This window comes from Lagenorhynchus albirostris, unplaced genomic scaffold (genome assembly GCF_949774975.1).
Source record: "Lagenorhynchus albirostris unplaced genomic scaffold, mLagAlb1.1 scaffold_29, whole genome shotgun sequence".
Classification (NCBI taxonomy): domain Eukaryota; kingdom Metazoa; phylum Chordata; class Mammalia; order Artiodactyla; family Delphinidae; genus Lagenorhynchus; species Lagenorhynchus albirostris.
In genome coordinates, this window is record NW_026783366.1 from 1,727,062 (window position 1) to 1,799,150 (window position 72,089).

The window sequence follows — 72,089 nt, forward strand, 5'->3', positions numbered from 1 at the left end:
GGAAGTGAGACTTCATTGTAGTGCAGATTTCCTTTGCAAGCTTGCTTGGTTGGCCAAAAAGGGCGTATGAGTTTTTTCCTGAATATATTCAGGAAAAAACGCATACGCCCTTTTTGGCCAAGTGCATCATTGTGGACGTTCTGCCTCTTTTCCTATGCTTTCAATGCAATTCCAGTCTACCTCCTGAAATCGATTTCCTGCAATTCTGCCCCGCTTTCAAGTCCTCTTGGCAGCCTTACTTCAGTATATTTTTGGACGATAGCTGTCATTTATAACTCTGCAGGTTTGTGAATTACAGTGCCCCTGAGCTCCTTTCTTCAACTCGCTTTCTCGTGAGCTGGCCGCAACACCGCAGGATGGCTTCAGGCCCTAATCTGGTTCCGGCACGGCACGCTGAGCCTTTGGTTAATTCCCCTTCCTGGTGGGAAATGAGAGTTAAATTTGCCCGTCCAGACACCTCCAGCTAGTCTGTCATTGGTTCTCCCTATTCCTGTTCATCTTCCGCAGAAATTGCAAACTGGGCCAAACAGGAGGTTAAAGGCACTGACTCTCCAAGTCGGGAGAGTGTTAGTAAAGCGTCTGGAATGTTGCACCCGAGTACCAGGGGACGAAAACTGACACATATTGGAACACGTCTCCCGATCACACGGTTGATCATACTCTGGGTTCCACATGCATGTTTTAGCTGAAGGAAGAATACCTTCAACCTGTAGAGTTGAGACCCGTGGAATGGGTACCATGCAATATGACTTCAAAGGGTTTTCATTTGCTCACCGAACCTCTCCAGTCCTATCACTGCTGCGTTTATGCCCCTGTACACACACTTGATTCTCTTTCAGAGACATAGCAATCCATAGGTTTTAAGATACTTCCTAGTCAGGTACACTCTTAGGCATTTAATATGGGGTGTTGAGTCCATTTCGTTGAGCAAGGAGTAGCTCTTGTCTATTCCATATTTGGCTTAAGGAACTTTATCTGTGCTCATTTCAATCTCTGGTTTTATGCAGCACCCCAACTCACCTTTCCCCTTAAGCAAGCATAAGTTGGGTTTCTAAATTTGAGACCCTGTTCTGTTTTGTAATTCAGTTCCTGTGTAGCCAAGTTTACATTCCGTGTATTAGTGATATCTTATGATGTTTCTTTTTCTGTGTGACTTATTTCAGTTAGAATCATCGTACCTGAATCCACTCATTATGCTGCTACGGGCCTGATGACATAGATTTCCTTGCTGAGTGATATTGCATTGTACGTAAGTACCACAACTTCTTTATCCATTTTTCACTTTCTGTGATATTGAACTTGTACCGTAAACCAGGTTCTTGTAAACAGAGCCGTCCCAACCTTTGGGGTGGCTGTGTCTTTTTGATTTTAATTTCCCTAAGCTATAGGACCATAAGTGGAAGTGCCCTAGGCTCTGTTGCTTTGTTTTTTAGATGTTTCAGGAAACACCATACACTTCTCCCGAGTGGCTGTTGGCAATTTACATCCCGCCCATCAGCATAACAAGGCTCCCAGTTCTCCATGGCCTGTCCTGCCTTTCTGGATTTTACACTTTTTTCAGATGGCCCTTTTGACCGGGGGGAAGTGAGACTTCATTGTAGTGCATATTTCCTTTGCAAGCTTGCTTGGTTGGCCAAAAAGGGCGTATGCGTTTTTTCCTGAATATATTCAGGAAAAAACGCATACGCCCTTTTTGGCCAAGTGCATCATTGTGGACGTTCTGCCTCTTTTCCTATGCTTTAAATGCAATTCCAGTCTACCTCCTGAAATCGGTTTCCTGCAATTCTGCCCCGCTTTCAAGTCCTCTTGGCAGCCTTACTTCAGTATATTTTTGGACGATAGCTGTCATTTATAACTCTGCAGGTTTGTGAATTACAGTGCCCCTGAGCTCCTTTCTTCAACTCGCTTTCTCGTGAGCTGGCCGCAACACCGCAGGATGGCTTCAGGCCCTAATCTGGTTCCGGCACGGCACGCTGAGCCTTTGGTTAATTCCCCTTCCTGGTGGGAAATGAGAGTTAAATTTGCCCGTCCAGACACCTCCAGCTAGTCTGTCATTGGTTCTCCCTATTCCTGTTCATCTTCCGCAGAAATTGCAAACTGGGCCAAACAGGAGGTTAAAGGCACTGACTCTCCAAGTCGGGAGAGTGTTAGTAAAGCGTCTGGAATGTTGCACCCGAGTACCAGGGGACGAAAACTGAGACATATTGGAACACGTCTACCGATCACACGGTTGATCATACTCTGGGTTCCACATGCATGTTTTAGCTGAAGAAAGAATACCTAAAACCTGGAGAGTTGAGACCCGTGGAATGGGTACCATGCAATATGACTTCAAAGGGTCTTCATTTGCTCACCGAACCTCTCCAATCCTATCACTGCTGCGTTTATGCCCCTGTACACACACTTGATTCTCTTTCAGAGACATAGCAATCCATAGGTTTTAAGATACTTCCTAGTCAGGTACACTCTTAGGCATTTAATATGGGGTGTTGAGACCATTTCGTTGAGCAAGGAGTAGCTCTTGTCTATTCCATATTTGGCTTAAGGAACTTTATCTGTGCTCATTTCAATCTCTGGTTTTATGCAGCACCCCAACTCACCTTTCCCCTTAAGCAAGCATAAGTTGGGTTTCTAAATTTGAGACCCTGTTCTGTTTTGTAATTCAGTTCCTATGTAGCCAAGTTTACATTCCGTGTATTAGTGATATCTTATGATGTTTCTTTTTCTGTGTGACTTATTTCAGTTAGAATCATCGTACCTGAATCCACTCATTATGCTGCTACGGGCCTGATGACATAGATTTCCTTGCTGAGTGATATTGCATTGTACGTAAGTACCACAACTTCTTTATCCATTTTTCACTTTCTGCGATATTGAACTTGTACCGTAAACCAGGTTCTTGTAAACAGAGCCGTCCCAACCTTTGGGGTGGCTGTGTCTTTTGATTTTAATTTCCCTAATCTATAGGACCATAAGTGGAAGTGCCCTAGGCTCTGTTGCTTTGTTTTTTAGATGTTTCAGGAAACACCATACACTTCTCCCGAGTGGCTGTTGGCAATTTACATCCCGCCCATCAGCATAACAAGGCTCCCAGTTCTCCATGGCCTGTCCTGCCTTTCTGGATTTTACACTTTTTTCAGATGGCCCTTTTGACCGGGGGGAAGTGAGACTTCATTGTAGTCCAGATTTCCTTTGCAAGCTTGCTTGGTTGGCCAAAAAGGGCGTATGCGTTTTTTCCTGAATATATTCAGGAAAAAACGCATACGCCCTTTTTGGCCAAGTGCATCATTGTGGACGTTCTGCCTCTTTTCCTATGCTTTAAATGCAATTCCAGTCTACCTCCTGAAATCGGTTTCCTGCAATTCTGCCCCGCTTTCAAGTCCTCTTGGCAGCCTTACTTCAGTATATTTTTGGACGATAGCTGTCATTTATAACTCTGCAGGTTTGTGAATTACAGTGCCCCTGAGCTCCTTTCTTCAACTCGCTTTCTCGTGAGCTGGCCGCAACACCGCAGGATGGCTTCAGGCCCTAATCTGGTTCCGGCACGGCACGCTGAGCCTTTGGTTAATTCCTCTTCCTGGTGGGAAATGAGAGTTAAATTTGCCCGTCCAGACACCTCCAGCTAGTCTCTCATTGGTTCTCCCTATTCCTGTTCATCTTCCGCAGAAATTGCAAACTGGGCCAAACAGGAGGTTAAAGGCACTGACTCTCCAAGTCGGGAGAGTGTTAGTAAAGCGTCTGGAATATTGCACCCGAGTACCAGGGGACGAAAACTGAGACATATTGGAACACGTCTCCCGATCACACGGTTGATCATACTCTGGGTTCCACATGCATGTTTTAGCTGAAGGAAGAATACCTTCAACCTGGAGAGTTGAGACCCGTGGAATGGGTACCATGCAATATGACTTCAAAGGGTCTTCATTTGCTCACCGAACCTCTCCAATCCTATCACTGCTGCGTTTATGCCCCTGTACACACACTTGATTCTCTTTCAGAGACATAGCAATCCATAGGTTTTAAGATACTTCCTAGTCAGGTACACTCTTAGGCATTTAATATGGGGTGTTGAGTCCATTTCGTTGAGCAAGGAGTAGCTCTTGTCTATTCCATATTTGGCTTAAGGAACTTTATCTGTGCTCATTTCAATCTCTGGTTTTATGCAGCACCCCAACTCACCTTTCCCCTTAAGCAAGCATAAGTTGGGTTTCTAAATTTGAGACCCTGTTCTGTTTTGGAATTCAGTTCCTGTGTAGCCAAGGTTACATTCCGTGTATTAGTGATATCTTATGATGTTTCTTTTTCTGTGTGACTTACTTCAGTTAGAATCATCATACCTGAATCCACTCATTATGCTGCTACGGGCCTGATGACATAGATTTCATTGCTGAGTGATACTGCATTGTACGTAAGTACCACAACTTCTTTATCCATTTTTCACTTTCTGCGATATTGAACTTGTACCGTAAACCAGGTTCTTGTAAACAGAGCCGTCCCAACCTTTGGGGTGGCTGTGTCTTTTGATTTTAATTTCCCTAATCTATAGGACCATATGTGGAAGTGCCCTAGGCTCTGTTGCTTTGTTTTTTAGATGTTTCAGGAAACACCATACACTTCTCCCGAGTGGCTGTTGGCAATTTACATCCCGCCCATCAGCATAACAAGGCTCCCAGTTCTCCATGGCCTGTCCTGCCTTTCTGGATTTTACACTTTTTTCAGATGGCCCTTTTGACCGGGGGGAAGTGAGACTTCATTGTAGTCCAGATTTCCTTTGCAAGCTTGCTTGGTTGGCCAAAAAGGGCGTATGCGTTTTTTCCTGAATATATTCAGGAAAAAACGCATACGCCCTTTTTGGCCAAGTGCATCATTGTGGACGTTCTGCCTCTTTTCCTATGCTTTAAATGCAATTCCAGTCTACCTCCTGAAATCGGTTTCCTGCAATTCTGCCCCGCTTTCAAGTCCTCTTGGCAGCCTTACTTCAGTATATTTTTGGACGATAGCTGTCATTTATAACTCTGCAGGTTTGTGAATTACAGTGCCCCTGAGCTCCTTTCTTCAACTCGCTTTCTCGTGAGCTGGCCGCAACACCGCAGGATGGCTTCAGGCCCTAATCTGGTTCCGGCACGGCACGCTGAGCCTTTGGTTAATTCCTCTTCCTGGTTGGAAATGAGAGTTAAATTTGCCCGTCCAGACACCTCCAGCTAGTCTCTCATTGGTTCTCCCTATTCCTGTTCATCTTCCGCAGAAATTGCAAACTGGGCCAAACAGGAGGTTAAAGGCACTGACTCTCCAAGTCGGGAGAGTGTTAGTAAAGCGTCTGGAATATTGCACCCGAGTACCAGGGGACGAAAACTGAGACATATTGGAACACGTCTCCCGATCACACGGTTGATCATACTCTGGGTTCCACATGCATGTTTTAGCTGAAGGAAGAATACCTTCAACCTGGAGAGTTGAGACCCGTGGAATGGGTACCATGCAATATGACTTCAAAGGGTCTTCATTTGCTCACCGAACCTCTCCAATCCTATCACTGCTGCGTTTATGCCCCTGTACACACACTTGATTCTCTTTCAGAGACATAGCAATCCATAGGTTTTAAGATACTTCCTAGTCAGGTACACTCTTAGGCATTTAATATGGGGTGTTGAGTCCATTTCGTTGAGCAAGGAGTAGCTCTTGTCTATTCCATATTTGGCTTAAGGAACTTTATCTGTGCTCATTTCAATCTCTGGTTTTATGCAGCACCCCAACTCACCTTTCCCCTTAAGCAAGCATAAGTTGGGTTTCTAAATTTGAGACCCTGTTCTGTTTTGGAATTCAGTTCCTGTGTAGCCAAGGTTACATTCCGTGTATTAGTGATATCTTATGATGTTTCTTTTTCTGTGTGACTTACTTCAGTTAGAATCATCATACCTGAATCCACTCATTATGCTGCTACGGGCCTGATGACATAGATTTCATTGCTGAGTGATACTGCATTGTACGTAAGTACCACAACTTCTTTATCCATTTTTCACTTTCTGCGATATTGAACTTGTACCGTAAACCAGGTTCTTGTAAACAGAGCCGTCCCAACCTTTGGGGTGGCTGTGTCTTTTTGATTTTAATTTCCCTAAGCTATAGGACCATAAGTGGAAGTGCCCTAGGCTCTGTTGCTTTGTTTTTTAGATGTTTCAGGAAACACCATACACTTCTCCCGAGTGGCTGTTGGCAATTGACATCCCGCCCATCAGCATAACAAGGCTCCCAGTTCTCCATGGCCTGTCCTGCCTTTCTGGATTTTACACTTTTTTCAGATGGCCCTTTTGACCAGGGGGAATTGAGACTTCATTGTAGTGCATATTTCCTTTGCAAGCTTGCTTGGTTGGCCAAAAAGGGCGTATGCGTTTTTTCCTGAATATATTCAGGAAAAAACGCATACGCCCTTTTGGGCCAAGTGCATCATTGTGGACGTTCTGCCTCTTTTCCTATGCTTTAAATGCAATTCCAGTCTACCTCCTGAAATCGGTTTCCTGCAATTCTGCCCCGCTTTCAAGTCCTCTTGGCAGCCTTACTTCAGTATATTTTTGGACGATAGCTGTCATTTATAACTCTGCAGGTTTGTGAATTACAGTGCCCCTGAGCTCCTTTCTTCAACTCGCTTTCTCGTGAGCTGGCCGCAACACCGCAGGATGGCTTCAGGCCCTAATCTGGTTCCGGCACGGCACGCTGAGCCTTTGGTTAATTCCCCTTCCTGGTGGGAAATGAGAGTTAAATTTGCCCGTCCAGACACCTCCAGCTAGTCTGTCATTGGTTCTCCCTATTCCTGTTCATCTTCCGCAGAAATTGCAAACTGGGCCAAACAGGAGGTTAAAGGCACTGACTCTCCAAGTCGGGAGAGTGTTAGTAAAGCGTCTGGAATGTTGCACCCGAGTACCAGGGGACGAAAACTGAGACATATTGGAACACGTCTCCCGATCACACGGTTGATCATACTCTGGGTTCCACATGCATGTTTTAGCTGAAGGAAGAATACCTTCAACCTGTAGAGTTGAGACCCGTGGAATGGGTACCATGCAATATGACTTCAAAGGGTTTTCATTTGCTCACCGAACCTCTCCAGTCCTATCACTGCTGCGTTTATGCCCCTGTACACACACTTGATTCTCTTTCAGAGACATAGCAATCCATAGGTTTTAAGATACTTCCTAGTCAGGTACACTCTTAGGCATTTAATATGGGGTGTTGAGTCCATTTCGTTGAGCAAGGAGTAGCTCTTGTCTATTCCATATTTGGCTTAAGGAACTTTATCTGTGCTCATTTCAATCTCTGATTTTATGCAGCACCCCAACTCACCTTTCCCCTTAAGCAAGCATAAGTTGGGTTTCTAAATTTGAGACCCTGTTCTGTTTTGGAATTCAGTTCCTGTGTAGCCAAGTTTACATTCCGTGTATTAGTGATATCTTATGATGTTTCTTTTTCTGTGTGACATATTTCAGTTAGAATCATCGTACCTGAATCCACTCATTATGCTGCTACAGGCCTGATGACATAGATTTCCTTGCTGAGTGATATTGCATTGTACGTAAGTACCACAACTTCTTTATCCATTTTTCACTTTCTGCGATATTGAACTTGTACCGTAAACCAGGTTCTTGTAAACAGAGCCGTCCCAACCTTTGGGGTGGCTGTGTCTTTTGATTTTAATTTCCCTAAGCTATAGGACCATAAGTGGAAGTGCCCTAGGCTCTGTTGCTTTGTTTTTTAGATGTTTCAGGAAACACCATACACTTCTCCCGAGTGGCTGTTGGCAATTTACATCCCGCCCATCAGCATAACAAGGCTCCCAGTTCTCCATGGCCTGTCCTGCCTTTCTGGATTTTACACTTTTTTCAGATGGCCCTTTTGACCGGGGGGAAGTGAGACTTCATTGTAGTGCAGATTTCCTTTGCAAGCTTGCTTGGTTAGCCAAAAAGGGCGTATGCGTTTTTTCCTGAATATATTCAGGAAAAAACACATACGCCGTTTTTGGCCAAGTGCATCATTGTGGACGTTCTGCCTCTTTTCCTATGCTTTCAATGCAATTCCAGTCTACCTCCTGAAATCGGTTTCCTGCAATTCTGCCCCGCTTTCAAGTCCTCTTGGCAGCCTTACTTCAGTATATTTTTGGACGATAGCTGTCATTTATAACTCTGCAGGTTTGTGAATTACAGTGCCCCTGAGCTCCTTTCTTCAACTCGCTTTCTCGTGAGCTGGCCGCAACACCGCAAGATGGCTTCAGGCCCTAATCTGGTTCCGGCACGGCACGCTGAGCCTTTGGTTAATTCCCCTTCCTGGTGGGAAATGAGAGTTAAATTTGCCCGTCCAGACACCTCCAGCTAGTCTGTCATTGGTTCTCCCTATTCCTGTTCATCTTCCGCAGAAATTGCAAACTGGGCCAAACAGGAGGTTAAAGGCACTGACTCTCCAAGTCGGGAGAGTGTTAGTAAAGCGTCTGGAATGTTGCACCCGAGTACCAGGGGACGAAAACTGACACATATTGGAACACGTCTCCCGATCACACGGTTGATCATACTCTGGGTTCCACATGCATGTTTTAGCTGAAGGAAGAATACCTTCAACCTGGAGAGTTGAGACCCGTGGAATGGGTACCATGCAATATGACTTCAAAGGGTCTTCATTTGCTCACCGAACCTCTCCAATCCTATCACTGCTGCGTTTATGCCCCTGTACACACACTTGACTCTCTTTCAGAGACATAGCAATCCATAGGTTTTAAGATACTTCCTAGTCAGGTACACTCTTAGGCATTTAATATGGGGTGTTGAGTCCATTTCGTTGAGCAAGGAGTAGCTCTTGTCTATTCCATATTTGGCTTAAGGAACTTTATCTGTGCTCATTTCAATCTCTGGTTTTATGCAGCACCCCAGCTCACCTTTCCCCTTAAGCAAGCATAAGTTGGTTTTCTAAATTTGAGACCCTGTTCTGTTTTGTAATTCAGTTCCTATGTAGCCAAGTTTACATTCCGTGTATTAGTGATATCTTATGATGTTTCTTTTTCTGTGTGACTTATTTCAGTTAGAATCATCGTACCTGAATCCACTCATTATGCTGCTACGGGCCTGATGACATAGATTTCATTGCTGAGTGATATTGCATTGTACGTAAGTACCACAACTTCTTTATCCATTTTTCACTTTCTGCGATATTGAACTTGTACCGTAAACCAGGTTCTTGTAAACAGAGCCGTCCCAACCTTTGGGGTGGCTGTGTCTTTTGATTTTAATTTCCCTAAGCTATAGGACCATAAGTGGAAGTGCCCTAGGCTCTGTTGCTTTGTTTTTTAGATGTTTCAGGAAACACCATACACTTCTCCCGAGTGGCTGTTGGCAATTGACATCCCGCCCATCAGCATAACAAGGCTCCCAGTTCTCCATGGCCTGTCCTGCCTTTCTGGATTTTACACTTTTTTCAGATGGCCCTTTTGACCGGGGGGAAGTGAGACTTCATTGTAGTGCAGATTTCCTTTGCAAGCTTGCTTGGTTGGCCAAAAAGGGCGTATGCGTTTTTTCCTGAATATATTCAGGAAAAAACGCATACGCCCTTTTTGGCCAAGTGCATCATTGTGGACGTTCTGCCTCTTTTCCTATGCTTTAAATGCAATTCCAGTCTACCTCCTGAAATCGGTTTCCTGCAATTCTGCCCCGCTTTCAAGTCCTCTTGGCAGCCTTACTTCAGTATATTTTTGGACGATAGCTGTCATTTATAACTCTGCAGGTTTGTGAATTACAGTGCCCCTGAGCTCCTTTCTTCAACTCGCTTTCTCGTGAGCTGGCCGCAACACCGCAGGATGGCTTCAGGCCCTAATCTGGTTCCGGCACGGCACGCTGAGCCTTTGGTTAATTCCTCTTCCTGGTGGGAAATGAGAGTTAAATTTGCCCGTCCAGACACCTCCAGCTAGTCTGTCATTGGTTCTCCCTATTCCTGTTCATCTTCCGCAGAAATTGCAAACTGGGCCAAACAGGAGGTTAAAGGCACTGACTCTCCAAGTCGGGAGAGTGTTAGTAAAGCGTCTGGAATGTTACACCCGAGTACCAGGGGACGAAAACTGACACATATTGGAACACGTCTCCCGATCACACGGTTGATCATACTCTGGGTTCCACATGCATGTTTTAGCTGAAGGAAGAATACCTTAAACCTGGAGAGTTGAGACCTGTGGAATGGGTACCATGCAATATGACTTCAAAGGGTCTTCATTTGCTCACCGAACCTCTCCAGTCCTATCACTGCTGCGTTTATGCCCCTGTACACACACTTGATTCTCTTTCAGAGACATAGCAATCCATAGGTTTTAAGATACTTCCTAGTCAGGTACACTCTTAGGCATTTAATATGGGGTGTTGAGTCCATTTCGTTGAGAAAGGAGTAGCTCTTGTCTATTCCATATTTGGCTTAAGGAACTTTATCTGTGCTCATTTCAATCTCTGGTTTTATGCAGCACCCCAACTCACCTTTCCCCTTAAGCAAGCATAAGTTGGTTTTCTAAATTTGAGACCCTGTTCTGTTTTGTAATTCAGTTCCTGTGTAGCCAAGTTTACATTCCGTGTATTAGTGATATCTTATGATGTTTCTTTTTCTGTGTGACTTATTTCAGATAGAATCATCGTACCTGAATCCACTCATTATGCTGCTACGGGCCTGATGACATAGATTTCATTGCTGAGTGATACTGCATTGTACGTAAGTACCACAACTTCTTTATCCATTTTTCACTTTCTGCGATATTGAACTTGTACCGTAAACCAGGTTCTTGTAAACAGAGCCGTCCCAACTTTTGGGGTGGCTGTGTCTTTTGATTTTAATTTCCCTAAGCTATAGGACCATAAGTGGAAGTGCCCTAGGCTCTGTTGCTTTGTTTTTTAGATGTTTCAGGAAACACCATACACTTCTCCCGAGTGGCTGTTGGCAATTGACATCCCGCCCATCAGCATAACAAGGCTCCCAGTTCTCCATGGCCTGTCCTGCCTTTCTGGATTTTACACTTTTTTCAGATGGCCCTTTTGACCGGGGGGAAGTGAGACTTCATTGTAGTGCATATTTCCTTTGCAAGCTTGCTTGGTTGGCCAAAAAGGGCGTATGCGTTTTTTCCTGAATATACTCAGGAAAAAACGCATACGCACTTTTTGGCCAAGTGCATCATTGTGGACGTTCTGCCTCTTTTCCTATGCTTTCAATGCAATTCCAGTCTACCTCCTGAAATCGGTTTCCTGCAATTCTGCCCCGCTTTCAAGTCCTCTTGGCAGCCTTACTTCAGTATATTTTTGGACGATAGCTGTCATTTATAACTCTGCAGGTTTGTGAATTACAGTGCCCCTGAGCTCCTTTCTTCAACTCACTTTCTCGTGAGCTGGCCGCAACACCGCAGGATGGCTTCAGGCCCTAATCTGGTTCCGGCACGGCACGCTGAGCCTTTGGTTAATTCCCCTTCCTGGTGGGAAATGAGAGTTAAATTTGCCCGTCCAGACACCTCCAGCTAGTCTGTCATTGGTTCTCCCTATTCCTGTTCATCTTCCGCAGAAATTGCAAACTGGGCCAAACAGGAGGTTAAAGGCACTGACTCTCCAAGTCGGGAGAGTGTTAGTAAAGCGTCTGGAATGTTGCACCCGAGTACCAGGGGACGAAAACTGACACATATTGGAACACGTCTCCCGATCACACGGTTGATCATACTCTGGGTTCCACATGCATGTTTTAGCTGAAGGAAGAATACCTTAAACCTGGAGAGTTGAGACCCGTGGAATGGGTACCATGCAATATGACTTCAAAGGGTCTTCATTTGCTCACCGAACCTCTCCAATCCTATCACTGCTGCGTTTATGCCCCTGTACACACACTTGATTCTCTTTCAGAGACATAGCAATCCATAGGTTTTAAGATACTTCCTAGTCAGGTACACTCTTAGGCATTTAATATGGGGTGTTGATTCCATTTCGTTCAGCAAGGAGTAGCTCTTGTCGATTCCATATTTGGCTTAAGGAACTTTATCTGTGCTCATTTCAATCTCTGGTTTTATGCAGCACCCCAACTCACCTTTCCCCTTAAGCAAGCATAAGTTGGGTTTCTAAATTTGAGACCCTGTTCTGTTTTGGAATTCAGTTCCTGTGTAGCCAAGGTTACATTCCGTGTATTAGTGATATCTTATGATGTTTCTTTTCCTGTGTGACTTATTTCAGTTAGAATCATCATACCTGAATCCACTCATTATGCTGCTACGGGCCTGATGACATAGATTTCATTGCTGAGTGATACTGCATTGTACGTAAGTACCACAACTTCTTTATCCATTTTTCACTTTCTGCGATATTGAACTTGTACCGTAAACCAGGTTCTTGTAAACAGAGCCGTCCCAACCTTTGGGGTGGCTGTGTCTTTTTGATTTTAATTTCCCTAAGCTATAGGACCATAAGTGGAAGTGCCCTAGGCTCTGTTGCTTTGTTTTTTAGATGTTTCAGGAAACACCATACACTTCTCCCCAGTGGCTGTTGGCAATTGACATCCCGCCCATCAGCATAACAAGGCTCCCAGTTCTCCATGGCCTGTCCTGCCTTTCTGGATTTTACACTTTTTTCAGATGGCCCTTTTGACCGGGGGGAAGTGAGACTTCATTGTAGTGCAGATTTCCTTTGCAAGCTTGCTTGGTTGGCCAAAAAGGGCGTATGCGTTTTTTCCTGAATATATTCAGGAAAAAACGCATACGCCCTTTTTGGCCAAGTGCATCATTGTGGACGTTCTGCCTCTTTTCCTATGCTTTAAATGCAATTCCAGTCTACCTCCTGAAATCGGTTTCCTGCAATTCTGCCCCGCTTTCAAGTCCTCTTGGCAGCCTTACTTCAGTATATTTTTGGACGATAGCTGTCATTTATAACTCTGCAGGTTTGTGAATTACAGTGCCCCTGAGCTCCTTTCTTCAACTCGCTTTCTCGTGAGCTGGCCGCAACACCGCAGGATGGCTTCAGGCCCTAATCTGGTTCCGGCACGGCACGCTGAGCCTTTGGTTAATTCCTCTTCCTGGTGGGAAATGAGAGTTAAATTTGCTTGTCCAGACACCTCCAGCTAGTCTGTCATTGGTTCTCCCTATTCCTGTTCATCTTCCGCAGAAATTGCAAACTGGGCCAAACAGGAGGTTAAAGGCACTGACTCTCCAAGTCGGGAGAGTGTTAGTAAAGCGTCTGGAATGTTGCACCCGAGTACCAGGGGACGAAAACTGACACATATTGGAACACGTCTCCCGATCACACGGTTGATCATACTCTGGGTTCCACATGCATGTTTTAGCTGAAGGAAGAATACCTTAAACCTGGAGAGTTGAGACCCGTGGAATGGGTACCATGCAATATGACTTCAAAGGGTCTTCATTTGCTCACCGAACCTCTCCAATCCTATCACTGCTGCGTTTATGCCCCTGTACACACACTTGATTCTCTTTCAGAGACATAGCAATCCATAGGTTTTAAGATACTTCCTAGTCAGGTACACTCTTAGGCATTTAATATGGGGTGTTGAGTCCATTTCGTTGAGCAAGGAGTAGCTCTTGTCTATTCCATATTTGGCTTAAGGAACTTTATCTGTGCTCATTTCAATCTCTGGTTTTATGCAGCACCCCAACTCACCTTTCCCCTTAAGCAAGCATAAGTTGGGTTTCTAAATTTGAGACCCTGTTCTGTTTTGGAATTCAGTTCCTGTGTAGCCAAGTTTACATTCCGTGTATTAGTGATATCTTATGATGTTTCTTTTTCTGTGTGACATTTCAGTTAGAATCATCATACCTGAATTCACTCATTATGCTGCTACGGGCCTGATGACATAGATTTCATTGCTGAGTGATACTGCATTGTACGTAAGTACCACAACTTCTTTATCCATTTTTCACTTTCTGCAATATTGAACTTGTACCGTAAACCAGGTTCTTGTAAACAGAGCCGTCCCAACCTTTGGGGTGGCTGTGTCTTTTTCATTTTAATTTCCCTAAGCTATAGGACCATAAGTGGAAGTGCCCTAGGCTCTGTTGCTTTGTTTTTTAGATGTTTCAGGAAACACCATACACTTCTCCCGAGTGGCTGTTGGCAATTTACATCCCGCCCATCAGCATAACAAGGCTCCCAGTTCTCCATGGCCTGTCCTGCCTTTCTGGATTTTACACTTTTTTCAGATGGCCCTTTTGACCGGGGGGAAGTGAGACTTCATTGTAGTGCAGATTTCCTTTGCAAGCTTGCTTGGTTGGCCAAAAAGGGCGTATGCGTTTTTTCCTGAATATATTCAGGAAAAAACGCATACGCCCTTTTTGGCCAAGTGCATCATTGTGGACGTTCTGCCTCTTTTCCTATGCTTTCAATGCAATTCCAGTCTACCTCCTGAAATCGGTTTCCTGCAATTCTGCCCCGCTTTCAAGTCCTCTTGGCAGCCTTACTTCAGTGTATTTTTGGACGATAGCTGTCATTTATAACTCTGCAGGTTTGTGAATTACAGTGCCCCTGAGCTCCTTTCTTCAACTCGCTTTCTCGTGAGCTGACCGCAACACCGCAGGATGGCTTCAGGCCCTAATCTGGTTCCGGCACGGCACGCTGAGCCTTTGGTTAATTCCTCTTCCTGGTGGGAAATGAGAGTTAAATTTGCCCGTCCAGACACCTCCAGCTAGTCTGTCATTGGTTCTCCCTATTCCTGTTCATCTTCCGCAGAAATTGCAAACTGGGCCAAACAGGAGGTTAAAGGCACTGACTCTCCAAGTCGGGAGAGTGTTAGTAAAGCGTTTGGAATGTTGCACCCGAGTACCAGGGGACGAAAACTGACACATATTGGAACACGTCTCCCGATCACACGGTTGATCATACTCTGGGTTCCACATGCATGTTTTAGCTGAAGGAAGAATACCTTCAACCTGGAGAGTTGAGACCCGTGGAATGGGTACCATGCAATATGACTTCAAAGGGTCTTCATTTGCTCACCGAACCTCTCCAGTCCTATCACTGCTGCGTTTATGCCCCTGTACACACACTTGATTCTCTTTCAGAGACATAGCAATCCATAGGTTTTAAGATACTTCCTAGTCAGGTACACTCTTAGGCATTTAATATGGGGTGTTGAGTCCATTTCGTTGAGCAAGGAGTAGCTCTTGTCTATTCCATATTTGGCTTAAGGAACTTTATCTGTGCTCATTTCAATCTCTGGTTTTATGCAGCACCCCAACTCACCTTTCCCCTTAAGCAAGCATAAGTTGGGTTTCTAAATTTGAGACCCTGTTCTGTTTTCTAATTAAGTTCTTGTGTAGCCAAGTTTACATTCCGTGTATTAGTGATATCTTATGATGTTTCTTTTTCTGTGTGACATTTCAGTTAGAATCATCATACCTGAATCCACTCATTATGCTGCTACGGGCCTGATGACATAGATTTCATTGCTGAGTGATACTGCATTGTACGTAAGTTCCACAACTTCTTTATCCATTTTTCACTTTCTGCGATATTGAACTTGTACCGTAAACCAGGTTCTTGTAAACAGAGCCGTCCCAACCTTTGGGGTGGCTGTGTCTTTTTGATTTTAATTTCCCTAAGCTATAGGACCATAAGTGGAAGTGCCCTAGGCTCTGTTGCTTTGTTTTTTAGATGTTTCAGGAAACACCATACACTTCTCCCGAGTGGCTGTTGGCAATTTACATCCCGCCCATCAGCATAACAAGGCTCCCAGTTCTCCATGGCCTGTCCTGCCTTTCTGGATTTTACACTTTTTTCAGATGGCCCTTTTGACCGGGGGGAAGTGAGACTTCATTGTAGTGCAGATTTCCTTTGCAAGCTTGCTTGGTTGGCCAAAAAGGGCGTATGCGTTTTTTCCTGAATATATTCAGGAAAAAACGCATACGCCCTTTTGGGCCAAGTGCATCATTGTGGACGTTCTGCCTCTTTTCCTATGCTTTCAATGCAATTCCAGTCTACCTCCTGAAATCGGTTTCCTGCAATTCTGCCCCGCTTTCAAGTCCTCTTGGCAGCCTTACTTCAGTATATTTTTGGACGATAGCTGTCATTTATAACTCTGCAGGTTTGTGAATTACAGTGCCCCTGAGCTCCTTTCTTCAACTCGCTTTCTCGTGAGCTGGCCGCAACACCGCAGGATGGCTTCAGGCCCTAATCTGGTTCCGGCATGGCACGCTGAGCCTTTGGTTAATTCCTCTTCCTGGTGGGAAATGAGAGTTAAATTTGCCCGTCCAGACACCTCCAGCTAGTCTGTCATTGGTTCTCCCTATTCCTGTCATCTTCCGCAGAAATTGCAAACTGGGCCAAACAGGAGGTTAAAGGCACTGACTCTCCAAGTCGGGAGAGTGTTAGTAAAGCGTCTGGAATGTTGCACCCGAGTACCAGGGGACGAAAACTGACACATATTGGAACACGTCTCCCGATCACACGGTTGATCATACTCTGGGTTCCACATGCATGTTTTAGCTGAAGGAAGAATACCTTAAACCTGGAGAGTTGAGACCCGTGGAATGGGTACCATGCACTATGACTTCAAAGGGTCTTCATTTGCTCACCGAACCTCTCCAATCCTATCACTGCTGCGTTGATGCCCCTGTACACACACTTGATTCTCTTTCAGAGACATAGCAATCCATAGGTTTTAAGATACTTCCTAGTCAGGTACACTCTTAGGCATTTAATATGGGGTGTTGAGTCCATTTCGTTGAGCAAGGAGTAGCTCTTGTCTATTCCATATTTGGCTTAAGGAACTTTATCTGTGCTCATTTCAATCTCTGGTTTTATGCAGCACCACAACTCACCTTTCCCCTTAAGCAAGCATAAGTTGGGTTTCTAAATTTGAGACCCTGTTCTGTTTTGGAATTCAGTTCCTGTGTAGCCAAGTTTACATTCCGTGTATTAGTGATATCTTATGATGTTTCTTTTTCTGTGTGACTTATTTCAGTTAGAATCATCGTACCTGAATCCACTCATTATGCTGCTACGGACCTGATGACATAGATTTCATTGCTGAGTGATACTGCATTGTACGTAAGTACCACAACTTCTTTATCCATTTTTCACTTTCTGCGATATTGAACTTGTACCGTAAACCAGGTTCTTGTAAACAGAGCCGTCCCAACCTTTGGGGTGGCTGTGTCTTTTGATTTTAATTTCCCTAAGCTATAGGACCATAAGTGGAAGTGCCCTAGGCTCTGTTGCTTTGTTTTTTAGATGTTTCAGGAAACACCATACACTTCTCCCGAGTGGCTGTTGGCAATTGACATCCCGCCCATCAGCATAACAAGGCTCCCAGTTCTCCATGGCCTGTCCTGCCTTTCTGGATTTTACACTTTTTTCAGATGGCCCTTTTGACCGGGGGGAAGTGAGACTTCATTGTAGTGCAGATTTCCTTTGCAAGCTTGCTTGGTTGGCCAAAAAGGGCGTATGCGTTTTTTCCTGAATATATTCAGGAAAAAACGCATACGCCCTTTTTGGCCAAGTGCATCATTGTGGACGTTCTGCCTCTTTTCCTATGCTTTCAATGCAATTCCAGTCTACCTCCTGAAATCGGTTTCCTGCAATTCTGCCCCGCTTTCAAGTCCTCTTGGCAGCCTTACTTCAGTATATTTTTGGACGATAGCTGTCATTTATAACTCTGCAGGTTTGTGAATTACAGTGCCCCTGAGCTCCTTTCTTCAACTCGCTTTCTCGTGAGCTGGCCGCAACACCGCAGGATGGCTTCAGGCCCTAATCTGGTTCCGGCACGGCACGCTGAGCCTTTGGTTAATTCCTCTTCCTGGTGGGAAATGAGAGTTAAATTTGCCCGTCCAGACACCTCCAGCTAGTCTGTCATTGGTTCTCCCTATTCCTGTTCATCTTCCGCAGAAATTGCAAACTGGGCCAAACAGGAGGTTAAAGGCACTGACTCTCCAAGTCGGGAGAGTGTTAGTAAAGCGTCTGGAATGTTGCACCCGAGTACCAGGGGACGAAAACTGACACATATTGGAACACGTCTCCCGATCACACGGTTGATCATACTCTGGGTTCCACATGCATGTTTTAGCTGAAGGAAGAATACCTTAAACCTGGAGAGTTGAGACCCGTGGAATGGGTACCATGCACTATGACTTCAAAGGGTCTTCATTTGCTCACCGAACCTCTCCAATCCTATCACTGCTGCGTTGATGCCCCTGTACACACACTTGATTCTCTTTCAGAGACATAGCAATCCATAGGTTTTAAGATACTTCCTAGTCAGGTACACTCTTAGGCATTTCATATGGGGTGTTGAGTCCATTTCGTTGAGCAAGGAGTAGCTCTTGTCTATTCCATATTTGGCTTAAGGAACTTTATCTGTGCTCATTTCAATCTCTGGTTTAATGCAGCACCCCAACTCACCTTTCCCCTTAAGCAAGCATAAGTTGGGTTTCTAAATTTGAGACCCTGTTCTGTTTTGTAATTCAGTTCCTGTGTAGCCAAGTTTACATTCCGTGTATTAGTGATATCTTATGATGTTTCTTTTTCTGTGTGACTTATTTCAGTTAGAATCATCGTACCTGAATCCACTCATTATGCTGCTACGGGCCTGATGACATAGATTTCATTGCTGAGTGATACTGCATTGTACGTAAGTACCACAACTTCTTTATCCATTTTTCACTTTCTGCGATATTGAACTTGTACCGTAAACCAGGTTCTTGGAAACAGAGCCGTCCCAACCTTTGGGGTGGCTGTGTCTTTTGATTTTAATTTCCCTAAGCTATAGGACCATAAGTGGAAGTGCCCTAGGCTCTGTTGCTTTGTTTTTTAGATGTTTCAGGAAACACCATACACTTCTCCCGAGTGGCTGTTGGCAATTGACATCCCGCCCATCAGCATAACAAGGCTCCCAGTTCTCCATGGCCTGTCCTGCCTTTCTGGATTTTACACTTTTTTCAGATGGCCCTTTTGACCGGGGGGAAGTGAGACTTCATTGTAGTGCAGATTTCCTTTGCAAGCTTGCTTGGTTGGCCAAAAAGGGCGTATGCGTTTTTTCCTGAATATATTCAGGAAAAAACGCATACGCCCTTTTTGGCCAAGTGCATCATTGTGGACGTTCTGCCTCTTTTCCTATGCTTTCAATGCAATTCCAGTCTACCTCCTGAAATCGGTTTCCTGCAATTCTGCCCCGCTTTCAAGTCCTCTTGGCAGCCTTACTTCAGTATATTTTTGGACGATAGCTGTCATTTATAACTCTGCAGGTTTGTGAATTACAGTGCCCCTGAGCTCCTTTCTTCAACTCGCTTTCTCGTGAGCTGGCCGCAACACCGCAGGATGGCTTCAGGCCCTAATCTGGTTCCGGCACGGCACGCTGAGCCTTTGGTTAATTCCTCTTCCTGGTGGGAAATGAGAGTTAAATTTGCCCGTCCAGACACCTCCAGCTAGTCTGTCATTGGTTCTCCCTATTCCTGTTCATCTTCCGCAGAAATTGCAAACTGGGCCAAACAGGAGGTTAAAGGCACTGACTCTCCAAGTCGGGAGAGTGTTAGTAAAGCGTCTGGAATGTTGCACCCGAGTACCAGGGGACGAAAACTGACACATATTGGAACACGTCTCCCGATCACACGGTTGATCATACTCTGGGTTCCACATGCATGTTTTAGCTGAAGGAAGAATACCTTAAACCTGGAGAGTTGAGACCCGTGGAATGGGTACCATGCAATATGACTTCAAAGGGTCTTCATTTGCTCACCGAACCTCTCCAATCCTATCACTGCTGCATTTATGCCCCTGTACACACACTTGATTCTCTTTCAGAGACATAGCAATCCATAGGTTTTAAGATACTTCCTAGTCAGGTACACTCTTAGGCATTTCATATGGGGTGTTGAGTCCATTTCGTTGAGCAAGGAGTAGCTCTTGTCTATTCCATATTTGGCTTAAGGAACTTTATCTGTGCTCATTTCAATCTCTGGTTTTATGCAGCACCCCAACTCACCTTTCCCCTTAAGCAAGCATAAGTTGGGTTTCTAAATTTGAGACCCTGTTCTGTTTTGGAATTCAGTTCCTGTGTAGCCAAGTTTACATTCCGTGTATTAGTGATATCTTATGATGTTTCTTTTTCTGTGTGACATTTCAGTTAGAACCATCGTACCTGAATCCACTCATTATGCTGCTACGGGCCTGATGACATAGATTTCATTGCTGAGTGATACTGCATTGTACGTAAGTACCACAACTTCTTTATCCATTTTTCACTTTCTGCGATATTGAACTTGTACCGTAAACCAGGTTCTTGTAAACAGAGCCGTCCCAACCTTTGGGGTGGCTGTGTCTTTTTGATTTTAATTTCCCTAAGCTATAGGACCATAAGTGGAAGTGCCCTAGGCTCTGTTGCTTTGTTTTTTAGATGTTTCAGGAAACACCATACACTTCTCCCGAGTGGCTGTTGGCAATTTACATCCCGCCCATCAGCATAACAAGGCTCCCAGTTCTCCATGGCCTGTCCTGCCTTTCTGGATTTTACACTTTTTTCAGATGGCCCTTTTGACCGGGGGGAAGTGAGACTTCATTGTAGTGCAGATTTCCTTTGCAAGCTTGCTTGGTTGGCCAAAAAGGGCGTATGCGTTTTTTCCTGAATATATTCAGGAAAAAACGCATACGCCCTTTTTGGCCAAGTGCATCATTGTGGACGTTCTGCCTCTTTTCCTATGCTTTCAATGCAATTCCAGTCTACCTCCTGAAATCGGTTTCCTGCAATTCTGCCCCGCTTTCAAGTCCTCTTGGCAGCCTTACTTCAGTATATTTTTGGACGATAGCTGTCATTTATAACTCTGCAGGTTTGTGAATTACAGTGCCCCTGAGCTCCTTTCTTCAACTCGCTTTCTCGTGAGCTGGCCGCAACACCGCAGGATGGCTTCAGGCCCTAATCTGGTTCCGGCACGGCACGCTGAGCCTTTGGTTAATTCCTCTTCCTGGTGGGAAATGAGAGTTAAATTTGCCCGTCCAGACACCTCCAGCTAGTCTGTCATTGGTTCTCCCTATTCCTGTTCATCTTCCGCAGAAATTGCAAACTGGGCCAAACAGGAGGTTAAAGGCACTGACTCTCCAAGTCGGGAGAGTGTTAGTAAAGCGTCTGGAATGTTGCACCCGAGTACCAGGGGACGAAAACTGACACATATTGGAACACGTCTCCCGATCACACGGTTGATCATACTCTGGGTTCCACATGCATGTTTTAGCTGAAGGAAGAATACCTTCAACCTGGAGAGTTGAGACCCGTGGAATGGGTACCATGCAATATGACTTCAAAGGGTCTTCATTTGCTCACCGAACCTCTCCAGTCCTATCACTGCTGCGTTTATGCCCCTGTACACACACTTGATTCTCTTTCAGAGACATAGCAATCCATAGGTTTTAAGATACTTCCTAGTCAGGTACACTCTTAGGCATTTAATATGGGGTGTTGAGTCCATTTCGTTGAGCAAGGAGTAGCTCTTGTCTATTCCATATTTGGCTTAAGGAACTTTATCTGTGCTCATTTCAATCTCTGGTTTTATGCAGCACCCCAACTCACCTTTCCCCTTAAGCAAGCATAAGTTGGGTTTCTAAATTTGAGACCCTGTTCTGTTTTGTAATTCAGTTCTTGTGTAGCCAAGTTTACATTCCGTGTATTAGTGATATCTTATGATGTTTCTTTTTCTGTGTGACTTATTTCAGTTAGAATCATCGTACCTGAATCCACTCATTATGCTGCTACGGGCCTGATGACATAGATTTCATTGCTGAGTGATACTGCATTGTACGTAAGTACCACAACTTCTTTATCCATTTTTCACTTTCTGCGATATTGAACTTGTACCGTAAACCAGGTTCTTGTAAACAGAGCCGTCCCAACCTTTGGGGTGGCTGTGTCTTTTGATTTTAATTTCCCTAAGCTATAGGACCATAAGTGGAAGTGCCCTAGGCTCTGTTGCTTTGTTTTTTAGATGTTTCAGGAAACACCATACACTTCTCCCGAGTGGCTGTTGGCAATTGACATCCCGCCCATCAGCATAACAAGGCTCCCAGTTCTCCATGGCCTGTCCTGCCTTTCTGGATTTTACACTTTTTTCAGATGGCCCTTTTGACCGGGGGGAAGTGAGACTTCATTGTAGTGCAGATTTCCTTTGCAAGCTTGCTTGGTTGGCCAAAAAGGGCGTATGCGTTTTTTCCTGAATATATTCAGGAAAAAACGCATACGCCCTTTTTGGCCAAGTGCATCATTGTGGACGTTCTGCCTCTTTTCCTATGCTTTCAATGCAATTCCAGTCTACCTCCTGAAATCGGTTTCCTGCAATTCTGCCCCGCTTTCAAGTCCTCTTGGCAGCCTTACTTCAGTATATTTTTGGACGATAGCTGTCATTTATAACTCTGCAGGTTTGTGAATTACAGTGCCCCTGAGCTCCTTTCTTCAACTCGCTTTCTCGTGAGCTGGCCGCAACACCGCAGGATGGCTTCAGGCCCTAATCTGGTTCCGGCACGGCACGCTGAGCCTTTGGTTAATTCCTCTTCCTGGTGGGAAATGAGAGTTAAATTTGCCCGTCCAGACACCTCCAGCTAGTCTGTCATTGGTTCTCCCTATTCCTGTTCATCTTCCGCAGAAATTGCAAACTGGGCCAAACAGGAGGTTAAAGGCACTGACTCTCCAAGTCGGGAGAGTGTTAGTAAAGCGTCTGGAATGTTGCACCCGAGTACCAGGGGACGAAAACTGACACATATTGGAACACGTCTCCCGATCACACGGTTGATCATACTCTGGGTTCCACATGCATGTTTTAGCTGAAGGAAGAATACCTTAAACCTGGAGAGTTGAGACCCGTGGAATGGGTACCATGCAATATGACTTCAAAGGGTCTTCATTTGCTCACCGAACCTCTCCAATCCTATCACTGCTGCATTTATGCCCCTGTACACACACTTGATTCTCTTTCAGAGACATAGCAATCCATAGGTTTTAAGATACTTCCTAGTCAGGTACACTCTTAGGCATTTCATATGGGGTGTTGAGTCCATTTCGTTGAGCAAGGAGTAGCTCTTGTCTATTCCATATTTGGCTTAAGGAACTTTATCTGTGCTCATTTCAATCTCTGGTTTTATGCAGCACCCCAACTCACCTTTCCCCTTAAGCAAGCATAAGTTGGGTTTCTAAATTTGAGACCCTGTTCTGTTTTGGAATTCAGTTCCTGTGTAGCCAAGTTTACATTCCGTGTATTAGTGATATCTTATGATGTTTCTTTTTCTGTGTGACATTTCAGTTAGAATCATCGTACCTGAATCCACTCATTATGCTGCTACGGGCCTGATGACATAGATTTCATTGCTGAGTGATACTGCATTGTACGTAAGTACCACAACTTCTTTATCCATTTTTCACTTTCTGCAATATTGAACTTGTACCGTAAACCAGGTTCTTGTAAACAGAGCCGTCCCAACCTTTGGGGTGGCTGTGTCTTTTTGATTTTAATTTCCCTAAGCTATAGGACCATAAGTGGAAGTGCCCTAGGCTCTGTTGCTTTGTTTTTTAGATGTTTCAGGAAACACCATACACTTCTCCCGAGTGGCTGTTGGCAATTTACATCCCGCCCATCAGCATAACAAGGCTCCCAGTTCTCCATGGCCTGTCCTGCCTTTCTGGATTTTACACTTTTTTCAGATGGCCCTTTTGACCGGGGGGAAGTGAGACTTCATTGTAGTGCAGATTTCCTTTGCAAGCTTGCTTGGTTGGCCAAAAAGGGCGTATGCGTTTTTTCCTGAATATATTCAGGAAAAAACGCATACGCCCTTTTTGGCCAAGTGCATCATTGTGGACGTTCTGCCTCTTTTCCTATGCTTTCAATGCAATTCCAGTCTACCTCCTGAAATCGGTTTCCTGCAATTCTGCCCCGCTTTCAAGTCCTCTTGGCAGCCTTACTTCAGTATATTTTTGGACGATAGCTGTCATTTATAACTCTGCAGGTTTGTGAATTACAGTGCCCCTGAGCTCCTTTCTTCAACTCGCTTTCTCGTGAGCTGGCCGCAACACCGCAGGATGGCTTCAGGCCCTAATCTGGTTCCGGCACGGCACGCTGAGCCTTTGGTTAATTCCTCTTCCTGGTGGGAAATGAGAGTTAAATTTGCCCGTCCAGACACCTCCAGCTAGTCTGTCATTGGTTCTCCCTATTCCTGTTCATCTTCCGCAGAAATTGCAAACTGGGCCAAACAGGAGGTTAAAGGCACTGACTCTCCAAGTCGGGAGAGTGTTAGTAAAGCGTCTGGAATGTTGCACCCGAGTACCAGGGGACGAAAACTGACACATATTGGAACACGTCTCCCAATCACACGGTTGATCATACTCTGGGTTCCACATGCATGTTTTAGCTGAAGGAAGAATACCTTAAACCTGGAGAGTTGAGACCCGTGGAATGGGTACCATGCAATATGACTTCAAAGGGTCTTCATTTGCTCACCGAACCTCTCCAGTCCTATCACTGCTGCGTTTATGCCCCTGTACACACACTTGATTCTCTTTCAGAGACATAGCAATCCATAGGTTTTAAGATACTTCCTAGTCAGGTACACTCTTAGGCATTTAATATGGGGTGTTGAGTCCATTTCGTTGAGCAAGGAGTAGCTCTTGTCTATTCCATATTTGGCTTAAGGAACTTTATCTGTGCTCATTTCAATCTCTGGTTTTATGCAGCACCCCAACTCACCTTTCCCCTTAAGCAAGCATAAGTTGGGTTTCTAAATTTGAGACCCTGTTCTGTTTTGTAATTCAGTTCTTGTGTAGCCAAGTTTACATTCCGTGTATTAGTGATATCTTATGATGTTTCTTTTTCTGTGTGACATTTCAGTTAGAATCATCATACCTGAATCCACTCATTATGCTGCTACGGGCCTGATGACATAGATTTCATTGCTGAGTGATACTGCATTGTACATAAGTACCACAACTTCTTTATCCATTTTTCACTTTCTGCGATATTGAACTTGTACCGTAAACCAGGTTCTTGTAAACAGAGCCGTCCCAACCTTTGGGGTGGCTGTGTCTTTTTGATTTTAATTTCCCTAAGCTATAGGACCATAAGTGGAAGTGCCCTAGGCTCTGTTGCTTTGTTTTTTAGATGTTTCAGGAAACACCATACACTTCTCCCGAGTGGCTGTTGGCAATTGACATCCCGCCCATCAGCATAACAAGGCTCCCAGTTCTCCATGGCCTGTCCTGCCTTTCTGGATTTTACACTTTTTTCAGATGGCCCTTTTGACCGGGGGGAAGTGAGACTTCATTGTAGTGCAGATTTCCTTTGCAAGCTTGCTTGGTTGGCCAAAAAGGGCATATGCGTTTTTTCCTGTATATATTCAGGAAAAAACGCATACGCCCTTTTTGGCCAAGTGCATCATTGTGGACGTTCTGCCTCTTTTCCTATGCTTTAAATGCAATTCCAGTCTACCTCCTGAAATCGGTTTCCTGCAATTCTGCCCCGCTTTCAAGTCCTCTTGGCAGCCTTACTTCAGTATATTTTTGGACGATAGCTGTCATTTATAACTCTGCAGGTTTGTGAATTACAGTGCCCCTGAGCTCCTTTCTTCAACTCGCTTTCTCGTGAGCTGGCCGCAACACCGCAGGATGGCTTCAGGCCCTAATCTTGTTCCGGCATGGCACGCTGAGCCTTTGGTTAATTCCTCTTCCTGGTGGGAAATGAGAGTTAAATTTGCCCGTCCAGACACCTCCAGCTAGTCTGTCATTGGTTCTCCCTATTCCTGTCATCTTCCGCAGAAATTGCAAACTGGGCCAAACAGGAGGTTAAAGGCACTGACTCTCCAAGTCGGGAGAGTGTTAGTAAAGCGTCTGGAATGTTGCACCCGAGTACCAGGGGATGAAAACTGACACATATTGGAACACGTCTCCCGATCACACAGTTGATCATACTCTGGGTTCCACATGCATGTTTTAGCTGAAGGAAGAATACCTTCAACCTGGAGAGTTGAGACCCGTTAAATGGGTACCATGCAATATGACTTCAAAGGGTCTTCATTAGCTCACTGAACCTCTCCAGTCCTATCACTGCTGCGTTTATGCCCCTGTACACACACTTGATTCTTTTTCAGAGACATAGCAATCCATAGGTTTTAAGATACTTCCTAGTCAGGTACACTCTTAGGCATTTAATATGGGGTGTTGAGTCCATTTCGTTGAGCAAGGAGTAGCTCTTGTCTATTCCATATTTGGCTTAAGGAACTTTATCTGTGCTCATTTCAATCTCTGGTTTTATGCAGCACCCCAACTCACCTTTCCCCTTAAGCAAGCATAAGTTGGGTTTCTAAATTTGAGACCCTGTTCTGTTTTGGAATTCAGTTCCTGTGTAGCCAAGGTTACATTCCGTGTATTAGTGATATCTTATGATGTTTCTTTTCCTGTGTGACTTATTTCAGTTAGAATCATCATACCTGAATCCACTCATTATGCTGCTACGGGCCTGATGACATAGATTTCATTGCTGAGTGATACTGCATTGTACGTAAGTACCACAACTTCTTTATCCATTTTTCACTTTCTGCGATATTGAACTTGTACCGTAAACCAGGTTCTTGTAAACAGAGCCGTCCCAACCTTTGGGGTGGCTGTGTCTTTTTGATTTTAAATTCCCTAAGCTATAGGACCATAAGTGGAAGTGCCCTAGGCTCTGTTGCTTTGTTTTTTAGATGTTTCAGGAAACACCATACACTTCTCCCGAGTGGCTGTTGGCAATTTACATCCCGCCCATCAGCATAACAAGGCTCCCAGTTCTCCATGGCCTGTCCTGCCTTTCTGGATTTTACACTTTTTTCAGATGGCCCTTTTGACCGTGGGGAAGTGAGACTTCATTGTAGTGCAGATTTGCTTTGCAAGCTTGCTTGGTTGGCCAAAAAGGGCATATGCGTTTTCTCCTGAATATATTCAGGAGAAAACGCATACGCCCTTTTTGGCCAAGTGCATCATTGTGGACTTTCTGCCTCTTTTCCTATGCTTTCAATGCAATTCCAGTCTACCTCCTGAAATCGGTTTCCTGCAATTCTGCCCCGCTTTCAAGTCCTCTTGGCAGCCTTACTTCAGTATATTTTTGGACGATAGCTGTCATTTATAACTCTGCAGGTTTGTGAATTACAGTGCCCCTGAGCTCCTTTCTTCAACTCGCTTTCTCGTGAGCTGGCCGCAACACCGCAGGATGGCTTCAGGCCCTAATCTGGTTCCGGCACGGCACGCTGAGCCTTTGGTTAATTCCTCTTCCTGGTGGGAAATGAGAGTTAAATTTGCCCGTCCAGACACCTCCAGCTAGTCTGTCATTGGTTCTCCCTATTCCTGTTCATCTTCCGCAGAAATTGCAAACTGGGCCAAACAGGAGGTTAAAGGCACTGACTCTCCAAGTCGGGAGAGTGTTAGTAAAGCGTCTGGAATGTTGCACCCGAGTACCAGGGGACGAAAACTGACACATATTGGAACACGTCTCCCGATCACACGGTTGATCATACTCTGGGTTCCACATGCATGTTTTAGCTGAAGGAAGAATACCTTAAACCTGGAGAGTTGAGACCCGTGGAATGGGTACCATGCAATATGACTTCAAAGGGTCTTCATTTGCTCACCGAACCTCTCCAATCCTATCACTGCTGCATTTATGCCCCTGCACACACACTTGATTCTCTTTCAGAGACATAGCAATCCATAGGTTTTAAGATACTTCCTAGTCATGTACACTCTTAGGCATTTAATATGGGGTGTTGAGTCCATTTCGTTGAGCAAGGAGTAGCTCTTGTCTATTCCATATTTGGCTTAAGGAACTTTATCTGTGCTCATTTCAATCTCCGGTTTTATGCAGCACCCCAACTCACCTTTCCCCTTAAGCAAGCATAAGTTGGGTTTCTAAATTTGAGACCCTGTTCTGTTTTGTAATTCAGTTCCTGTGTAGCCAAGTTTACATTCCGTGTATTAGTGATATCTTATGATGTTTCTTTTTCTGTGTGACTTATTTCAGTTAGAATCATCGTACCTGAATCCACTCATTATGCTGCTACGGGCCTGATGACATAGATTTCATTGCTGAGTGATATTGCATTGTACGTAAGTACCACAACTTCTTTATCCATTTTTCACTTTCTGCGATATTGAACTTGTACCGTAAACCAGGTTCTTGTAAACAGAGCCGTCCCAACCTTTGGGGTGGCTGTGTCTTTTCATTTTAATTTCCCTAAGCTATAGGACCATAAGTGGAAGTGCCCTAGGCTCTGTTGCTTTGTTTTTTAGATGTTTCAGGAAACACCATACACTTCTCCCGAGTGGCTGTTGGCAATTGACATCCCGCCCATCAGCATAACAAGGCTCCCAGTTCTCCATGGCCTGTCCTGCCTTTCTGGATTTTACACTTTTTTCAGATGGCCCTTTTGACCGGGGGGAAGTGAGACTTCATTGTAGTGCAGATTTCCTTTGCAAGCTTGCTTGGTTGGCCAAAAAGGGCGTATGCGTTTTTTCCTGAATATATTCAGGAAAAAACGCATACGCCCTTTTTGGCCAAGTGCATCATTGTGGACGTTCTGCCTCTTTTCCTATGCTTTCAATGCAATTCCAGTCTACCTCCTGAAATCGGTTTCCTGCAATTCTGCCCCACTTTCAAGTCCTCTTGGCAGCCTTACTTCAGTATATTTTTGGACGATAGCTGTCATTTATAACTCTGCAGGTTTGTGAATTACAGTGCCCCTGAGCTCCTTTCTTCAACTCGCTTTCTCGTGAGCTGGCCGCAACACCGCAGGATGGCTTCAGGCCCTAATCTGGTTCCGGCACGGCACGCTGAGCCTTTGGTTAATTCCTCTTCCTGGTGGGAAATGAGAGTTAAATTTGCCCGTCCAGACACCTCCAGCTAGTCTGTCATTGGTTCTCCCTATTCCTGTTCATCTTCCGCAGAAATTGCAAACTGGGCCAAACAGGAGGTTAAAGGCACTGACTCTCCAAGTCGGGAGAGTGTTAGTAAAGCGTCTGGAATGTTGCACCCGAGTACCAGGGGACGAAAACTGACACATATTGGAACACGTCTCCCGATCACACGGTTGATCATACTCTGGGTTCCACATGCATGTTTTAGCTGAAGGAAGAATACCTTAAACCTGGAGAGTTGAGACCCGTGGAATGGTTACCATGCAATATGACTTCAAAGGGTCTTCATTTGCTCACCGAACCTCTCCAATCCTATCACTGCTGCGTTTATGCCCCTGTACACACACTTGATTCTCTTTCAGAGACATAGCAATCCATAGGTTTTAAGATACTTCCTAGTCAGGTACACTCTTAGGCATTTAATATGGGGTGTTGAGTCCATTTCGTTGAGCAAGGAGTAGCTCTTGTCTATTCCATATTTGGCTTAAGGAACTTTATCTGTGCTCATTTCAATCTCTGGTTTTATGCAGCACCCCAACTCACCTTTCCCCTTAAGCAAGCATAAGTTGGTTTTCTAAATTTGAGACCCTGTTCTGTTTTGGAATTCAGTTCCTGTGTCGCCAAGGTTACATTCCGTGTATTAGTGATATCTTATGATGTTTCTTTTCCTGTGTGACTTATTTCAGTTAGAATCATCATACCTGAATCCACTCATTATGCTGCTACGGGCCTGATGACATAGATTTCATTGCTGAGTGATACTGCATTGTACGTAAGTACCACAACTTCTTTATCCATTTTTCACTTTCTGCGATATTGAACTTGTACCGTAAACCAGGTTCTTGTAAACAGAGCCGTCCCAACCTTTGGGGTGGCTGTGTCTTTTTGATTTTAAATTCCCTAAGCTATAGGACCATAAGTGGAAGTGCCCTAGGCTCTGTTGCTTTGTTTTTTAGATGTTTCAGGAAACACCATACACTTCTCCCGAGTGGCTGTTGGCAATTGACATCCCGCCCATCAGCATAACAAGGCTCCCAGTTCTCCATGGCCTGTCCTGCCTTTCTGGATTTTACACTTTTTTCAGATGGCCCTTTTGACCGGGGGGAAGTGAGACTTCATTGTAGTGCAGATTTCCTTTGCAAGCTTGCTTGGTTGGCCAAAAAGGGCGTATGCGTTTTTTCCTGAATATATTCAGGAGAAAACGCATACGCCCTTTTTGGCCAAGTGCATCATTGTGGACGTTCTGCCTCTTTTCCTATGCTTTAAATGCAATTCCAGTCTACCTCCTGAAATCGGTTTCCTGCAATTCTGCCCCGCTTTCAAGTCCTCTTGGCAGCCTTACTTCAGTATATTTTTGGACGATAGCTGTCATTTATAGCTCTGCAGGTTTGTGAATTACAGTGCCCCTGAGCTCCTTTCTTCAACTCGCTTTCTCGTGAGCTGGCAGCAACACCGCAGGATGGCTTCAGGCCCTAATCTGGTTCCGGCACGGCACGCTGAGCCTTTGGTTAATTCCTCTTCCTGGTGGGAAATGAGAGTTAAATTTGCCCGTCCAGACACCTCCAGCTAGTCTGTCATTGGTTCTCCCTATTCCTGTTCATCTTCCGCAGAAATTGCAAACTGGGCCAAACAGGAGGTTAAAGGCACTGACTCTCCAAGTCGGGAGAGTGTTAGTAAAGCGTCTGGAATGTTGCACCCGAGTACCAGGGGACGAAAACTGACACATATTGGAACACGTCTCCCGATCACACGGTTGATCATACTCTGGGTTCCACATGCATGTTTTAGCTGAAGGAAGAATACCTTAAACCTGGAGAGTTGAGACCCGTGGAATGGGTACCATGCACTATGACTTAAAAGGGTCTTCATTTGCTCACCGAACCTCTCCAATCCTATCACTGCTGCGTTGATGCCCCTGTACACACACTTGATTCTCTTTCAGAGACATAGCAATCCATAGGTTTTAAGATACTTCCTAGTCAGGTACACTCTTAGGCATTTCATATGGGGTGTTGAGTCCATTTCGTTGAGCAAGGAGTAGCTCTTGTCTATTCCATATTTGGCTTAAGGAACTTTATCTGTGCTCATTTCAATCTCTGGTTTTATGCAGCACCCCAACTCACCTTTCCCCTTAAGCAAGCATAAGTTGGGTTTCTAAATTTGAGACCCTGTTCTGTTTTGTAATTCAGTTCCTGTGTAGCCAAGTTTACATTCCGTGTATTAGTGATATCTTATGATGTTTCTTTTTCTGTGTGACTTATTTCAGGTAGAATCATCGTACCTGAATCCACTCATTATGCTGCTACGGGCCTGATGACATAGATTTCATTGCTGAGTGATACTGCATTGTACGTAAGTACCACAACTTCTTTATCCATTTTTCACTTTCTGCGATATTGAACTTGTACCGTAAACCAGGTTCTTGTAAACAGAGCCGTCCCAACCTTTGGGGTGGCTGTGTCTTTTCATTTTAATTTCCCTAAGCTATAGGACCATAAGTGGAAGTGCCCTAGGCTCTGTTGCTTTGTTTTTTAGATGTTTCAGGAAACACCATACACTTCTCCCGAGTGGCTGTTGGCAATTGACATCCCGCCCATCAGCATAACAAGGCTCCCAGTTCTCCATGGCCTGTCCTGCCTTTCTGGATTTTACACTTTTTTCAGATGGCCCTTTTGACCGGGGGGAAGTGAGACTTCATTGCAGTGCAGATTTCCTTTGCAAGCTTGCTTGGTTGGCCAAAAAGGGCGTATGCGTTTTTTCCTGAATATATTCAGGAAAAAACGCATACGCCCTTTTTGGCCAAGTGCATCATTGTGGACGTTCTGCCTCTTTTCCTATGCTTTCAATGCAATTCCAGTCTACCTCCTGAAATCGGTTTCCTGCAATTCTGCCCCGCTTTCAAGTCCTCTTGGCAGCCTTAGTTCAGTATATTTTTGGACGATAGCTGTCATTTATAACTCTGCAGGTTTGTGAATTACAGTGCCCCTGAGCTCCTTTCTTCAACTCGCTTTCTCGTGAGCTGGCCGCAACACCGCAGGATTGCTTCAGGCCCTAATCTGGTTCAGGCACGGCACGCTGAGCCTTTGGTTAATTCCTCTTCCTGGTGGGAAATGAGAGTTAAATTTGCCCGTCCAGACACCTCCAGCTAGTCTGTCATTGGTTCTCCCTATTCCTGTTCATCTTCCGCAGAAATTGCAAACTGGGCCAAACAGGAGGTTAAAGGCACTGACTCTCCAAGTCGGGAGAGTGTTAGTAAAGCGTCTGGAATGTTGCACCCGAGTACCAGGGGACGAAAACTGACACATATTGGAACACGTCTCCCGATCACACGGTTGATCATACTCTGGGTTCCACATGCATGTTTTAGCTGAAGGAAGAATACCTTAAACCTGGAGAGTTGAGACCCGTGGAATGGGTACCATGCAATATGACTTCAAAGGGTCTTCATTTGCTCACCGAACCTCTCCAATCCTATCACTGCTGCGTTTATGCCCCTGTACACACACTTGATTCTCTTTCAGAGACATAGCAATCCATAGGTTTTAAGATACTTCCTAGTCAGGTACACTCTTAGGCATTTAATATGGGGTGTTGAGTCCATTTCGTTGAGCAAGGAGTAGCTCTTGTCTATTCCATATTTGGCTTAAGGAACTTTATCTGTGCTCATTTCAATCTCTGGTTTTATGCAGCACCCCAACTCACCTTTCCCCTTAAGCAAGCATAAGTTGGGTTTCTAAATTTGAGACCCTTTTCTGTTTTGTAATTCAGTTCCTGTGTAGCCAAGGTTACATTCCGTGTATTAGTGATATCTTATGATGTTTCTTTTCCTGTGTGACTTATTTCAGTTAGAATCATCGTACCTGAATCCACTCATTATGGTGCTACGCGCCTGATGACATAGATTTCATTGCTGAGTGATACTGCATTGTACGTAAGTACCACAACTTCTTTATCCATTTTTCACTTTCTGCGATATTGAACTTGTACCGTAAACCAGGTTCTTGTAAACAGAGCCGTCCCAACCTTTGGGGTGGCTGTGTCTTTTTGATTTTAAATTCCCTAAGCTATAGGACCATAAGTGGAAGTGCCCTAGGCTCTGTTGCTTTGTTTTTTAGATGTTTCAGGAAACACCATACACTTCTCCCGAGTGGCTGTTGGCAATTTACATCCCGCCCATCAGCATAACAAGGCTCCCAGTTCTCCATGGCCTGTCCTGCCTTTCTGGATTTTACACTTTTTTCAGATGGCCCTTTTGACCGGGGGGAAGTGAGACTTCATTGTAGTGCAGATTTCCTTTGCAAGCTTGCTTGGTTGGCCAAAAAGGGCGTATGCGTTTTTTCCTGAATATATTCAGGAAAAAACGCATACGCCTTTTTGGCCAAGTGCATCATTGTGGACGTTCTGCCTCTTTTCCTATGCTTTCAATGCAATTCCAGTCTACCTCCTGAAATCGGTTTCCTGCAATTCTGCCCCGCTTTCAAGTCCTCTTGGCAGCCTTACTTCAGTATATTTTTGGACGATAGCTGTCATTTATAGCTCTGCATGTTTGTGAATTACAGTGCCCCTGAGCTCCTTTCTTCAACTCGCTTTCTCGTGAGCTGGCCGCAACACCGCAGGATGGCTTCAGGCCCTAATCTGGTTCCGGCACGGCACGCTGAGCCTTTGGTTAATTCCTCTTCCTGGTGGGAAATGAGAGTTAAATTTGCCCGTCCAGACACCTCCAGCTAGTCTGTCATTGGTTCTCCCTATTCCTGTTCATCTTCCGCAGAAATTGCAAACTGGGCCAAACAGGAGGTTAAAGGCACTGACTCTCCAAGTCGGGAGAGTGTTAGTAAAGCGTCTGGAATGTTGCACCCGAGTACCAGGGGACGAAAACTGACACATATTGGAACACGTCTCCCGATCACACGGTTGATCATACTCTGGGTTCCACATGCATGTTTTAGCTGAAGGAAGAATACCTTAAACCTGGAGAGTTGAGACCCGTGGAATGGGTACCATGCACTATGACTTAAAAGGGTCTTCATTTGCTCACCGAACCTCTCCAATCCTATCACTGCTGCGTTTATGCCCCTGTACACACACTTGATTCTCTTTCAGAGACATAGCAATCCATAGGTTTTAAGATACTTCCTAGTCAGGTACACTCTTAGGCATTTAATATGGGGTGTTGAGTCCATTTCGTTGAGCAAGGAGTAGCTCTTGTCTATTCCATATTTGGCTTAAGGAACTTTATCTGTGCTCATTTCAATCTCTGGTTTTATGCAGCACCCCAACTCACCTTTCCCCTTAAGCAAGCATAAGTTGGGTTTCTAAATTTGAGACCCTGTTCTGTTTTGTAATTCAGTTCCTGTGTAGCCAAGTTTACATTCCGTGTATTAGTGATATCTTATGATGTTTCTTTTTCTGTGTGACTTATTTCAGGTAGAATCATCGTACCTGAATCCACTCATTATGCTGCTACGGGCCTGATGACATAGATTTCATTGCTGAGTGATACTGCATTGTACGTAAGTACCACAACTTCTTTATCCATTTTTCACTTTCTGCGATATTGAACTTGTACCGTAAACCAGGTTCTTGTAAACAGAGCCGTCCCAACCTTTGGGGTGGCTGTGTCTTTTGATTTTAATTTCCCTAAGCTATAGGACCATAAGTGGAAGTGCCCTAGGCTCTGTTGCTTTGTTTTTTAGATGTTTCAGGAAACACCATACACTTCCCCCGAGTGGCTGTTGGCAATTGACATCCCGCCCATCAGCATAACAAGGCTCCCAGTTCTCCATGGCCTGTCCTGCCTTTCTGGATTTTACACTTTTTTCAGATGGCCCTTTTGACCGGGGGGAAGTGAGACTTCATTGCAGTGCAGATTTCCTTTGCAAGCTTGCTTGGTTGGCCAAAAAGGGCGTATGCGTTTTTTCCTGAATATATTCAGGAAAAAACGCATACGCCCTTTTTGGCCAAGTGCATCATTGTGGACGTTCTGCCTCTTTTCCTATGCTTTCAATGCAATTCCAGTCTACCTCCTGAAATCGGTTTCCTGCAATTCTGCCCCGCTTTCAAGTCCTCTTGGCAGCCTTACTTCAGTATATTTTTGGACGATAGCTGTCATTTATAACTCTGCAGGTTTGTGAATTACAGTGCCCCTGAGCTCCTTTCTTCAACTCGCTTTCTCGTGAGCTGGCCGCAACACCGCAGGATTGCTTCAGGCCCTAATCTGGTTCAGGCACGGCACGCTGAGCCTTTGGTTAATTCCTCTTCCTGGTGGGAAATGAGAGTTAAATTTGCCCGTCCAGACACCTCCAGCTAGTCTGTCATTGGTTCTCCCTATTCCTGTTCATCTTCCGCAGAAATTGCAAACTGGGCCAAACAGGAGGTTAAAGGCACTGACTCTCCAAGTCGGGAGAGTGTTAGTAAAGCGTCTGGAATGTTGCACCCGAGTACCAGGGGACGAAAACTGAGACCTATTGGAACACGTCTCCCGATCACACGGTTGATCATACTCTGGGTTCCACATGCATGTTTTAGCTGAAGGAAGAATACCTTCAACCTGGAGAGTTGAGACCCGTGGAATGGGTACCATGCAATATGACTTCAAAGGGTCTTCATTTTCTCACCGAACCTCTCCAATCCTATCACTGCTGCGTTGATGCCCCTGTACACACACTTGATTCTCTTTCAGAGACATAGCAATCCATAGGTTTTAAGATACTTCCTAGTCAGGTACACTCTTAGGCATTTAATATGGGGTGTTGAGTCCATTTCGTTGAGCAAGGAGTAGCTCTTGTCTATTCCATATTTGGCTTAAGGAACTTTATCTGTGCTCATTTCAATCTCTGGTTTTATGCAGCACCCCAACTCACCTTTCCCCTTAAGCAAGCATAAGTTGGGTTTCTAAATTTGAGACCCTTTTCTGTTTTGTAATTCAGTTCCTGTGTAGCCAAGGTTACATTCCGTGTATTAGTGATATCTTATGATGTTTCTTTTCCTGTGTGACTTATTTCAGTTAGAATCATCGTACCTGAATCCACTCATTATGCTGCTACGGGCCTGATGACATAGATTTCATTGCTGAGTGATACTGCATTGTACGTAAGTACCACAACTTCTTTATCCATTTTTCACTTTCTGCGATATTGAACTTGTACCGTAAACCAGGTTCTTGTAAACAGAGCCGTCCCAACCTTTGGGGTGGCTGTGTCTTTTTGATTTTAATTTCCCTAAGCTATAGGACCATAAGTGGAAGTGCCCTAGGCTCTGTTGCTTTGTTTTTTAGATGTTTCAGGAAACACCATACACTTCTCCCGAGTGGCTGTTGGCAATTTACATCCCGCCCATCAGCATAACAAGGCTCCCAGTTCTCCATGGCCTGTCCTGCCTTTCTGGATTTTACACTTTTTTCAGATGGCCCTTTTGACCGGGGGGAAGTGAGACTTCATTGTAGTGCAGATTTCCTTTGCAAGCTTGCTTGGTTGGCCAAAAAGTGCGTATGCGTTTTTTCCTGAATATATTCAGGAAAAAACGCATACGCCCTTTTTGGCCAAGTGCATCATTGTGGACGTTCTGCCTCTTTTCCTATGCTTTCAATGCAATTCCAGTCTACCTCCTGAAATCGGTTTCCTGCAATTCTGCCCCACTTTCAAGTCCTCTTGGCAGCCTTACTTCAGTATATTTTTGGACGATAGCTGTCATTTATAACTCTGCAGGTTTGTGAATTACAGTGCCCCTGAGCTCCTTTCTTCAACTCGCTTTCTCGTGAGCTGGCCGCAACACCGCAGGATGGCTTCAGGCCCTAATCTGGTTCCGGCATGGCACGCTGAGCCTTTGGTTAATTCCTCTTCCTGGTGGGAAATGAGAGTTAAATTTGCCCGTCCAGACACCTCCAGCTAGTCTGTCATTGGTTCTCCCTATTCCTGTTCATCTTCCGCAGAAATTGCAAACTGGGCCAAACAGGAGGTTAAAGGCACTGACTCTCCAAGTCGGGAGAGTGTTAGTAAAGCGTCTGGAATGTTGCACCCGAGTACCAGGGGACGAAAACTGAGACCTATTGGAACACGTCTCCCGATCACACGGTTGATCATACTCTGGGTTCCACATGCATGTTTTAGCTGAAGGAAGAATGCCTTAATCCTGAAGAGTTGAGACCCGTGGAATGGGTACCATGCAATATGACTTCAAAGGGTCTTCATTTGCTCACCGAACCTCTCCAATCCTATCACTGCTGCGTTTATGACCCTGCACACACGCTTGATTCTCTTTTGGAGACATAGCAATCCATAGGTTTTAAGATACTTCCTAGTCAGGTACACTCTTAGGCATTTAATATGGGGTGTTGAGTCCATTTCGTTGAGCAAGGAGTAGCTCTTGTCTATTCCATATTTGGCTTAAGGAACTTTATCTGTGCTCATTTCAATCTCTGGTTTTATGCAGCACCCCAACTCACCTTTCCCCTTAAGCAAGCATAAGTTGGTTTTCTAAATTTGAGACCCTGTTCTGTTTTGGAATTCAGTTCCTGTGTAACCAAGGTTACATTCCGTGTATTAGTGATATCTTATGATGTTTCTTTCTCTGTGTGACTTATTTCAGTTAGAATCATCATACCTGAATCCACTCATTATGGTGCTACGGGCCTGATGACATAGATTTCATTGCTGAGTGATATTGCATTGTACGTAAGTACCACAACTTCTTTATCCATTTTTCACTTTCTGCGATATTGTACTTGTACCGTAAACCAGGTTCTTGTAAACAGAGCCGTCCCAACCTTTGGGGTGGCTGTGTCTTTTTGATTTTAATTTCCCTAAGCTATTGGACCATAAGTGGAAGTGCCCTAGGCTCTGTTGCTTTGTTTTTTAGATGTTTCAGGAAACACCATACACTTCTCCCGAGTGGCTGTTGGCAATTGACATCCCGCCCATCAGCATAACAAGGCTCCCAGTTCTCCATGGCCTGTCCTGCCTTTCTGGATTTTACACTTTTTTCAGATGGCCCTTTTGACCGGGGGGAAGTGAGACTTCATTGTAGTGCAGATTTCCTTTGCAAGCTTGCTTGGTTGGCCAAAAAGGGCGTATGCGTTTTTTCCTGAATATATTCAGGAAAAAACGCATACGCCCTTTTTGGCCAAGTGCATCATTGTGGACGTTCTGCCTCTTTTCCTATGCTTTCAATGCAATTCCAGTCTACCTCCTGAAATCGGTTTCCTGCAATTCTGCCCCGCTTTCAAGTCCTCTTTGCAGCCTTACTTCAGTAGATTTTTGGACGATAGCTGTCATTTATAACTCTGCAGGTTTGTGAATTACAGTGCCCCTGAGCTCCTTTCTTCAACTCGCTTTCTCGTGAGCTGGCCGCAACACCGCAGGATTGCTTCAGGCCCTAATCTGGTTCCGGCACGGCACGCTGAGCCTTTGGTTAATTCCTCTTCCTGGTGGGAAATGAGAGTTAAATTTGCCCGTCCAGACACCTCCAGCTAGTCTGTCATTGGTTCTCCCTATTCCTGTTCATCTTCCGCAGAAATTGCAAACTGGGCCAAACAGGAGGTTAAAGGCACTGACTCTCCAAGTCGGGAGAGTGTTAGTAAAGCGTCTGGAATGTTGCACCCGAGTACCAGGGGACGAAAACTGAGACCTATTGGAACACGTCTCCCGATCACACGGTTGATCATACTCTGGGTTCTACATGCATGTTTTAGCTGAAGGAAGAATACCTTAAACCTGGAGAGTTGAGACCCGTGGAATGGGTACCATGCAATATGACTTCAAAGGGTCTTCATTTGCTCACCGAACCTCTCCAATCCTATCACTGCTGCGTTTATGCCCCTGTACACACACTTGATTCTCTTTCAGAGACATAGCAATCCATAGGTTTTAAGATACTTCCTAGTCAGGTACACTCTTAGGCATTTAATATGGGGTGTTGAGTCCATTTCGTTGAGCAAGGAGTAGCTCTTGTCTATTCCATATTTGGCTTAAGGAACTTTATCTGTGCTCATTTCAATCTCTGGTTTTATGCAGCACCCCAACTCACCTTTCCCCTTAAGCAAGCATAAGTTGGTTTTCTAAATTTGAGACCCTTTTCTGTTTTGTAATTCAGTTCCTGTGTAGCCAAGGTTACATTCCGTGTATTAGTGATATCTTATGATGTTTCTTTTCCTGTGTGACTTATTTCAGTTAGAATCATCGTACCTGAATCCACTCATTATGCTGCTACGGGCCTGATGACATAGATTTCATTGCTGAGTGATACTGCATTGTACGTAAGTACTACAACTTCTTTATCCATTTTTCACTTTCTGCGATATTGAACTTGTACCGTAAACCAGGTTCTTGTAAACAGAGCCGTCCCAACCTTTGGGGTGGCTGTGTCTTTTTGATTTTAATTTCCCTAAGCTATAGGACCATAAGTGGAAGTGCCCTAGGCTCTGTTGCTTTGTTTTTTAGATGTTTCAGGAAACACCATACACTTCTCCCGAGTGGCTGTTGGCAATTGACATCCCGCCCATCAGCATAACAAGGCTCCCATTTCTCCATGGCCTGTCCTGCCTTTCTGGATTTTACACTTTTTTCAGATGGCCCTTTTGACCGGGGGGAAGTGAGACTTCATTGTAGTGCAGATTTCCTTTGCAAGCTTGCTTGGTTGGCCAAAAAGGGCGTATGCGTTTTTTCCTGAATATATTCAGGAAAAAACGCATACGCCCTTTTTGGCCAAGTGCATCATTGTGGACGTTCTGCCTCTTTTCCTATGCTTTCAATGCAATTCCAGTCTACCTCCTGAAATCGGTTTCCTGCAATTCTGCCCCACTTTCAAGTCCTCTTGGCAGCCTTACTTCAGTATATTTTTGGACGATAGCTGTCATTTATAACTCTGCAGGTTTGTGAATTACAGTGCCCCTGAGCTCCTTTCTTCAACTCGCTTTCTCGTGAGCTGGCCGCAACACCGCAGGATGGCTTCAGGCCCTAATCTGGTTCCGGCACGGCACGCTGAGCCTTTGGTTAATTCCTCTTCCTGGTGGGAAATGAGAGTTAAATTTGCCCGTCCAGACACCTCCAGCTAGTCTGTCATTGGTTCTCCCTATTCCTGTTCATCTTCCGCAGAAATTGCAAACTGGGCCAAACAGGAGGTTAAAGGCACTGACTCTCCAAGTCGGGAGAGTGTTAGTAAAGCGTCTGGAATGTTGCACCCGAGTACCAGGGGACGAAAACTGACACATATTGGAACACGTCTCCCGATCACACGGTTGATCATACTCTGGGTTCCACATGCATGTTTTAGCTGAAGGAAGAATACCTTAAACCTGGAGAGTTGAGACCCGTGGAATGGGTACCATGCAATATGACTTCAAAGGGTCTTCATTTGCTCACCGAACCTCTCCAATCCTATCACTGCTGCGTTTATGCCCCTGTACACACACTTGATTCTCTTTCAGAGACATAGCAATCCATAGGTTTTAAGATACTTCCTAGTCAGGTACACTCTTAGGCATTTAATATGGGGTGTTGAGTCCATTTCGTTGAGCAAGGAGTAGCTCTTGTCTATTCCATATTTGGCTTAAGGAACTTTATCTGTGCTCATTTCAATCTCTGGTTTTATGCAGCACCCCAACTCACCTTTCCCCTTAAGCAAGCATAAGTTGGTTTTCTAAATTTGAGACCCTTTTCTGTTTTGTAATTCAGTTCCTGTGTAGCCAAGGTTACATTCCGTGTATTAGTGATATCTTATGATGTTTCTTTTCCTGTGTGACTTATTTCAGTTAGAATCATCGTACCTGAATCCACTCATTATGCTGCTACGGGCCTGATGACATAGATTTCATTGCTGAGTGATACTGCATTGTACGTAAGTACCACAACTTCTTTATCCATTTTTCACTTTCTGCGATATTGAACTTGTACCGTAAACCAGGTTCTTGTAAACAGAGCCGTCCCAACCTTTGGGGTGGCTGTGTCTTTTTGATTTTAATTTCCCTAAGCTATAGGACCATAAGTGGAAGTGCCCTAGGCTCTGTTGCTTTGTTTTTTAGATGTTTCAGGAAACACCATACACTTCTCCCGAGTGGCTGTTGGCAATTGACATCCCGCCCATCAGCATAACAAGGCTCCCAGTTCTCCATGGCCTGTCCTGCCTTTCTGGATTTTACACTTTTTTCAGATGGCCCTTTTGACCGGGGGGAAGTGAGACTTCATTGTAGTGCAGATTTCCTTTGCAAGCTTGCTTGGTTGGCCAAAAAGGGCGTATGCGTTTTTTCCTGAATATATTCAGGAAAAAACGCATACGCCCTTTTTGGCCAAGTGCATCATTGTGGACGTTCTGCCTCTTTTCCTATGCTTTCAATGCAATTCCAGTCTACCTCCTGAAATCGGTTTCCTGCAATTCTGCCCCACTTTCAAGTCCTCTTGGCAGCCTTACTTCAGTATATTTTTGGACGATAGCTGTCATTTATAACTCTGCAGGTTTGTGAATTACAGTGCCCCTGAGCTCCTTTCTTCAACTCGCTTTCTCGTGAGCTGGCCGCAACACCGCAGGATGGCTTCAGGCCCTAATCTGGTTCCGGCACGGCACGCTGAGCCTTTGGTTAATTCCTCTTCCTGGTGGGAAATGAGAGTTAAATTTGCCCGTCCAGACACCTCCAGCTAGTCTGTCATTGGTTCTCCCTATTCCTGTTCATCTTCCGCAGAAATTGCAAACTGGGCCAAACAGGAGGTTAAAGGCACTGACTCTCCAAGTCGGGAGAGTGTTAGTAAAGCGTCTGGAATGTTGCACCCGAGTACCAGGGGACGAAAACTGACACATATTGGAACACGTCTCCCGATCACACGGTTGATCATACTCTGGGTTCCACATGCATGTTTTAGCTGAAGGAAGAATACCTTAAACCTGGAGAGTTGAGACCCGTGGAATGGGTACCATGCAATATGACTTCAAAGGGTCTTCATTTGCTCACCGAACCTCTCCAATCCTATCACTGCTGCGTTTATGCCCCTGTACACACACTTGATTCTCTTTCAGAGACATAGCAATCCATAGGTTTTAAGATACTTCCTAGTCAGGTACACTCTTAGGCATTTAATATGGGGTGTTGAGTCCATTTCGTTGAGCAAGGAGTAGCTCTTGTCTATTCCATATTTGGCTTAAGGAACTTTATCTGTGCTCATTTCAATCTCTGGTTTTATGCAGCACCCCAACTCACCTTTCCCCTTAAGCAAGCATAAGTTGGTTTTCTAAATTTGAGACCCTTTTCTGTTTTGTAATTCAGTTCCTGTGTAGCCAAGGTTACATTCCGTGTATTAGTGATATCTTATGATGTTTCTTTTCCTGTGTGACTTATTTCAGTTAGAATCATCGTACCTGAATCCACTCATTATGCTGCTACGGGCCTGATGACATAGATTTCATTGCTGAGTGATACTGCATTGTACGTAAGTACCACAACTTCTTTATCCATTTTTCACTTTCTGCGATATTGAACTTGTACCGTAAACCAGGTTCTTGTAAACAGAGCCGTCCCAACCTTTGGGGTGGCTGTGTCTTTTTGATTTTAAATTCCCTAAGCTATAGGACCATAAGTGGAAGTGCCCTAGGCTCTGTTGCTTTGTTTTTTAGATGTTTCAGGAAACACCATACACTTCTCCCGAGTGGCTGTTGGCAATTGACATCCCGCCCATCAGCATAACAAGGCTCCCAGTTCTCCATGGCCTGTCCTGCCTTTCTGGATTTTACACTTTTTTCAGATGGCCCTTTTGACCGGGGGGAAGTGAGACTTCATTGTAGTGCAGATTTCCTTTGCAAGCTTGCTTGGTTGGCCAAAAAGGGCGTATGCGTTTTTTCCTGAATATATTCAGGAAAAAACGCATACGCCCTTTTTGGCCAAGTGCATCATTGTGGACGTTCTGCCTCTTTTCCTATGCTTTCAATGCAATTCCAGTCTACCTCCTGAAATCGGTTTCCTGCAATTCTGCCCCACTTTCAAGTCCTCTTGGCAGCCTTACTTCAGTATATTTTTGGACGATAGCTGTCATTTATAACTCTGTAGGTTTGTGAATTACAGTGCCCCTGAGCTCCTTTCTTCAACTCGCTTTCTCGTGAGCTGGCCGCAACACCGCAGGATGGCTTCAGGCCCTAATCTGGTTCCGGCACGGCACGCTGAGCCTTTGGTTAATTCCTCTTCCTGGTGGGAAATGAGAGTTAAATTTGCCCGTCCAGACACCTCCAGCTAGTGTGTCATTGGTTCTCCCTATTCCTGTTCATCTTCCGCAGAAATTGCAAACTGGGCCAAACAGGAGGTTAAAGGCACTGACTCTCCAAGTCGGGAGAGTGTTAGTAAAGCGTCTGGAATGTTGCACCCGAGTACCAGGGGACGAAAACTGAGACATAATGGAACACGTCTCCCGATCACACGGTTGATCATACTCTGGGTTCCACATGCATGTTTTAGCTGAAGGAAGAATACCTTAAACCTGGAGAGTTGAGACCCGTGGAATGGGTACCATGCAATATGACTTCAAAGGGTCTTCATTTGCTCACCTAACCTCTCCAATCCTATCACTGCTGCGTTTATGACCCTGCACACACGCTTGATTCTCTTTTGGAGACATAGCAATCCATAGGTTTTAAGATACTTCCTAGTCAGGTACATTCTTAAGTGTTTAATATGGGGTGTTGAATCCATTTTGTTGAGCAAGGAGTAGCTCTGATCTATTCCATATTTGGCTTAAGGAACTTTATCTGTGCTCATTTCAATCTCTGGTTTTATGCACCACCCCAACTCACCTTTCCCCTTAAGCAAGCATAAGTTGGTTTTCTAAATTTGAGACCCTGTTCTGTTTTGGAATTCAGTTCCTGTGTAGCCAAGTTTACATTCCGTGTATTAGTGATATCTTATGATGTTTCTTTTTCTGTGTGACTTATTTCAGTTAGAATCATCATACCTGAATCCACTCATTATGCTGCTACGGGCCTGATGACATAGATTTCATTGCTGAGTGATATTGCATTGTACGTAAGTACCACAACTACTTTATCCATTTTTCACTTTCTGCGATATTGTACTTGTACCGAAAACCAGGTTCTTGTAAACAGAGCCGTCCCAACCTTTGGGGTGGCTGTGTCTTTTTGATTTTAATTTCCCTAAGCTATTGGACCATAAGTGGAAGTGCCCTAGGCTCTGTTGCTTTGTTTTTTAGATGTTTCAGGAAACACCATACACTTCTCCCGAGTGGCTGTTGGCAATTGACATCCCGCCCATCAGCATAACAAGGCTCCCAGTTCTCCATGGCCTGTCCTGCCTTTCTGGATTTTACACTTTTTTCAGATGGCCCTTTTGACTGCGGGGAAGTGAGACTTCATTGTAGTGCAGATTTCCTTTGCAAGCTTGCTTGGTTGGCCAAAAAGGGCGTATGCGTTTTTTCCTGAATATATTCAGGAAAAAACGTATACGCCCTTTTTGGCCAAGTGCATCATTGTGGACGTTCTGCCTCTTTTCCTATGCTTTAAATGCAATTCCAGTCTACCTCCTGAAATCGGTTTCCTGCAATTCTGCCCCGCTTTCAAGTCCTCTTGGCAGCCTTACTTCAGTATATTTTTGGACGATAGCTGTCATTTATAACTCTGTAGGTTTGTGAATTACAGTGCCCCTGAGCTCCTTTCTTCAACTCACTTTCTCGTGAGCTGACCACAACACCGCAGGATGGCTTCAGGCCCTAATCTGGTTCCGGCACGGCACGCTGAGCCTTTGGTTAATTCCTCTTCCTGGTGGGAAATGAGAGTTAAATTTGCCCGTCCAGACACCTCCAGCTAGTCTGTCATTGGTTCTCCCTATTCCTGTTCATCTTCCGCAGAAATTGCAAACTGGGCCAAACAGGAGGTTAAAGGCACTGACTCTCCAAGTCGGGAGAGTGTTAGTAAAGCGTCTGGAATGTTGCACCCGAGTACCAGGGGACGAAAACTGACACATATTGGAACACGTCTCCCGATCACACGGTTGATCATACTCTGGGTTCCACATGCATGTTTTAGCTGAAGGAAGAATACCTTAAACCTGGAGAGTTGAGACCCGTGGAATGGGTACCATGCAATATGACTTCAAAGGGTCTTCATTTGCTCACCGAACCTCTCCAATCCTATCACTGCTGCGTTTATGCCCCTGTACACATGCTTGATTCTCTTTTGGTGACATAGAAATCCATAGGTTTTAAGATACTTCCTAGTCAGGTACATTCTTAGGCGTTTAATATGGGGTGTTGAGTCCATTTCCTTGAGCAAGGAGTAGCTCTTGTCTATTCCATACTTGGCTTAAGGAACATTATCTGTGCTCATTTCAATCTCTGGTTTTATGCATTACCCCAACTCACCTTTCCCCTTAAGCAAGCATAAGTTGGGTTTCTAAATTTGAGACCCTGTTCTGTTTTGGAATTCAGTTCCTGTGTAGCCAAGGTTACATTCCATGTATTAGTGATATCTTATGATGTTTCTTTCTCTGTGTGACTTATTTCAGTTAGAATCATCATACCTGAATCCACTCATTATGCTGCTACGGGCCTGATGACATAGATTTCCTTGCTGAGTGATATTGCATTGTACGTAAGTACCACAACTTCTTTATCCATTTTTCACTTTCTGCGATATTGAACTTGTACCGTAAATCAGGTTCTTGTAAACAGAGCCGTCCCAACCTTTGGGGTGGCTGTGTCTTTTTGACTTTAATTTCCCTAAGCTATAGGACCATAAGTGGAAGTGCCCTAGGCTCTGGTGCTTTGTTTTTTAGATGTTTCAGGAAACACCATACACTTCTCCCGAGTGGCTGTTGGCAATTGACATCCCGCCCATCAGCATAACAAGGCTCCCAGTTCTCCATGGCCTGTCCTGCCTTTCTGGATTTTACACTTTTTTCAGATGGCCCTTTTGACCACGGGGAAGTGAGACTTCATTGTAGTGCAGATTTCCTTTGCAAGCTTGCTTGGTTGGCCAAAAAGGGCGTATGCGTTTTTTCCTGAATATATTCAGGAAAAAACGCATACGCCCTTTTTGGCCAAGTGCATCATTGTGGACGTTCTGCCTCTTTTCCTATGCTTTCAATGCAATTCCAGTCTACCTCCTGAAATCGGTTTCCTGCAATTCTGCCCCGCTTTCAAGTCCTCTTGGCAGCCTTACTTCAGTATATTTGTGGACGATAGCTGTCATTTATAACTCTGCAGGTTTGTGAATTACAGTGCCCCTGAGCTCCTTTCTTCAACTCGCTTTCTCGTGAGCTGGCCGCAACACCGCAGGATGGCTTCAGGCCCTAATCTGGTTCCGGCACGGCACGCTGAGCCTTTGGTTAATTCCTCTTCCTGGTGGGAAATGAGAGTTAAATTTGCCCGTCCAGACACCTCCAGCTAGTCTGTCATTGGTTCTCCCTATTCCTGTTCATCTTCCGCAGAAATTGCAAACTGGGCCAAACAGGAGGTTAAAGGCACTGACTCTCCAAGTCGGGAGAGTGTTAGTAAAGCGTCTGGAATGTTGCACCCGAGTACCAGGGGACGAAAACTGACACATATTGGAACACGTCTCCCGATCACACGGTTGATCATACTCTGGGTTCCACATGCATGTTTTAGCTGAAGGAAGAATACCTTAAACCTGGAGAGTTGAGACCCGTGGAATGGGTACCATGCAATATGACTTCAAAGGGTCTTCATTTGCTCACCGAACCTCTCCAATCCTATCACTGCTGCGTTTATGCCCCTGTACACACACTTGATTCTCTTTCAGAGACATAGCAATCCATAGGTTTTAAGATACTTCCTAGTCAGGTACACTCTTAGGCATTTAATATGGGGTGTTGAGTCCATTTCGTTGAGCAAGGAGTAGCTCTTGTCTATTCCATATTTGGCTTAAGGAACTTTATCTGTGCTCATTTCAATCTCTGGTTTTATGCAGCACCCCAACTCACCTTTCCCCTTAAGCAAGCATAAGTTGGTTTTCTAAATTTGAGACCCTTTTCTGTTTTGTAATTCAGTTCCTGTGTAGCCAAGGTTACATTCCGTGTATTAGTGATATCTTATGATGTTTCTTTTCCTGTGTGACTTATTTCAGTTAGAATCATCGTACCTGAATCCACTCATTATGCTGCTACGGGCCTGATGACATAGATTTCATTGCTGAGTGATACTGCATTGTACGTAAGTACCACAACTTCTTTATCCATTTTTCACTTTCTGCGATATTGAACTTGTACCGTAAACCAGGTTCTTGTAAACAGAGCCGTCCCAACCTTTGGGGTGGCTGTGTCTTTTTGATTTTAATTTCCCTAAGCTATAGGACCATAAGTGGAAGTGCCCTAGGCTCTGTTGCTTTGTTTTTTAGATGTTTCAGGAAACACCATACACTTCTCCCGAGTGGCTGTTGGCAATTGACATCCCGCCCATCAGCATAACAAGGCTCCCAGTTCTCCATGGCCTGTCCTGCCTTTCTGGATTTTACACTTTTTTCAGATGGCCCTTTTGACCGGGGGGAAGTGAGACTTCATTGTAGTGCAGATTTCCTTTGCAAGCTTGCTTGGTTGGCCAAAAAGGGCGTATGCGTTTTTTCCTGAATATATTCAGGAAAAAACGCATACGCCCTTTTTGGCCAAGTGCATCATTGTGGACGTTCTGCCTCTTTTCCTATGCTTTCAATGCAATTCCAGTCTACCTCCTGAAATCGGTTTCCTGCAATTCTGCCCCACTTTCAAGTCCTCTTGGCAGCCTTACTTCAGTATATTTTTGGACGATAGCTGTCATTTATAACTCTGCAGGTTTGTGAATTACAGTGCCCCTGAGCTCCTTTCTTCAACTCGCTTTCTCGTGAGCTGGCCGCAACACCGCAGGATGGCTTCAGGCCCTAATCTGGTTCCGGCACGGCACGCTGAGCCTTTGGTTAATTCCTCTTCCTGGTGGGAAATGAGAGTTAAATTTGCCCGTCCAGACACCTCCAGCTAGTCTGTCATTGGTTCTCCCTATTCCTGTTCATCTTCCGCAGAAATTGCAAACTGGGCCAAACAGGAGGTTAAAGGCACTGACTCTCCAAGTCGGGAGAGTGTTAGTAAAGCGTCTGGAATGTTGCACCCGAGTACCAGGGGACGAAAACTGAGACATAATGGAACACGTCTCCCGATCACACGGTTGATCATACTCTGGGTTCCACATGCATGTTTTAGCTGAAGGAAGAATACCTTAAACCTGGAGAGTTGAGACCCGTGGAATGGGTACCATGCAATATGACTTCAAAGGGTCTTCATTTGCTCACCTAACCTCTCCAATCCTATCACTGCTGCGTTTATGACCCTGCACACACGCTTGATTCTCTTTTGGAGACATAGCAATCCATAGGTTTTAAGATACTTCCTAGTCAGGTACATTCTTAAGTGTTTAATATGGGGTGTTGAATCCATTTTGTTGAGCAAGGAGTAGCTCTGATCTATTCCATATTTGGCTTAAGGAACTTTATCTGTGCTCATTTCAATCTCTGGTTTTATGCACCACCCCAACTCACCTTTCCCCTTAAGCAAGCATAAGTTGGTTTTCTAAATTTGAGACCCTGTTCTGTTTTGGAATTCAGTTCCTGTGTAGCCAAGTTTACATTCCGTGTATTAGTGATATCTTATGATGTTTCTTTTTCTGTGTGACTTATTTCAGTTAGAATCATCATACCTGAATCCACTCATTATGCTGCTACGGGCCTGATGACATAGATTTCATTGCTGAGTGATATTGCATTGTACGTAAGTACCACAACTACTTTATCCATTTTTCACTTTCTGCGATATTGTACTTGTACCGAAAACCAGGTTCTTGTAAACAGAGCCGTCCCAACCTTTGGGGTGGCTGTGTCTTTTTGATTTTAATTTCCCTAAGCTATTGGACCATAAGTGGAAGTGCCCTAGGCTCTGTTGCTTTGTTTTTTAGATGTTTCAGGAAACACCATACACTTCTCCCGAGTGGCTGTTGGCAATTTACATCCCGCCCATCAGCATAACAAGGCTCCCAGTTCTCCATGGCCTGTCCTGCCTTTCTGGATTTTACACTTTTTTCAGATGGCCCTTTTGACTGCGGGGAAGTGAGACTTCATTGTAGTGCAGATTTCCTTTGCAAGCTTGCTTGGTTGGCCAAAAAGGGCGTATGCGTTTTTTCCTGAATATATTCAGGAAAAAACGTATACGCCCTTTTTGGCCAAGTGCATCATTGTGGACGTTCTGCCTCTTTTCCTATGCTTTAAATGCAATTCCAGTCTACCTCCTGAAATCGGTTTCCTGCAATTCTGCCCCGCTTTCAAGTCCTCTTGGCAGCCTTACTTCAGTATATTTTTGGACGATAGCTGTCATTTATAACTCTGTAGGTTTGTGAATTACAGTGCCCCTGAGCTCCTTTCTTCAACTCGCTTTCTCGTGAGCTGACCACAACACCGCAGGATGGCTTCAGGCCCTAATCTGGTTCCGGCACGGCACGCTGAGCCTTTGGTTAATTCCTCTTCCTGGTGGGAAATGAGAGTTAAATTTGCCCGTCCAGACACCTCCAGCTAGTCTGTCATTGGTTCTCCCTATTCCTGTTCATCTTCCGCAGAAATTGCAAACTGGGCCAAACAGGAGGTTAAAGGCACTGACTCTCCAAGTCGGGAGAGTGTTAGTAAAGCGTCTGGAATGTTGCACCCGAGTACCAGGGGACGAAAACTGACACATATTGGAACACGTCTCCCGATCACACGGTTGATCATACTCTGGGTTCCACATGCATGTTTTAGCTGAAGGAAGAATACCTTAAACCTGGAGAGTTGAGACCCGTGGAATGGGTACCATGCAATATGACTTCAAAGGGTCTTCATTTGCTCACCGAACCTCTCCAATCCTATCACTGCTGCGTTTATGCCCCTGTACACATGCTTGATTCTCTTTTGGTGACATAGAAATCCATAGGTTTTAAGATACTTCCTAGTCAGGTACATTCTTAGGCGTTTAATATGGGGTGTTGAGTCCATTTCCTTGAGCAAGGAGTAGCTCTTGTCTATTCCATACTTGGCTTAAGGAACTTTATCTGTGCTCATTTCAATCTCTGGTTTTATGCATTACCCCAACTCACCTTTCCCCTTAAGCAAGCATAAGTTGGGTTTCTAAATTTGAGACCCTGTTCTGTTTTGGAATTCAGTTCCTGTGTAGCCAAGGTTACATTCCATGTATTAGTGATATCTTATGATGTTTCTTTCTCTGTGTGACTTATTTCAGTTAGAATCATCATACCTGAATCCACTCATTATGCTGCTACGGGCCTGATGACATAGATTTCCTTGCTGAGTGATATTGCATTGTACGTAAGTACCACAACTTCTTTATCCATTTTTCACTTTCTGCGATATTGAACTTGTACCGTAAATCAGGTTCTTGTAAACAGAGCCGTCCCAACCTTTGGGGTGGCTGTGTCTTTTTGACTTTAATTTCCCTAAGCTATAGGACCATAAGTGGAAGTGCCCTAGGCTCTGGTGCTTTGTTTTTTAGATGTTTCAGGAAACACCATACACTTCTCCCGAGTGGCTGTTGGCAATTGACATCCCGCCCATCAGCATAACAAGGCTCCCAGTTCTCCATGGCCTGTCCTGCCTTTCTGGATTTTACACTTTTTTCAGATGGCCCTTTTGACCACGGGGAAGTGAGACTTCATTGTAGTGCAGATTTCCTTTGCAAGCTTGCTTGGTTGGCCAAAAAGGGCGTATGCGTTTTTTCCTGAATATATTCAGGAAAAAACGCATACGCCCTTTTTGGCCAAGTGCATCATTGTGGACGTTCTGCCTCTTTTCCTATGCTTTCAATGCAATTCCAGTCTACCTCCTGAAATCGGTTTCCTGCAATTCTGCCCCGCTTTCAAGTCCTCTTGGCAGCCTTACTTCAGTATATTTGTGGACGATAGCTGTCATTTATAACTCTGCAGGTTTGTGAATTACAGTGCCCCTGAGCTCCTTTCTTCAACTCGCTTTCTCGTCAGCTGGCCGCAACACCGCAGGATGGTTTCAGGCCCTAATCTGGTTCCGGCACGGCACGCTGAGCCTTTGGTTAATTCCTCTTCCTGGTGGGAAATGAGAGTTAAATTTGCCCGTCCAGACACCTCCAGCTAGTCTGTCATTGGTTCTCCCTATTCCTGTTCATCTTCCGCAGAAATTGCAAACTGGGCCAAACAGGAGGTTAAAGGCACTGACTCTCCAAGTCGGGAGAGTGTTAGTAAAGCGTCTGGAATGTTGCACCCGAGTACCAGGGGACGAAAACTGAGACATAATGGAACACGTCTCCCGATCACACGGTTGATCATACTCTGGGTTCCACATGCATGTTTTAGCTGAAGGAAGAATACCTTAAACCTGGAGAGTTGAGACCCGTGGAATGGGTACCATGCAATATGACTTCAAAGGGTCTTCATTTGCTCACCGAACCTCTCCAATCCTATCACTGCTGCGTTTATGACCCTGCACACACGCTTGATTCTCTTTTGGAGACATAGCAATCCATAGGTTTTAAGATACTTCCTAGTCAGGTACATTCTTAAGTGTTTAATATGGGGTGTTGAATCCATTTTGTTGAGCAAGGAGTAGCTCTGATCTATTCCATATTTGGCTTAAGGAACTTTATCTGTGCTCATTTCAATCTCTGGTTTTATGCACCACCCCAACTCACCTTTCCCCTTAAGCAAGCATAAGTTGGTTTTCTAAATTTGAGACCCTGTTCTGTTTTGGAATTCAGTTCCTGTGTAGCCAAGTTTACATTCCGTGTATTAGTGATATCTTATGATGTTTCTTTTTCTGTGTGACTTATTTCAGTTAGAATCATCATACCTGAATCCACTCATTATGCTGCTACGGGCCTGATGACATAGATTTCATTGCTGAGTGATATTGCATTGTACGTAAGTACCACAACTACTTTATCCATTTTTCACTTTCTGCGATATTGTACTTGTACCGAAAACCAGGTTCTTGTAAACAGAGCCGTCCCAACCTTTGGGGTGGCTGTGTCTTTTTGATTTTAATTTCCCTAAGCTATTGGACCATAAGTGGAAGTGCCCTAGGCTCTGTTGCTTTGTTTTTTAGATGTTTCAGGAAACACCATACACTTCTCCCGAGTGGCTGTTGGCAATTGACATCCCGCCCATCAGCATAACAAGGCTCCCAGTTCTCCATGGCCTGTCCTGCCTTTCTGGATTTTACACTTTTTTCAGATGGCCCTTTTGACCGGGGGGAAGTGAGACTTCATTGTAGTGCAGATTTCCTTTGCAAGCTTGCTTGGTTGGCCAAAAAGGGCGTATGCGTTTTTTCCTGAATATATTCAGGAAAAAACGCATACGCCCTTTTTGGCCAAGTGCATCATTGTGGACGTTCTGCCTCTTTTCCTATGCTTTAAATGCAATTCCAGTCTACCTCCTGAAATCGGTTTCCTGCAATTCTGCCCCGCTTTCAAGTCCTCTAGGCAGCCTTACTTCAGTGTATTTTTGGACGATAGCTGTCATTTATAACTCTGCAGGTTTGTGAATTACAGTGCCCCTGAGCTCCTTTCTTCAACTCGCTTTCTCGTGAGCTGGCCGCAACACCGCAGGACGGCTTCAGGCCCTAATCTGGTTCCGGCACGGCACGCTGAGCCTTTGGTTAATTCCTCTTCCTGGTGCGAAATGAGAGTTAAATTTGCCCATCCAGACACCTCCATCTAGTCTGTCATTGGTTCTCCCTATTCCTGTTCATCTTCCGTAGAAATTGCAAACTGGGCCAAACAGGAGGTTAAAGGCACTGACTCTCCAAGTCGGGAGAGTGTTAGTAAAGCGTCTGGAATGTAGCACCCGAGTACCACGGGACGAAAACTGAGACATATTGGAACACGTCTCCCGATCACACGGTTGATCATACTCTGGGTTCCACATGCATGTTTTAGCTGAAGGAAGAATACCTTAAACCTGGAGAGTTGAGACCCGTGGAATGGGTACCATGCAATATGACTTCAAAGGGTCTTCATTTGCTCACCGAACCTCTCCAATCCTATCACTGCTGCGTTTATGCCCCTGCACACACGCTTGATTCTCTTTCGGAGACATAGCAATCCATAGGTTTTAAGATACTTCCTAGTCAGGTACATTCTTAGGTGTTTAATATGGGGTGTTGAATCCATTTCCTTGAGCAAGGAGTAGCTCTTGTCTATTCCATATTTGGCTTAAGGAAATTTATCTGTGCTCATTTCAATCTCTGGTTTTATGCAGCACCCCAACTCACCTTTCCCCTTAAGCAAGCATAAGTTGGGTTTCCAAATTTGAGACCCTGTTCTGTTTTGGAATTCAGTTCCTGTGTAGCCAAGGTTACATTCCATGTATTAGTGATAGCTTATGATGTTTCTTTCTCTGTGTGACTTATTTCAGTTAGAATCATCATACCTGAATCCACTCATTATGCTGCTACGGGCCTGATGACATAGATTTCCTTGCTGAGTGATATTGCATTGTACGTAAGTACCACAACTTCTTTATCCATTTTTCACTTTCTGCGATATTGAACTTGTACCGTAAATCAGGTTCTTGTAAACAGAGCCGTCCCAACCTTTGGGGTGGCTGTGTCTTTTTGACTTTAATTTCCCTAAGCTATAGGACCATAAGTGGAAGTGCCCTAGGCTCTGTTGCTTTGTTTTTTAGATGTTTCAGGAAACACCATACACTTCTCCCGAGTGGCTGTTGGCAATTGACATCCCGCCCATCAGCATAACAAGGCTCCCAGTTCTCCATGGCCTGTCCTGCCTTTCTGGATTTTACACTTTTTTCAGATGGCCCTTTTGACCACGGGGAAGTGAGACTTCATTGTAGTGCAGATTTCCTTTGCAAGCTTGCTTGGTTGGCCAAAAAGGGCGTATGCGTTTTTTCCTGAATATATTCAGGAAAAAACGCATACGCCCTTTTTGGCCAAGTGCATCATTGTGGACGTTCTGCCTCTTTTCCTATGCTTTCAATGCAATTCCAGTCTACCTCCTGAAATCGGTTTCCTGCAATTCTGCCCCGCTTTCAAGTCCTCTTGGCAGCCTTACTTCAGTATATTTTTGGACGAGAGCTGTCATTTATAACTCTGCAGGTTTGTGAATTACAGTGCCCCTGAGCTCCTTTCTTCAACTCGCTTTCTCGTGAGCTGGCCGCAACACCGCAGGATGGCTTCAGGCCCTAATCTGGTTCCGGCACGGCACGCTGAGCCTTTGGTTAATTCCTCTTCCTGGTGGGAAATGAGAGTTAAATATGCCCGTCCAGACACCTCCAGCTAGTCTGTCATTGGTTCTCCCTATTCCTGTTCATCTTCCGCAGAAATTGCAAACTGGGCCAAACAGGAGGTTAAAGGCACTGACTCTCCAAGTCGGGAGAGTGTTAGTAAAGCGTCTGGAATGTTGCACCCGAGTACCAGGGGACGAAAACTGACACATATTGGAACACGTCTCCCGATCACACGGTTGATCATACTCTGGGTTCCACATGCATGTTTTAGCTGAAGGAAGAATACCTTAAACCTGGAGAGTTGAGACCCGTGGAATGGGTACCATGCAATATGACTTCAAAGGGTCTTCATTTGCTCACCGAACCTCTCCAATCCTATCACTGCTGCGTTTATGCCCCTGTACACACGCTTGGTTCTCTTTCGGAGACATAGCAATCCATAGGTTTTAAGATACTTCCTAGTCAGGTACATGCTTAGGCATTTAATATGGGGTGTTGAGTCCATTTCCTTGAGCAAGGAGTAACTCTTGTCTATTCCATATTTGGCTTAAGGAACTTTATCTGTGCTCATTTCAATCTCTGGTTTTATGCAGCACCCCAACTCACCTTTCCCCTTAAGCAAGCATAAGTTGGGTTTCTAAATTTGAGACCCTGTTCTGTTTTGTAATTCAGTTCCTGTGTAGCCAAGTTTACATTCCGTGTATTAGTGATATCTTATGATGTTTCTTTTTCTGTGTGACTTATTTCAGTTAGAATCATCATACCTGAATCCACTCATTATGCTGCTACGGGCCTGATGTCATAGATTTCCTTGCTGAGTGATATTGCATTGTACGTAAGTACCACAACTTCTTTATCCATTTTTCACTTTCTGCGGTATTGAACTTGTACCGTAAATCAGGTTCTTGTAAACAGAGCCGTCCCAACCTTTGGGGTGGCTGTGTCTTTTTGACTTTAATTTCCCTAAGCTATAGGACCATAAGTGGAAGTGCCCTAGGCTCTGGTGCTTTGTTTTTTAGATGTTTCAGGAAACACCATACACTTCTCCCGAGTGGCTGTTGGCAATTTACATCCCGCCCATCAGCATAACAAGGCTCCCAGTTCTCCATGGCCTGTCCTCCCTTTCTGGATTTTACACTTTTTTCAGATGGCCCTTTTGACCGGGGGGAAGTGAGACTTCATTGTAGTGCAGATTTCCTTTGCAAGCTTGCTTGGTTGGCCAAAAAGGGCGTATGCGTTTTTTCCTGAATATATTCAGGAAAAAACGCATACGCCCTTTTTGGCCAAGTGCATCATTGTGGACGTTCTGCCTCTTTTCCTATGCTTTAAATGCAATTCCAGTCTACCTCCTGAAATCGGTTTCCTGCAATTCTGCCCCGCTTTCAAGTCCTCTTGGCAGCCTTACTTCAGTATATTTTTGGACGAGAGCTGTCATTTATAACTCTGCAGGTTTGTGAATTACAGTGCCCCTGAGCTCCTTTCTTCAACTCGCTTTCTCGTGAGCTGGCCGCAACACCGCAGGAGTGCTTCAGGCCCTAATCTGGTTCCGGCACGGCACGCTGAGCCTTTGGTTAATTCCTCTTCCTGGTGGGAAATGAGAGTTAAATATGCCCGTCCAGACACCTCCAGCTAGTCTGTCATTGGTTCTCCCTATTCCTGTTCATCTTCCACAGAAATTGCAAACTGGGCCAAACAGGAGGTTAAAGGCACTGACTCTCCAACTCGGGAGAGTGTTAGTAAAGCGTCTGGAATGTTGCACCCGAGTACCAGGGGACGAAAACTGAGACATATTTGAACACGTCTCCCGATCACACGGTTGATCATACTCTGGGTTCCACATGCATGTTTTAGCTGAAGGAAGAATACCTTAAACCTGGAGAGTTGAGACCCGTGGAATGGGTACCATGCAATATGACTTCAAAGGGTCTTCATTTGCTCACCGAACCTCTCCAGTCCTATCACTGCTGCGTTTATGCCCCTGTACACACGCTTGGTTCTCTTTCGGAGACATAGCAATCCATAGGTTTTAAGATACTTCCTAGTCAGGTACATGCTTAGGCGTTTAATATGGGGTGTTGAGTCCATTTCCTTGAGCAAGGAGTAGCTCTTGTCTATTCCATATTTGGCTTAAGGAACTTTATCTGTGCTCATTTCAATCTCTGGTTTTATGCATTACCCCAACTCACCTTTCCCCTTAAGGAAGCATAAGTTTGTTTTCTTAATTTGAGACCCTGTTCTGTTTTGGAATTCAGTTCCTGTGTAGCCAAGTTTACATTCCGTGTATTAGTGATATCTTATGATGTTTCTTTCTCTGTGTGACTTATTTCAGTTAGAATCATCATACCTGAATCCACTCATTATGCTGCTACGGGCCTGATGACATAGATTTCATTGCTGAGTGATACTGCATTGTACGTAAGTACCACAACTTCTTTATCCATTTTTCACTTTCTGCGATATTGAACTTGTACCGTAAATCAGGTTCTTGTAAACAGAGCCGTCCCAACCTTTGGGGTGGCTGTGTCTTTTTGACTTTAATTTCCCTAAGCTATAGGACCATAAGTGGAAGTGCCCTAGGCTCTGGTGCTTTGTTTTTTAGATGTTTCAGGAAACACCATACACTTCTCCCGAGTGGCTGTTGGCAATTGACATCCCGCCCATCAGCATAACAAGGCTCCCAGTTCTCCATGGCCTGTCCTGCCTTTCTGGATTTTACACTTTTTTCAGATGACCCTTTTGACCGGGGGGAAGTGAGACTTCATTGTAGTGCAGATTTCCTTTGCAAGCTTGCTTGGTTGGCCAAAAAGGGCGTATGCGTTTTTTCCTGAATATATTCAGGAAAAAACGCATACGCCCTTTTTGGCCAAGTGCATCATTGTGGACGTTCTGCCTCTTTTCCTATGCTTTCAATGCAATTCCAGTCTACCTCCTGAAATCGGTTTCCTGCAATTCTGCCCCGCTTTCAAGTCCTCTTGGCAGCCTTACTTCAGTATATTTTTGGACGATAGCTGTCATTTATAACTCTGCAGGTTTGTGAATTACAGTGCCCCTGAGCTCCTTTCTTCAACTCGCTTTCTCGTGAGCTGGCCGCAACACCGCAGGATGGCTTCAGGCCCTATTCTGGTTCCGGCACGGCACGCTGAGCCTTTGGTTAATTCCCCTTCCTGGTGGGAAATGAGAGTTAAATTTGCCCGTCCAGACACCTCCAGCTAGTCTGTCATTGGTTCTCCCTATTCCTGTTCATCTTCCGCAGAAATTGCAAACTGGGCCAAACAGGAGGTTAAAGGCACTGACTCTCCAAGTCGGGAGAGTGTTAGTAAAGCGTCTGGAATGTTGCACCCGAGTACCAGGGGACGAAAACTGACACATATTGGAACACGTCTCCCGATCACACGGTTGATCATACTCTGGGTTCCACATGCATGTTTTAGCTGAAGGAAGAATACCTTAAACCTGGAGAGTTGAGACCCGTGGAATGGGTACCATGCAATATGACTTCAAAGGGTCTTCATTTGCTCACCGAACCTCTCCAGTCCTATCACTGCTGCGTTTATGCCCCTGTACACACGCTTGGTTCTCTTTTGGAGACATAGCAATCCATAGGTTTTAAGATACTTCCTAGTCAGGTACATGCTTAGGCGTTTAATATGGGGTGTTGAGTCCATTTCCTTGAGCAAGGAGTAGCTCTTGTCTATTCCATACTTGGCTTAAGGAACTTTATCTGTGCTCATTTCAATCTCTGGTTTTATGCATTACCCCAACACACCTTTCCCCTTAAGCAAGCATAAGTTGGGTTTCTAAATTTGAGACCCTGTTCTGTTTTGGAATTCAGTTCCTGTGTAGCCAAGTTTACATTCCATGTATTAGTGATATCTTATGATGTTTCTTTCTCTGTGTGACTTATTTCAGTTAGAATCATCATACCTGAATCCACTCATTATGCTGCTACGGGCCTGATGACATAGATTTCCTTGCTGAGTGATATTGCATTGTACGTAAGTACCACAACTTCTTTATCCATTTTTCACTTTCTGCGATATTGAACTTGTACCGTAAATCAGGTTCTTGTAAACAGAGCCGTCCCAACCTTTGGGGTGGCTGTGTCTTTTTGACTTTAATTTCCCTAAGCTATAGGACCATAAGTGGAAGTGCCCTAGGCTCTGTTGCTTTGTTTTTTAGATGTTTCAGGAAACACCATACACTTCTCCCGAGTGGCTGTTGGCAATTGACATCCCGCCCATCAGCATAACAAGGCTCCCAGTTCTCCATGGCCTGTCCTGCCTTTCTGGATTTTACACTTTTTTCAGATGGCCCTTTAGACCACGGGGAAGTGAGACTTCATTGTAGTGCAGATTTCCTTTGCAAGCTTGCTTGGTTGGCCAAAAAGGGCGTATGCGTTTTTTCCTGAATATATTCAGGAAAAAACGCATACGCCCTTTTTGGCCAAGTGCATCATTGTGGACGTTCTGCCTCTTTTCCTATGCTTTCAATGCAATTCCAGTCTACCTCCTGAAATCGGTTTCCTGCAATTCTGCCCCGCTTTCAAGTCCTCTTGGCAGCCTTACTTCAGTATATTTTTGGACGATAGCTGTCATTTATAACTCTGCAGGTTTGTGAATTACAGTGCCCCTGAGCTCCTTTCTTCAACTCGCTTTCTCGTCAGCTGGCCGCAACACCGCAGGATGGTTTCAGGCCCTAATCTGGTTCCGGCACGGCACGCTGAGCCTTTGGTTAATTCCTCTTCCTGGTGGGAAATGAGAGTTAAATTTGCCCGTCCAGACACCTCCAGCTAGTCTGTCATTGGTTCTCCCTATTCCTGTTCATCTTCCGCAGAAATTGCAAACTGGGCCAAACAGGAGGTTAAAGGCACTGACTCTCCAAGTCGGGAGAGTGTTAGTAAAGCGTCTGGAATGTTGCACCCGAGTACCAGGGGACGAAAACTGACACATATTGGAACACGTCTCCCGATCACACGGTTGATCATACTCTGGGTTCCACATGCATGTTTTAGCTGAAGGAAGAATACCTTAAACCTGGAGAGTTGAGACCCGTGGAATGGGTACCATGCAATATGACTTCAAAGGGTCTTCATTTGCTCACCGAACCTCTCCAGTCCTATCACTGCTGCGTTTATGCCCCTGTACACACGCTTGGTTCTCTTTCGGAGACATAGCAATCCATAGGTTTTAAGATACTTCCTAGTCAGGTACATGCTTAGGCGTTTAATATGGGGTGTTGAGTCCATTTCCTTGAGCAAGGAGTAGCTCTTGTCTATTCCATACTTGGCTTAAGGAACTTTATCTGTGCTCATTTCAATCTCTGGTTTTATGCAGCACCCCAACTCACCTTTCCCCTTAAGCAAGCATAAGTTGGGTTTCTAAATTTGAGACCCTGTTCTGTTTTGGAATTCAGTTCCTGTGTAGCCAAGTTTACATTCCGTGTATTAGTGATATCTTATGATGTTTCTTTCTCTGTGTGACTTATTTCAGTTAGAATCATCATACCTGAATCCACTCATTATGCTGCTACGGGCCTGATGACATAGATTTCCTTGCTGAGTGATATTGCATTGTACGTAAGTACCACAACTTCTTTATCCATTTTTCACTTTCTGTGATATTGAACTTGTACCGTAAATCAGGTTCTTGTAAACAGAGCCGTCCCAACCTTTGGGGTGGCTGTGTCTTTTTGACTTTAATTTCCCTAAGCTATAGGACCATAAGTGGAAGTGCCCTAGGCTCTGTTGCTTTGTTTTTTAGATGTTTCAGGAAACACCATACACTTCTCCCGAGTGGCTGTTGGCAATTGACATCCCGCCCATCAGCATAACAAGGCTCCCAGTTCTCCATGGCCTGTCCTGCCTTTCTGGATTTTACACTTTTTTCAGATGGCCCTTTTGACCACGGGGAAGTGAGACTTCATTGTAGTGCAGATTTCCTTTGCAAGCTTGCTTGGTTGGCCAAAAAGGGCGTATGCGTTTTTTCCTGAATATATTCAGGAAAAAACGCATACGCCCTTTTTGGCCAAGTGCATCATTGTGGACGTTCTGCCTCTTTTCCTATGCTTTCAATGCAATTCCAGTCTACCTCCTGAAATCGGTTTCCTGCAATTCTGCCCCGCTTTCAAGTCCTCTTGGCAGCCTTACTTCTGTATATTTGTGGACGATAGCTGTCATTTATAACTCTGCAGGTTTGTGAATTACAGTGCCCCTGAGCTCCTTTCTTCAACTCGCTTTCTCGTGAGCTGGCCGCAACACCGCAGGATGGTTTCAGGCCCTAATCTGGTTCCGGCACGGCATGCTGAGCCTTTGGTTAATTCCTCTTCCTGGTGGGAAATGAGAGTTAAATTTGCCCGTCCAGACACCTCCAGCTAGTCTGTCATTGGTTCTCCCTATTCCTGTTCATCTTCCGCAGAAATTGCAAACTGGGCCAAACAGGAGGTTAAAGGCACTGACTCTCCAAGTCGGGAGAGTGTTAGTAAAGCGTCTGGAATGTTGCACCCGAGTACCAGGGGACGAAAACTGACACATATTGGAACACGTCTCCCGATCACACGGTTGATCATACTCTGGGTTCCACATGCATGTTTTAGCTGAAGGAAGAATACCTTAAACCTGGAGAGTTGAGACCCGTGGAATGGGTACCATGCAATATGACTTCAAAGGGTCTTCATTTGCTCACCGAACCTCTCCAGTCCTATCACTGCTGCGTTTATGCCCCTGTACACACGCTTGGTTCTCTTTCGGAGACATAGCAATCCATAGGTTTTAAGATACTTCCTAGTCAGGTACATGCTTAGGCGTTTAATATGGGGTGTTGAGTCCATTTCGTTGAGCAAGGAGTAGCTCTTGTCTATTCCATATTTGGCTTAAGGAACTTTATCTGTGCTCATTTCAATCTCTGGTTTTATGCATTACCCCAACTCACCTTTCCCCTTAAGGAAGCATAAGTTTGTTTTCTTAATTTGAGACCCTGTTCTGTTTTGGAATTCAGTTCCTGTGTAGCCAAGTTTACATTCCGTGTATTAGTGATATCTTATGATGTTTCTTTCTCTGTGTGACTTATTTCAGTTAGAATCATCATACCTGAATCCACTCATTATGCTGCTACGGGCCTGATGACATAGATTTCCTTGCTGAGTGATATTGCATTGTACGTAAGTACCACAACTTCTTTATCCATTTTTCACTTTCTGCGATATTGAACTTGTACCGTAAATCAGGTTCTTGTAAACAGAGCCGTCCCAACCTTTGGGGTGGCTGTGTCTTTTTGACTTTAATTTCCCTAAGCTATAGGACCATAAGTGGAAGTGCCCTAGGCTCTGGTGCTTTGTTTCTTAGATGTTTCAGGAAACACCATACACTTCTCCCGAGTGGCTGTTGGCAATTGACATCCCGCCCATCAGCATAACAAGGCTCCCAGTTCTCCATGGCCTGTCCTGCCTTTCTGGATTTTACACTTTTTTCAGATGGCCCTTTTGACCGGGTGGAAGTGAGACTTCATTGTAGTGCAGATTTCCTTTGCAAGCTTGCTTGGTTGGCCAAAAAGGGCGTATGCGTTTTTTCCTGAATATATTCAGGAAAAAACGCATACGCCCTTTTTGGCCAAGTGCATCATTGTGGACGTTCTGCCTCTTTTCCTATGCTTTCAATGCAATTCCAGTCTACCTCCTGAAATCGGTTTCCTGCAATTCTGCCCCGCTTTCAAGTCCTCTTGGCAGCCTTACTTCAGTATATTTTTGGACGATAGCTGTCATTTATAACTCTGCAGGTTTGTGAATTACAGTGCCCCTGAGCTCCTTTCTTCAACTCGCTTTCTCGTGAGCTGGCCGCAACACCGCAGGATGGCTTCAGGCCCTATTCTGGTTCCGGCACGGCACGCTGAGCCTTTGGTTAATTCCTCTTCCTGGTGGGAAATGAGAGTTAAATTTGCCCGTCCAGACACCTCCAGCTAGTCTGTCATTGGTTCTCCCTATTCCTGTTCATCTTCCGCAGAAATTGCAAACTGGGCCAAACAGGAGGTTAAAGGCACTGACTCTCCAAGTCGGGAGAGTGTTAGTAAAGCGTCTGGAATGTTGCACCCGAGTACCAGGGGACGAAAACTGACACATATTGGAACACGTCTCCCGATCACACGGTTGATCATACTCTGGGTTCCACATGCATGTTTTAGCTGAAGGAAGAATACCTTAAACCTGGAGAGTTGAGACCCGTGGAATGGGTACCATGCAATATGACTTCAAAGGGTCTTCATTTGCTCACCGAACCTCTCCAGTCCTATCACTGCTGCGTTTATGCCCCTGTACACACGCTTGGTTCTCTTTCGGAGACATAGCAATCCATAGTTTTTAAGATACTTCCTAGTCAGGTACATGCTTAGGCGTTTAATATGGGGTGTTGAGTCCATTTCCTTGAGCAAGGAGTAGCTCTTGTCTATTCCATATTTGGCTTAAGGAACTTTATCTGTGCTCATTTCAATCTCTGGTTTTATGCATTACCCCAACTCACCTTTCCCCTTAAGCAAGCATAAGTTTGTTTTCTTAATTTGAGACCCTGTTCTGTTTTGGAATTCAGTTCCTGTGTAGCCAAGTTTACATTCCGTGTATTAGTGATATCTTATGATGTTTCTTTCTCTGTGTGACTTATTTCAGTTAGAATCATCATACCTGAATCCACTCATTATGCTGCTACGGGCCTGATGACATAGATTTCCTTGCTGAGTGATACTGCATTGTACGTAAGTACCACAACTTCTTTATCCATTTTTCACTTTCTGCGATATTGAACTTGTACCGTAAATCAGGTTCTTGTAAACAGAGCCGTCCCAACCTTTGGGGTGGCTGTGTCTTTTTGACTTTAATTTCCCTAAGCTATAGGACCATAAGTGGAAGTGCCCTAGGCTCTGTTGCTTTGTTTTTTAGATGTTTCAGGAAACACCATACACTTCTCCCGAGTGGCTGTTGGCAATTGACATCCCGCCCATCAGCATAACAAGGCTCCCAGTTCTCCATGGCCTGTCCTGCCTTTCTGGATTTTACACTTTTTTCAGATGGCCCTTTTGACCGGGGGGAAGTGAGACTTCATTGTAGTGCAGATTTCCTTTGCAAGCTTGCTTGGTTGGCCAAAAAGGGCGTATGCGTTTTTTCCTGAATATATTCAGGAAAAAACGCATACGCCCTTTGTGGCCAAGTGCATCATTGTGGACGTTCTGCCTCTTTTCCTATGCTTTCAATGCAATTCCAGTCTACCTCCTGAAATCGGTTTCCTGCAATTCTGCCCCGCTTTCAAGTCCTCTTGGCAGCCTTACTTCAGTATATTTGTGGACGATAGCTGTCATTTATAACTCTGCAGGTTTGTGAATTACAGTGCCCCTGAGCTCCTTTCTTCAACTCGCTTTCTCGTGAGCTGGCCGCAACACCGCAGGATGGCTTCAGGCCCTATTCTGGTTCCGGCACGGCACGCTGAGCCTTTGGTTAATTCCTCTTCCTGGTGGGAAATGAGAGTTAAATTTGCCCGTCCAGACACCTCCAGCTAGTCTGTCATTGGTTCTCCCTATTCCTGTTCATCTTCCGCAGAAATTGCAAACTGGGCCAAACAGGAGGTTAAAGGCACTGACTCTCCAAGTCGGGAGAGTGTTAGTAAAGCGTCTGGAATGTTGCACCCGAGTACCAGGGGACGAAAACTGACACATATTGGAACACGTCTCCCGATCACACGGTTGATCATACTCTGGGTTCCACATGCATGTTTTAGCTGAAGGAAGAATACCTTAAACCTGGAGAGTTGAGACCCGTGGAATGGGTACCATGCAATATGACTTCAAAGGGTCTTCATTTGCTCACCGAACCTCTCCAGTCCTATCACTGCTGCGTTTATGCCCCTGTACACACGCTTGATTCTCTTTCAGAGACATAGCAATCCATAGGTTTTAAGATACTTCCTAGTCAGGTACACTCTTAGGCATTTAATATGGGGTGTTGAGTCCATTTCGTTGAGCAAGGAGTAGCTCTTGTCTATTCCATATTTGGCTTAAGGAACTTTATATGTGCTCACTTCAATCTCTGGTTTTATGCATTACCCCAACTCACCTTTCCCCTTAAGCAAGCATAAGTTGGTTTTCTAAATTTGAGACCCTGTTCTGTTTTGTAATTCAGTTCCTGTGTAGCCAAGTTTACATTCCGTGTATTAGTGATATCTTATGATGTTTCCTTTTCTGTGTGACTTATTTCAGATAGAATCATCATACCTGAATCCACTCATTATGCTGCTACGGGCCTGATGACATAGATTTCATTGCTGAGTGATATTGCATTGTTCGTAAGTACCACAACTTCTTTATCCATTTTTCACTTTCTGCGATATTGAACTTGTACCGTAAACCAGGTTCTTGTAAACAGAGCCGTCCCAACCTTTGGGGTGGCTGTGTCTTTTTGATTTTAATTTCCCTAAGCTATAGGACCATAAGTGGAAGTGCCCTAGGCTCTGTTGCTTTGTTTTTTAGATGTTTCAGGAAACACCATACACTTCTCCCGAGTGGCTGTTGGCAATTTACATCCCGCCCATCAGCATAACAAGGCTCCCAGTTCTCCATGGCCTGGCCTGCCTTTCTGGATTTTACACTTTTTTCAGATGGCCCTTTTGACCGGGGGGAAGTGAGACTTCATTGTAGTGCATATTTCCTTTGCAAGCTTGCTTGGTTGGCCAAAAAGGGCGTATGCGTTTTTTCCTGAATATATTCAGGAAAAAACGTATACGCCCTTTTTGGCCAAGTGCATCATTGTGGACGTTCTGCCTCTTTTCCTATGCTTTCAATGCAATTCCAGTCTACCTCCTGAAATCGGTTTCCTGCAATTCTGCCCCGCTTTCAAGTCCTCTTGGCAGCCTTACTTCAGTATATTTCTGGACGATAGCTGTCATTTATAACTCTGTAGGTTTGTGAATTACAGTGCCCCTGAGCTCCTTTCTTCAACTCGCTTTCTCGTGAGCTGGCCGCAACACCGCAGGATGGCTTCAGGCCCTAATCTGGTTCCGGCACGGCACGCTGAGCCTTTGGTTAATTCCTCTTCCTGGTGGGAAATGAGAGTTAAATTTGCCCGTCCAGACACCTCCAGCTAGTCTGTCATTGGTTCTCCCTATTCCTGTTCATCTTCCGCAGAAATTGCAAACTGGGCCAAACAGGAGGTTAAAGGCACTGACTCTCCAAGTCGGGAGAGTGTTAGTAAAGCGTCTGGAATGTTGCACCTGAGTACCAGGGGACGAAAACTGACACATATTGGAACACGTCTCCCGATCACACGGTTGATCATACTCTGGGTTCCACATGCATGTTTTAGCTGAAGGAAGAATACCTTAAACCTGGAGAGTTGAGACCCGTGGAATGGGTACCATGCAATATGACTTCAAAGGGTCTTCATTTGCTCACCGAACCTCTCCAGTCCTATCACTGCTGCGTTTATGCCCCTGTACACACGCTTGGTTCTCTTTCAGAGACATAGCAATCCATAGGTTTTAAGATACTTCCTAGTCAGGTACATGCTTAGGCGTTTAATATGGGGTGTTGAGTCCATTTCCTTGAGCAAGGAGTAGCTCTTGTCTATTCCATATTTGGCTTAAGGAACTTTATCTGTGCTCATTTCAATCTCTGGTTTTATGCAGCACCCCAACTCACCTTTCCCCTTAAGCAAGCATAAGTTGGGTTTCTAAATTTGAGACCCTGTTCTGTTTTGTAATTCAGTTCCTGTGTAGCCAAGTTTACATTCCGTGTATTAGTGATATCTTATGATGTTTCTTTTCCTGTGTGACTTATTTCAGTTAGAATCATCATACCTGAATCCACTCATTATGCTGCTACAGGCCTGATGACATAGATTTCCTTGCTGAGTGATATTGCATTGTACGTAAGTACCACAACTTCTTTATCCATTTTTCACTTTCTGCGATATTGAACTTGTACCGTAAATCAGGTTCTTGTAAACAGAGCCGTCCCAACCTTTGGGGTGGCTGTGTCTTTTTGATTTTAATTTCCCTAAGCTATAGGACCATAAGTGGAAGTGCCCTAGGCTCTGTTGCTTTGTTTTTTAGATGTTTCAGGAAACACCATACACTTCTTCTGAGTGGCTGTTGGCAATTTACATCCCGCCCATCAGCATAACAAGGCTCCCAGTTCTGCATGGCCTGTCCTGCCTTTCTGGATTTTACACTTTTATCAGATGGCCCTTTTGACCGGGGGGAAGTGAGACTTCATTGTAGTGCAGATTTCCTTTGCAAGCTTGCTTGGTTGGCCAAAAAGGGCGTATGCGTTTTTTCCTGTATATATTCAGGAAAAAACACATACGCCCTTTTTGGCCAAGTGCATCATTGTGGACGTTCTGCCTCTTTTCCTATGCTTTAAATGCAATTCCAGTCTACCTCCTGAAATCGGTTTCCTGCAATTCTGCCCCGCTTTCAAGTCCTCTTGGCAGCCTTACTTCAGTATATTTTTGGACGATAGCTGTCATTTATAACTCTGCAGGTTTGTGAATTACAGTGCCCCTGAGCTCCTTTCTTCAACTCGCTTTCTCGTGAGCTGGCCGCAACACCGCAGGATGGCTTCAGGCCCTATTCTGGTTCCGGCACGGCACGCTGAGCCTTTGGTTAATTCCTCTTCCTGGTGGGAAATGAGAGTTAAATTTGCCCGTCCAGACACCTCCAGCTAGTCTGTCATTGGTTCTCCCTATTCCTGTTCATCTTCTGCAGAAATTGCAAACTGGGCCAAACAGGAGGTTAAAGGCACTGACTCTCCAAGTCGGGAGAGTGTTAGTAAAGCGTCTGGAATGTTGCACCCGAGTACCAGGGGACGAAAACTGACACATATTGGAACACGTCTCCCGATCACACGGTTGATCATACTCTGGGTTCCACATGCATGTTTTAGCTGAAGGAAGAATACCTTAAACCTAGATAGTTGAGACCCGTGGAATGGGTACCATGCAATATGACTTCAAAGGGTCTTCATTTGCTCACCGAACCTCTCCAGTCCTATCACTGCTGCGTCTATGCCCCTGTACACACGCTTGATTCTCTTTCAGAGACATAGCAGTCCATAGGTTTTAAGATACTTCCTAGTCAGGTACATTCTTAGGCGTTTAATATGGGGTGTTGAGTCCATTTCGTTGAGCAAGGAGTAGCTCTTGTCTATTCCATACTTGGCTTAAGGAACTTTATCTGTGCTCATTTCAATCTCTGGTTTTATGCAGCACCCCAACTCACCTTTCCCCTTAAGCAAGCATAAGTTGGGTTTCTAAATTTGACACCCTGTTCTGTTTTGTAATTCAGCTCCTGTGTAGCCAAGGTTACATTCCGTGTATTAGTGATATCTTATGATGTTTCTTTTTCTGTGTGACTTATTTCAGTTAGAATCATCATACCTGAATCCACTCATTATGCTGCTACGGGCCTGATGACATAGATTTCCTTGCTGAGTGATATTGCATTGTACGTAAGTACCACAACTTCTTTATCCATTTTTCACTTTCTGCGATATTGAACTTGTACCGTAAACCAGGTTCTTGTAAACAGAGCCGTCCCAACCTTTGGGGTGGCTGTGTCTTTTTGATTTTAATTTCCCTAAGCTATAGGACCATAAGTGGAAGTGCATAGGCTCTGTTGCTTTGTTTTTTAGATGTTTCAGGAAACACCATACACTTCTCCCGAGTGGCTGTTGGCAATTTACATCCCGCCCATCAGCATAACAAGGCTCCCAGTTCTCCATGGCCTGTCCTGCCTTTCTGGATTTTACACTTTTTTCAGATGGCCCTTTTGACCGGGGGGAAGTGAGACTTCATTGTAGTGCAGATTTCCTTTGCAAGCTTGCTTGGTTGGCCAAAAAGGGCGTATGCGTTTTTTCCTGAATATATTCAGGAAAAAACGCATACGCCCTTTTGGGCCAAGTGCATCATTGTGGACGTTCTGCCTCTTTTCCTATGCTTTCAATGCAATTCCAGTCTACCTCCTGAAATCGGTTTCCTGCAATTCTGCCCCGCTTTCAAGTCCTCTTGGCAGCCTTACTTCAGTATATTTTTGGACGATAGCTGTCATTTATAACTCTGCAGGTTTGTGAATTACAGTGCCCCTGAGCTCCTTTCTTCAACTCGCTTTCTCGTGAGCTGGCCGCAACACCGCAGGATGGCTTCAGGCCCTAATCTGGTTCCGGCACGGCACGCTGAGCCTTTGGTTAATTCCTCTTCCTGGTGGGAAATGAGAGTTAAATTTGCCCGTCCAGACACCTCCAGCTAGTCTGTCATTGGTTCTCCCTATTCCTGTTCATCTTCCGCAGAAATTGCAAACTGGGCCAAACAGGAGTTTAAAGGCACTGACTCTCCAAGTCGGGAGAGTGTTAGTAAAGCGTCTGGAATGTTGCACCCGAGTACCAGGGGACGAAAACTGAGACATATTGGAACACGTCTCCCGATCACACGGTTGATCATACTCTGGGTTCCACATGCATGTTTTAGCTGAAGGAAGAATACCTTAAACCTGGAGAGTTGAGACCCGTGGAATGGGTACCATGCAATATGACTTCAAAGGGTCTTCATTTGCTCACCGAACCTCTCCAATCCTATCACTGCTGCGTTTATGCCCCTGTACACACGCTTGATTCTCTTTCGGAGACATAGCAGTCCATAGGTTTTAAGATACTTCCTAGTCAGGTACATTCTTAGGCGTTTAATATGGGGTGTTGAGTCCATTTCGTTGAGCAAGGAGTAGCTCTTGTCTATTCCATATTTGGCTTAAGGAACTTTATCTGTGCTCATTTCAATCTCTGGTTTTATGCATTACCCCACCTCACCTTTCCCCTTAAGCAAGCATAAGTTGGGTTTCTAAATTTGAGACCCTGTTCTGTTTTGTAATTCAGTTCCTGTGTAGCCAAGTTTACATTCCGTGTATTAGTGATATCTTATGATGTTTCTTTTTCTGTGTGACTTATTTCAGTTAGAATCATCATACCTGAATCCACTCATTATGCTGCTACGGGCCTGATGTCATAGATTTCCTTGCTGAGTGATATTGCATTGTACGTAAGTACCACAACTTCTTTATTCATTTTTCACTTTCTGCGATATTGAACTTGTACCGTAAACCAGGTTCTTGTAAACAGAGCCGTCCCAACCTTTGGGGTGGCTGTGTCTTTTTGATTTTAATTTCCCTAAGCTATAGGACCATAAGTGGAAGTGCCCTAGGCTCTGTTGCTTTGTTTTTTAGATGTTTCAGGAAACACCATACACTTCTCCCGAGTGGCTGTTGGCAATTTACATCCCGCCCATCAGCATAACAAGGCTCCCAGTTCTCCATGGCCTGTCCTGCCTTTCTGGATTTTACACTTTTTTCAGATGGCCCTTTTGACCGGGGGGAAGTGAGACTTCATTGTAGTGCAGATTTCCTTTGCAAGCTTGCTTGGTTGGCCAAAAAGGGCGTATGCGTTTTTTCCTGAATATATTCAGGAAAAAACGCATACGCCCTTTTAGGCCAAGTGCATCATTGTGGACGTTCTGCCTCTTTTCCTATGCTTTAAATGCAATTCCAGTCTACCTCCTGAAATCGGTTTCCTGCAATTCTGCCCCGCTTTCAAGTCCTCTTGGCAGCCTTACTTCAGTATATTTTTGGACGATAGCTGTCATTTATAACTCTGCAGGTTTGTGAATTACAGTGCCCCTGAGCTCCTTTCTTCAACTCGCTTTCTCGTGAGCTGGCCGCAACACCGCAGGATGGCTTCAGGCCCTAATCTGGTTCCGGCACGGCACGCTGAGCCTTTGGTTAATTCCCCTTCCTGGTGGGAAATGAGAGTTAAATTTGCCCGTCCAGACACCTCCAGCTAGTCTGTCATTGGTTCTCCCTATTCCTGTTCATCTTCCGCAGAAATTGCAAACTGGGCCAAACAGGAGGTTAAAGGCACTGACTCTCCAAGTCGGGAGAGTGTTAGTAAAGCGTCTGGAATGTTGCACCCGAGTACCAGGGGACGAAAACTGAGACATAATGGAACACGTCTCCCGATCACACGGTTGATCATACTCTGGGTTCCACATGCATGTTTTAGCTGAAGGAAGAATACCTTAAACCTGGAGAGTTGAGACCCGTGGAATGGGTACCATGCAATATGACATCAAAGGGTCTTCATTTGCTCACCGAACCTCTCCAATCCTATCACTGCTGCGTTTATGCCCCTGTACACACGCTTGATTCTCCTTCGGAGACATAGCAATCCATAGGTTTTAAGATACTTCCTAGTCAGGTACATTCTTAGGCGTTTAATATGGGGTGTTGAGTCCATTTCGTTGAACAAGGAGTAGCTCTTGTCTCTTCCATATTTGGCTTAAGGAACTTTATCTGTGCTCATTTCAATCTCTGGTTTTATGCAGCACCCCAACTCACCTTTCCCCTTAAGCAAGCATAAGTTGGGTTTCTAAATTTGAGACCCTGTTCTGTTTTGTAATTCAGTTCCTGTGTAGCCAAGTTTACATTCCGTGTATTAGTGATATCTTATGATGTTTCTTTTTCTGTGTGACTTATTTCAGTTAGAATCATCATACCTGAATCCACTCATTATGCTGCTACGGGCCTGATGACATAGATTTCACTGCTGAGTGATATTGCATTGTACGTAAGTACCACAACTTCTTTATCCATTTTTCACTTTCTGCGATATTGAACTTGTACCGTAAACCAGGTTCTTATAAACAGAGCCGTCCCAACCGTTGGGGTGTCTGTGTCTTTTGATTTTAATTTCCCTAAGCTATAGGACCATAAGTGGAAGTGCCCTAGGCTCTGTTGCTTTGTTTTTTAGATGTTTCAGGAAACACCATACACTTCTCCCGAGTGGCTGTTGGCAATTGACATCCCGCCCATCAGCATAACAAGGCTCCCAGTTCTCCATGGCCTGTCCTGCCTTTCTGGATTTTACACTTTTTTCAGATGGCCCTTTTGACCGGGGGGAAGTGAGACTTCATTGTAGTGCAGATTTCCTTTGCAAGCTTGCTTGGTTGGCCAAAAAGGGCGTATGCGTTTTTTCCTGAATATATTCAGGAAAGAACGCATACACACTTTTTGGCCAAGTGCATCATTGTGGACGTTCTTCCTCTTTTCCTATGCTTTAAATGCAATTCCAGTCTACCTCCTGAAATCGGTTTCCTGCAATTCTGCCCCGCTTTCAAGTCCTCTTGGCAGTCTTACTTCAGTATATTTTTGGACGATAGCCATCACTTATAACTCTGCAGGTTTGTGAATTACAGTGCGCCTGAGCTCCTTTCTTCAACTCGCTTTCTCGTGAGCTGGCCGCAACACCGCAGGATTGCTTCAGGCCCTAATCTGGTTCCGGCACGGCACGCTGAGCCTTTGGTTAATTCCCCTTCCTGGTGGGAAATGAGAGTTAAATTTGCCCGTCCAGACACCTCCAGCTAGTCTGTCATTGGTTCTCCCTATTCCTGTTCATCTTCCGCAGAAATTGCAAACTGGGCCAAACAGGAGGTTAAAGGCACTGACTCTCCAAGTCGGGAGAGTGTTAGTAAAGCGTCTGGAATGTTGCACCCGAGTACCAGGGGACGAAAACTGAGACATATTGGAACACGTCTCCCGATCACACGGTTGATCATACTCTGGGTTCCACATGCATGTTTTAGCTGAAGGAAGAATACCTTAAACCTGGAGAGTTGAGACCCGTGGAATGGGTACCATGCAATATGACTTCAAAGGGTCTTCATTTGCTCACCGAACCTCTCCAATCCTATCACTGCTGCGTTTATGCCCCTGTACACACGCTTGATTCTCTTTCGGAGACATAGCAATCCATAGGTTTTAAAATACTTCCTAGTCAGGTACACTCTTAGGCGTTTAATATGGGGTGTTGAGTCCATTTCGTTGAGCAAGGAGTAGCTCTTGTCTATTCCATATTTGGCTTAAGGAACTTTATCTGTGCTCATTTCAATCTCTGGTTTTATGCAGCACCCCAA